Genomic DNA, 69,765 nt, shown 5'->3' on the forward strand with positions numbered 1-69,765 from the left:
TCTCTAAAGGACTGTCTGCCGATGAAGCTACCTTGGGACACCTGAGGTTCCAGCATTTGCAATTACCTTGCCGCTGCCCGGGAACCTGCCGGCGAATGCCGGTTTCCGAAAGGCCTTTTCACCCGGCACCGCGTGCGCCGTCAGCTCCCGGCCAGCCGGCGCGGGACGGTGGTGCGCGGGGTGTTATCTCTCGGATAACCGGCACTGAGTGGGCACGGCAGCAGCTGCTGGTCCAAGGACGCCGTGCCCGTAGAAGTGGAACATCTTTTTGGGAATGACTTATTTTAAATCAGCCCTTAACCCAGGCTACATAGTGTAAAAGAAAGCGTAAGCGTTTATCTAGGATGTCTGAGGCTGGCAACACAGCTGTGGCGGTTTCTGACGGTAGTGGCGGTGGGGAGGAAGGAAGCAGGCACGATGTGTTTTCCTAAAGGTCGGATCCGTGGCTCTTCCCCGTAGCTTGAGCGCTGGCACCCGCCCCGACAGCCCACGCAGTCAGGAGCGTCGGCCTGGTGCGTCTCCTGGTTCCTTGGGTTGCATTGGCAGGGAGGAACTTTGATGTAGGGAAACACGGTGTCTTTATGCCAAGCACTTGTTTGGGCATTGCCTGGAAGATTATTTAAGCTGAGCTCTGCTCCACGCCTTGGCCTCGCAGGTTCATTTGTCCCACAGCTCGCGCACAGGGGAGTCGCATTTCTCTTCTGGATATTGGATGCATCCCCAAGGAGCTGTTGGTGCGGGTGAGCTGCCCGAGGTCGCCCGGCCCCCCCCCCCCCCCAATCCCAACGCCCCGAGCTGCGCTCTGGGAAGCGGCATCGGAGCCCTCTGAGGTTGCTCGTCCCCTGTCCGGCACAGCCGTCCCTCTCTGCCCTCCGCGGGGGCTTGGAGAGGCATCTCGCGCGGGGACCGGCCCAAGCAGACAGGCTGCAGGAAAGGCTGCGCTGGAGAGCGGCCCCGGGGGTGCGATCAGCGCTGGCAGGCACGCGGCGCAGCAATCCGCACGTGGCCGCGGAGCTTGCTGTCCCGTCGGGTGCTCAGGGCACCGTTATCGCGCCGTTTCCTGCTACGAGGCACCGCTGCTTGGAGAGGAGAGCCAGCGCGGACTGCTCTCGAGCTGGGACCAGCCGGGCTTTGCAGAAAAAGCCCTATTTCTGCAGAGGAGCCCTGGGGCGCTGGGCCTGGTCGCTCAGCACCGCTGAGAGTGCAGCAGCCCTGGGGAGGGCACAGGCAAGTTTCATAATGTCTAGGGATGCCTGCGTGGAAGTAACCCTATGCATTGCTGATTTAGGAAAAGGAAGAAACAGTTATTCAAAAATATATCTTTATTTTTCAGTTTATCATCTATTTAAATAATCCAGTTAAAATATGTTTTATTGCACATTAAAGAATCTTTCTTGATTCTCACTGTTCTATATAAAATAAGTTTATATATAGAGAGAAAGCGAGAGACTGTTACACATGCACATGTACACTCACAAACATCCACACACGCTCCACAAAAGCCCTAAGCAGCCAACCTGGTGTAGGCTACATTCCTCCTCAATATCTATACGGTGTGCTCTAATCTGCTAAAAATAGGCTGTGGCAGGGAAAGGCTGGGAGGAGAATTTGGAGTTAGGGAGGGATTCTGCCACCCAGACCGTGGACGCCTGAAGGCCGAGGCTGTCACGACACGAGCGTGTTTGCGGCCGTGTGCTGCAGCGGTCCCCGCTCCGTGTGCTGCTGCACCGGACACAAACTCCCTTTGCCACGTGAGCTGTGCTGCTGCACTTGTCTGTGCAGCAGCACAGCAAACCTGAGCAGGGAAATGTTTCTGGTGGAAGGTAAGCTACAGTTTTAGGAAGATAAACTACAGCTTTGCTTTGCGTTCAGAGCTGCTGCCATTGCACCCAGCTGGCGTTTCTGCTGCTTGACTGGGAGGTTGCAGAACTGGACCCTGAGTGCTCTTGTTCACGGATGCAAGGCAGGAAATTCCAGTGACGAGGGCTCGCCTCCCTGCTAAGGATGGGCACAGGCAGCAACCTTTAATGACAGGCACGCAAACCCAATGACTGGCTTCGTCTCCGTGGTTGCAGCGCGGGGAGGGTCTGGCTAGGTGGAATTAGCACAGCTCTGCGCACGGGCGGCAGGATATGGGTGTCGACACCGAAGCGTGGACCAGGGCAGAGTGTCACCAAGCTTAACAACACACAGGCGGAGCGGATGTATCCTCCTTCCTTCAGGGCCGTGCGGGGAGCCCAGCGCAGCTCCAGCGACCGCTGCGGCCCTAGTGTGGATACGGCTCTGCCTCGTCCCTGGGCCCCGCAGTGCTGCCGGGGCCCAGCCCGGCGCTGGGAGCTGGTGCCGAAACAGGCGTGCAGGCTGGTGAACTGGGAGGCTGCGGGAAGAAAGTCCTCACCTGGGGCTTGAGCAGGAGGACAAGAATTCACCTCCCTTTGAGGCTTCTGGGAAGTCGGGCGTCCAAGGCCACGCGCTGCTTAATGAGCTACTCTGAGGATATATTTAGTGGCTGGCTTGAGCGATGTTAAATGAAACAAGCTTGCAGAGTATGCAGTTCATTATTGTGCTCCAAATTAGATTTCGTGCACTTTAAAATTACCATTTTGGGATGACTTAGGTTCTTTTACTTGTCTACAAGCAAATCTGTTACTATCCTAACTTTTCATCACAGACTAAAGAGCTCCTCAAACCACTTTGGAATCAGATCACTAATCAAAATTCAAACCAAGAGCTTCTCTCATCCATTTTGTTCTCTTCCCAAAGCTCTGTCTTTCCCCTTCCTACAAATGTCATGCTGCATTCCTGAAAGCCCCGGGTTTTTCCCACAAGTCAAGCCACACAGCAGAGAGCAATTAGCATTAATAGTCAATGTGGCATCAATCTTCTGCTGTGGAGTAATTCCTGCCCACACACAATGGGGTGTGTGCAGTTTGTTGCTAATGTATGCCTCTGTCTGGCAAGACATCCCAGCTCAGTGCCACATCCTGCTCCAGCCATCTCCTGCAATAATTAACTTGAGAATTGATGTTGTTTGAAGTTCCTAATGTCTCTGAGCCCTCGGCTTTTGTGTCCGAGCTTTGCTTAGAGAAGCTCTGACCGCAAGTTCAATCCCTGAATAAGGGTCTGACCCAACAACCCTTCAGTGCTTGCTTGGGTGCGTGCCCTTCACCCCGGACACGTGGGTTCAGCATCCACTTCTTATTTTGGCATCTGAATGAGTGGATAAACAATGCGTCAGTGTTGCCCAACGTCTAGTGTATCAGGCAGCTGTTCTGCGAACGCAGTCTCTAGCTGCAAAGTGCTGTAATTGGGTGGGGGAGTCCTGGGTAGGTGGTTCTCCTGGGGCAGGGGTAAGCGAAGGGCAGTGTTGAAGGTGGGCAGGTCCTCATCGATGCACACGGGGTTATCATGGCCTTGTCTGTCCAGATCACTGGCCTGAGATGGCTTCCCCATCTGTTCTCTTTTTCGGTCATTCCACCATTTCTTTGCCTTTTGCCATTGCCGCCGCATTACGATGGAAAGCGAATCAATGAAGAAAACTTCCACGATCTCGATGACACAAACAACTGAGCAGCTCATCCAAAGGCCCAGCTGGCCTCCAAAGTTGGAAAGAAGAATGACAAGCTAGAAGAGAAGGGAGCGCAAGGTTATCGGCTCCTTTGGGAGCCTGGTAAGTGTCCGTGTATTGCTGTTACTGGTAGCTTCACTAAGCTGGGGCCGCGAGGGAAGCGCTACAGAATACCGCGGGCCCTTCCTCTGCCGTTTCCATTATCCTCTCTTGCTCTGCTCTGCTTCAACAGGAAGCTAATTCTATGTTTATTCCAGGTAGCCTGCAGGCTACCCACATGACTTGGGACTAAATAGTTGGAAAAGCTGCTCTGGATAAAAGACTGCAAAGGGCAGGACTGGAAGCCCCAGGGTGCATCATCTGTGGATGGTTTCCTGCCTCTGCCTGGATGGGACCACTTCTGTGGCTAAATGAAAATTTCCAGCCTGTCAAAGAGGAAGAGGCACATTTTCCTGATCCTGAGCACACAGGAATCACTGCATTTACTTACTGTGTTGGCAGGATTCTCTGAAATGAATCTCTCATTCAGGTCTTTGTAAAACACCATGACATTTGCTAGGTCCGTTCTGAGAAGGGAAGCAGAAGGCAGGTGGAGGGTTTAGTAAAACAATAACATGAAACATACTGAAAAACTATGCAAATAACCAGTTGGACCAGTAGGGCTGGGCCGCTCTAAGGGAGCTTTTTCCCCAATTGCCATCATTAGGGCTGCTGAGATTATATCTGAGCTTGAGGTGCAGGCTAGAAATACATAAATGGAAACTTACTTGTTTAACTTCTTGTTGATTTTCTGCCCCTTGTCCCAAGAGAGAACTCGAAGCATCCAGTCCTGGAAAAGTTAAAGAAAATAATGTTATACCTGTGAGTGCTTGTGTAGAAATTCCCTGGAAAGGGAGGTCACACTTCATACCTATTTAGACCAGGTTTGGCTCCAGAATGAAATGCATGTGACGGGCAGCTGTCCCCAAGAGGATCTCCCAGCCCACGAGCCAAATTATAGCTTAGATGATGAACTTGTTTGGGGGAACCTTGGAGATGGAGGCTTCTCACACTACAGACTGATTCTCTGAGAGAAGCATCAGAGAGGCACTAACAAATATATCAGGGCCCCCTTGCTTCTGCATTGAGTCTCTGGGTTTATTTAGCGCTTCCATATTGCCATGTTGCTCTGGCTGAGCAACCTGCATCCAAACAACGAGAGCTGCTTCCACCAGGCTGCTGAGGATCCCTGCGAGGTGAGAGCAGCAGGGCTGGCAGCACCCTCCAGCAAAGGGAGAAATGGTCTGACAAAGTCTCCTGGGCTGAGGCCCCCGAGGGGAGGGAGCTGGGAATACTCCCTGGACCCTGCCTGGGAGATGTCAGCCTGAGCAAAATTGGGAACTGACCTCAGACACTGTAGACGGCCACTGGGCGATGCTGGTGGTGAGGGCCCATTCCTTGAAGCTGGAGAGAAAGGCAGGTTGTTAGCTGTAAGCATGAACTCCTGCATGCGCAGCATTTTCTTTCTAGTGTTGGGCAGGACTTACCTGCAGGCATCTTTGCAAATTTGCTGACAGCCCAACTGCTCCTTCACAAATTTTTCATGCAGTCTGTAGTAGCAGTACACTGCAACAAGAGAACAAGGTGTGCGTTTGAGAAGCCAGAAGGAGAAGCAATGATCTTTTGCTGCCTGTGCTGGAGTGGGGCTGCTGGGATGTAGATGGCCTGTGTGCCTCAGGCCTTAGCTTTCACCTACGTGATGGGGATAACAAGATTTCCCCTATGAATATTGCAAAATCCTCTGGGTAGTGGTTGTCACTCGCTATACGCATGCAGGATTGCCTCACACAGTCAAGTTCTCAACTCAGCACTTCTGTGATGTGCACACATAACAAGCACATAGAAAAACTACCAGGGACAAGCTGCTTTAAAGGAGAAAGGCAGTTTCCAGGCTTCGTGATATGAGGCATTAGGTGAGCTAAGGCAGATCCCCTCTATTTCTGGTCAGCTGTGCACCTGAGGTGACAATCTGATGGCAGCCCGGTTTGTGACGCCTGGGGACGGTGCTGTGAAGGGACATGGCTGGCAGCAGGGTGCTTGCTGACTGAAGGAAGTGCAGTGTGGGAGGTGTTTGAATGACTGGGAACTTACTCCAGTTGGGGTTTTTCTTGTAGTTGCAGTACTCTGCCCCAGCAGGTAAGGGCTGTGCATACTGGGCACAGCCGCAGGAGTCTACCATGGCCTTCTGGAAACAGGAGTGCAGGCAAATCTGGAGGGAGATAAACCAAGAGCTGGGCATCCAAGAAACACATATTGCTGCATTCTGCCTCCCCAGTCATTTCTGGAGCTCCAAGCTCCAGACTCCCCTCCACCTAAAAATGTTCTGTTTATTACTAGTAGCAAGGAGATGAAAACCTCTTTCCCCCAGGACTTCAGGCTCCGTTCCCCGAAATATAAACAATTACAGGCAGAAAGTGCCATGGAAGGTAAAGATTGTAGCACGAGAAATAAAAATGCAACTCCTTCTGAGTGGGGGCTTCTGTGAATGCTCGCCATTTCCTTCATAGTCCTCAAAAGCTTCAATATTGTAGTTGTTCTTCCTGTGGCCAAGGAAAAGGTACTTCTAATCCACGAATCAACAACTAGGTGTGGGAAAGTGACTCACTAGTGAAAACGTTCACAGGTTCAACTAATTTGTGTTGGTGCATGTTTGGAGGCTGGGAATTGTTCGGATTAACAGGGCAGTGGACTTGATGTTTTGTGCTAAAATGATTAGTCAGTTGGAACAAGCAGGAACCAAACTTTTATTCTAGAATTTCCAGTAGTCAAGTCTTTTGTTCCCAGTCCCAGCCCTCCTGAGCCCTGAGTTTCAGTGGAATACTTTTATTAAAAACCTGGGATAATGGCCATGTGATCTTACCTGGCACTACATCACAGCAGATTTCATTTATAATAGCCCATAAAATAAAAATCCACCTAAGCACAGGATTTAGAGAAGGCAGAAGCTAGTATAATTATGGTTCTTCAGACGGAGGGTGCCAGAACAACTGACACTCTCCAAGAGGACCCAATTACAGAAACCATGCAAAATTAGTGGAAACTTACTCTGTAAACATCCTGCTATCTGGATACTGATTAGATGGTATCTGTTATTCTTGGAGTCCTAAAGGTCACAATTTCTGGCTTCAAGGGTTACTAAGCTGCAACATTTACTTGGCCAATATTTTCCAGTCTCACATTGCTTGAAAATTGCCTAATGAGCTAATGTTCTCTCTTTATCTAACAAAGTGCCTAAGGGAACTTCAAACATCAACCACTTAGGAATAAAACTTGGATTTTAAAAAGTGCTGTGGTATTTTACATCAGTGATTAAAAACAGTGACCCTGTGCCTGGACTGTTAACAGTCTCAGATCCTGAACTACAGACTATCGTAAAGCTTTTTAGGAAGGTAGTTTTCAAGTGACTGAAAAAAAACCAAATGCAACAGAGATTTACCTGGAGTGAGTAGCTCTTGTTATAGAGATTTTCCACTGGTATGTCAGCACCAGTCTCTGTGCAGTCACTGTAGGGTTTGCTGAGCTTGCGAGACCGAGTCTAAGAATCAGAAAAGAATAAATCTTGGTTTGGGATATCACAGAGGAACCAAAGGATTTAATAGTATGGTAGTTCATTACAATTCCAAAACTGTAAGTAATGGAGCAGGTTTGAACTGTATCTTTACCTTTTACCATCTCAAATGATTTGTCAATCCCTTGTCAAAACAAGAGGTCTTTTTTGGTTTAGTATCCATTTCCCCAAACACTGCTGTAGCTGGATTATCTGGTGTCTTTGCTGAAAACCTCTGCAGGGGTGCTGAGATTGTATAATCGTAATAATGAGGATTTTTTTTAAAGCAGAGTAATTCATAAGTATTCTTTCTCTCATTGCAAAGTCCTAGTGACGATGCATCATTTACCTGGTGGAGAAACAATCTGGCGGGTTTTTTGCTGTGAAGACCTGCACTGTTCTGAGCTGCTGTTGTGCTGGCTGCTCCTGTTCTGTGGATAAAACAGCACTTCAGGCTTTACTAGTGCTCAACAGCACCTCTCTAAAATCACTCTAAACAAAATGTTTGTATCTCCTTCAGGACTTTTTCCATGAACTGCTTTGACCCTTCCTCTCCTTCGAATACTAACAGCTTTTCCTGTTCCGCAATCTCTGCTTGGAGAAAAGAGTTCTGAAATGAGAGCTCCCCGATCCACAAGGCCCGATTCAGTTTACACTGTCTGCTTCCTACGAGTTGCCTTGCCCCACTCAGCCCAAACTCTTACTATCGTTCTGCAGAATTTACCCCTTTAAAACAAAAAGACTGTTGCATGTATGGTGCAAGTCAGTTCTTTTAGAAAGATGCTCAAATTGCTCTTTGGAGGGAACACAGAAATATGTGACATCAACATTAGAGATGGAGGAACTTCTGAAAACTGAATGAAACCAGCTTTTGTTATTCTTTTAACTTCTGTGGACAATCTAATGCTGGGATACCTGCCTCAGAGAGCCTGCTGCTATATCTTCTGGCAGATGATAGATCCTTTGTATAGAATTTTTTGCCATGGCATACGCTCCTGCAAAAGCATACTTGTTCATTCAGGTACTGAAATAATTTCCAAACTAAATATTTAACTAAAGCACTGAAACTCCTACCAAGTAATGCCTTGTTTGCATTCCAGACGTCTTGGAATATTTTTGGAGTGGGGAGGGAGTCCTAGTACACAGCAGAAATACATGAACGATAACCTAAACACTGATGCTTGCATTTGAAAAACAGGAATTGCCATATTCAAGCCTACTGTGTGCAGTGTTGTGTGTGGCACATGTCCACTGTGCCTCCGACACATATTTGGATGCAGGCACAGGGACTGATCGGGACGCTTGGTTGTGTAGCCCTGTCCTGACAATCACCACTCTCCCTGCTAAGCCCTCTAGGAGTCGTCTTTTAGTGCCAATGCAGTGATCACCAACATGCAGGCTTTTGCTTTAGGTCCAGAAATTGAGTCCAGCTTCTATTTTAGCTGATATGTTAAGATGCAGTCATGCCAAATCTCTTAAACATAGCTACCAAGATATGTTCAATCTTGTTTTTTATATTGTATGCAACAGTTCAAATCTACTCTGCCAAGAAAATATTAAATTAAACATTGAGACTCTATCTGCAGTGACTTTCTACTGTATGGTATAATAGTTATAAAAAAATACACTTCTGTGAGACTTTGCCTCCTCTCCACCCTTTTTGTTCTGATACCTTTTATTCACTTTTTGTTTGTCAGGTAGCATTTATCCCTGCTGTTAGACCCAGCAGTTGGTGCTGCAGTTTTCCAGACAGCTGGAAGATATTTAGCTGTTTGCACATTTAAAACTGTCAGCCCTGTTTTTAATGTCTTTTCTAATGCATGGACTATCTAGACCTGGCACACCCAGCCAGGACAGATAAGGAAGTTAGCTGATGCATCTGATCCAACCATCAGTAAAGAAATGGCAAAACTAAATTGCTCACTTAACAGCCCATCCAGATGAAAGGGGAAAGTTTGCCTTGCCTGCTGGCACTGCTTTCACTTCTCTACAAGGAAAGAAGCCCCTTGGGTCAAATGCCTTGTCTGCACTACACTAATTGGGGATGTCTGGAGCACCACACTCCAGCCCTTCCCACCCTCGCTGACAGCAGCGGCAGGTCACTTCATTGAGCTGGCAAAGGCAGCAAGCTACTGCCTGCACGATTTTCCTTACAGCCAGGATAGTGAGAAATCAAACAGAATGAGACTCTCTTATACCCACAGAACAGTTACGTGGGTTGTGCTTTAGTCGTCTCTATAGACCTGACTCTAATATGAGTTACCTACAGTTTGATCTCTTCTCTTCTGATCTGAGAATGTGTGTGGGATGCGAACACATCCACATATTGCAAAAGCGAAACAGGGCATTTCACAGAGCCTCTGTGGTTACAGATTTTGCTGTGAAAAACAAAAAATCCTCAGGAAAGCCAAGGGGTAGGAGAAAAGGGAGAAGAAACAAGATCCTCAGTAGCTCTTTGGTTTTTAAAGACCTGTTTTTCCAACAGCCCCATAGCAAGGGAAAACAGTTCAGAAAAGGGCTACCACAGGATTTTCCCCAGGGCACTTCAGATGTACAAGTGTGAGATATTAGATGCTTTTCCAACTCCTGGCTACTGTTCGTACATCATACAGACCATATTTATATCTGTTTCATGCAAATGGTGCTGTGCACCTTGAACCAAGATTGCCGTCACTCACAAAGTGCATCCCTATGGAGGTTGCTGCTGCTGTCTCGATTTCCGTGCCGATGTCTTCAATGAAGGGATATTCGTTTTGGTCATGGACAATGATCTTGGCCCCCGTTGATGTCACCAGGAAAGGGTTGTAGTCTGCTTCACCTATATACAGAACAACCTGCAGTCCTGAAGAACAGAGACATGGCAGGAGCAGAGTTACACCAGAGCCATTTTTTCTAATCAAGGAGGGCAGCACAGTTTACTTAATATTATCTAGCCTTAAGTAGAACTGTAACACCCAGTGATGCCTTTGCAATGCTAAACTGAGATGCTTGCAGCAAGTAATGTCCCTCTGCAGACCCTAGCACAACAAATAATAAATGTCTCTTTAGAATGTAGCTGAAACTTATTTTTAAATGTTATATAACCGGGAAGCAGTGATTTCAGATGGAAAACATTAGTGATGCAATGATATTATCTTTGTATTCTCTGGCAATAATTTGCACTAGTTCAAACAAGCATTTCCCCAATCAGATCGTACATCTAGAGCCAACACGTCAATCACTCTCCAGTAGGATCCAGTTCCCTGAACTGCTTGTTATCTAATAGTTCCTCTACAAACTCAGTTTCCTTACCGTACTCACTGCCTCCTGTGGAGGTGCTCAGGATTGTCCCATTTTCTCCACTGTTGAAGGTGTAGCAATTGCCATGCAGTGGATGATGGAAACGAGTGAAGTGCCTAAAAGAAATCAAATATTGTTACATTGCCCTCTGCAGTTTTAACTGTCTGCGGCAGAGACTTAGTGGAATTGGATATTTTCTTTCTGACAGAGACTTAGCAGGATTGTATTTTTTCTTTTTGGCAGGCACTTTATTTGCTGAAAAGTGTGGGTTTTTTTTTCTCAATATCTTGAAACTAGGTGGAAATATGACCTGTTTTAATAGCATCAGGAAATGAAAAGTTTAGAAGTATTTCATGTGGGAACGGGGACGTAGAGGGTGGGGGAAGCAGATTTACAAAACTAACAGGGAAGTGGTGGTGGCGAGGGGGGACAGAGTGGCCCCAAGTGTCTAAAGGAACATGAATCCTCATTTTTTCAGAAACACTGCCTTAGCCACTGTCATTTAGGGGAGGCTGAGGAAACACCCTGATGATTTAAGCACATTTATTCTTACCTGTGAACCACCCCTCCCATCCAAGCAAAAGTCTTTATGCCAAGAAAATTTGTGATGCATTTGCACTATTACAGACACAAGCAAATGCTTGCAGTAAAGATTCAGCTATACCTGCTAAGCCGGGAGTTACAGTGCAGTTTGTTTTGCACGTGACAGTTGGGAAGTTGCTAAACCCATGTAAAAATGCAATTTTATGCCCACAGCTGCATGGGAGAACTCTGCTGTCAATCCCAGTATTACAGAATGATTCTCCTGCTACCAGTACACACGGAATTGCATTGCCAAAATCACAGGCAGGTAGATCTCACTCTGTCAAGAAAATAAGGATTTCTCTGAAATGTGGACAGTGCAACACTAAGACAAATGAGATTAAAGAACGTAATTAAACTGCACGAAGCTCTGAATGTTTATTTTCATTTAAAAATGGAAGTGGTACTTGCTGGAATTCAGCAAATAGCAAATGCTCAGTTCCTACATACTGTATATTTAGTAACAAGCTGTTAAACTAGCAGGTATTTTCTGTGCACTGACCTTTTGTCACAAGACAGGCCGTCAAAGAAACATGTCAGTAGAAGGTCGTCGGCAGAATAGCTCAATTTTTCTTTAGTCTCCAAGGGAATTTGTGCCATGATGTTCATGTAATGCAGCTTGTACCATTCTTGGATAGCATTAACACCAGAACTGAATGTATAAAGGGCACATTCGCTGCTGTTGTTTGCATCGCACTAGTAATTACAAAAAGGAAAAAGCATTCTCTTCAGATGAAAAGAAATGACGTATTCTATCAAGTATGTGTGATATAGTTTCTTTTCCCCAGTAATAATCAAGTATGAAGTTATAGTGGCAGCAAGGGGACAAATGGGCACCAAAAACCTTTCATTCGGGGCTAAAAATCAGGGTCAAATGTTTCAGGCTCAAAGGAAAAGATCACGGGTGGCACTAAGCCTATTTTGGCTTGGCTTCAGGAAGGCATTTCTCTTCTGGAGAGTTGCAGATGAATCTGCAGGCAGCCATGGACACATGGCAAAACGGACAAAAGAGTATATGGAGTTTTATTCACCATAATGCCATCTATGCAAGCAAGAAAACTGGTGTGTGTGACACCAACCCAAACACCCATCCCTTGCCCCTGCAAGGAACTTGCTGGCCAAGGAAGAGTGACACTTACCAGCTGAAAGCCGATGATATCATTTGAATCCCCGGAGTTTACTATGGATGAATCTTTGTGAAAGACACTGCCCTCAATTTTCCTCTTCTGGCCACTGTGAAGGTTGGTAACTGTCTTAGGGAAGTCTTCAAATTTCAGCAGTGGAATCTGTTTGAAGAATTCACTCCCTGTTGCGTTCCCATCACCAACTGAACGACGCACCTTGGATTTGCCCTCTGAAAATCCATAGAAAGTCTCCAAAGCATTTTTTGTCTCTTTGTCCAATTCAGATAAATAGTCTTTCATTGCACTGTACCTGCATTAGAGAAAATGCGATATAAAACTATGTGTCATTCATCTCATCTAACCACTTAATTGCAGTATTTTGTCCACTGCACTGTGAAACTAATCACCCGGGACAGAATTTTTTGTCGCAGACTGACCGTCAATTCTTTCCTTCTTAGTATTATATGAATTAAATCAGTGTGGGCAGGCACAGTTATGCCCACTGAGGGATCTCAGAGAAAGGACCATCATAAGCAAAATAGACTGAGCTACGGAGAAAGTGCTCACAGACTCCCAAAACTCCTCGAAGGTTTTGTTAGTAAGCCCAAGGATACAGTGCATGTTCCAGGGTATTACCACAAGGAGAAGAATTGTAAAACACAGGAGAGATCAAAGAGGCAGACAGGAAATGTAAAAGGACTCAAGTGGGAAAATGAGACTACTACATCTGTGGCAATACCATCTAAGACACAGATTCCTAGAGACAAGAGGGACCCAGAGAGTTGAAATGCCTGGAGGGACTGAGATGGACAGCTGACAGCAGAACAGACATCAATGTAAAGTGTAATTAGGCAGGAAAAAACAGCTTAATTGTTGATTGTTAATGCCAAAGCATCCTATAAGAAAAAAACAGGTGACAGATGTCCCCTTGCCGTTCTTCAGGAGACAGGTGTTGTTTATAATCCTTGAAACTCTAGCCCTGGGGAAAAAAGAGAATTTAAAGGCAACCACAGAAATGATCAGGGTCTGCCTTGAGCTGAAAGCTAAATAGCCCTAGCAGGCAGTAAGTGAAGGATGTGATTATAATCCACAAGTGTCTGAAGAGCATTAGTGCAGAGGTAGGTACATTACTCAAAGTGCTGTAGAGGGAAAACTAACAGTAAGGAAAGGCTGCTAAAGAGCAGCACCGCAGAGCAGCAAGAAAAGACCACTGAAGAGGTTTGGTGCTAGGATAATTAAGAGAAGATGAATTTAGATGAGAATTGCCTGCATGGGTCCCCGAAAGCACGCCCGTTTCTGGCTGTGAGGGACCGGTTCTCCCCCCTCTCGTGGACGAAGCAGGCTTGCCAGAACGGGGAAACCTCCCAGGATCCATATGTCTTACTTGTAGGGGTTGATGTTGCAAATAGTGACGGCAGGGAAGGGCAGCTTCTGGAACTGGACCGTGACGGACACTGAAGCGCTGTAATAGTTCATGAGGAGCTCAGCACACTGCCACAGGATCAGTCCAACAGCGCTCAGAGTTAGCAAAATCCAGATGAACCTGCGCAAGCGTCCCCTGGACACCACAATGCGCCGACAGCCGTGCGTGTTGGTGTTCAAACAGTACCACTTCATCAGCTCGCTGAGCGTTGGCGCTTGGGGGCCCGTCACTGGCAAAGTCTTCTTAATCTTGGCCGTGATCTTCTTCCCAGGAGCCATGGCACAGGCTGCAGCTGGAGAGAGACAAGGCGCCTGAGAACTGCTGGCAACTGCCGGCCACGTCCCTAGAGGAGGCAGAGCGGAGACATGCACACACGGCACAGGCAATCGCCGCCCGCCTATCTCCCGAGCGCCTCTGTTTCGGCAAAGCGGCAGCCGGCCCGGCCAGGCCAACACCCCCGGGTACAATCCTGCGAACAGGAGCTGGGTGCGGGTGAGCAAGTCTGCGATGAACGTGCGGGATACGAAGCGGGACCTCCACGCTCGCGATCGCTCCTGCGGTGACACGCAGCCCCAGGCCCAGCCCAGCGCCTCCCAGGTGACGACGTTTCTGGGCTGGGGCTGGGCGTGCGGAGCTGCAGGTGCGAGAGCTGCGCTGGCGGGCAGCCTGCGGCGTGGGGAACCGTGCGGCACCCCGAGACGCCCAGGCACCGCAGCACGCTGTCGCCTCCGTTCCTGCAGCTCCCTGAGGCCGTCCCGCCGTGTTTCTGAGTACTTTACAGCCAGAAGCTGTCGCTGCCCCATTTAGGTGACAACTGCACAGCTCCTGCACCGACGGGACGGGCTCTGCGCCGAGCCGCTTCCCCTCGAGCTGCAGCCGGAGGAAAGCCGCAGAGCAGCCCAAATCCAGCGAGTCCAGCGAGACGCGGCCATTTCCAGCGATTTTAAAAGCCGGAAAAGAGCGTTTTCCAGGTGGAATCGCATCTCGTAGGTGAGCCCGTGGCTGCGGCGGACCCAGCTCCCCGCGGAGCCGACGGGCCCGCGCCGTGCCCGCCCCGGCCCCGGCCCCGGCCCCCGCCCGCCTCACCTCGGCCGCCCGCCGGGCCCGACGGGGCCATTCTGCGCTCCCGGCCCCGGCGCCGCTGCCGATGGCGATGGCGATGGCGCGGCGGGCGGCCGCCCCCGCACCTACCCCGCCGCCCGCCTCCGGCCCGGGCCCGCCCCGGCCCCGCCGCCCGCCCGCTCCGCCCGGCCCCGCTCCGCCCTTCTCCGCCCCTCTCCGCTCCGCGGGCGCGCAGCGCCGCCAGCCGGCGGGCGGGGGGCCCCGGCGGCGGCCCCGGGCGAGGTTGGGGGGGTCCGGGCTGCTGTCGGGGGTCTCCGTGCAGTGTTGGGGGTCTCCGTGAGGCTGTTGGAGGTCTCCCTGCGCTGTTGGGGGGTCTCTGTGTGGCTGTTGGAGGTCTTCGTGTGGCTGTCAGGGGTCTCTGTGCGGTGTTGGGGTCTCTGTGTGACTGTCTGGGGGGCTTCGTGCAGCTGTTGGAGGTCTCCGTGCAGTGTTGGGGTCTCTGTGAGGCTGTTGGAGGTCTCTGTGTGGCTGTCTGGGGGGCTTTGTGCAGCTGTTGGAGGTCTCCATGCAGTGTTGGGGTCTCTGTGAGGCTGTTGGAGGTCTCTGTGCGGCTGTCTGGGGGGCTTTGTGCAGCTGCTGGAGGTCTCCATGCAGTGTTGGGGTCTCAGTGCAGCTGTTGGAGGTCTCCGTGCAGTGTTGGGGTCTCTGTGAGGCTGTTGGAGGTCTCTGTGTGGCTGTCTGGGGGGCTTTGTGCAGCTGTTGGAGGTCTCCATGCAGTGTTGGGGTCTCAGTGCAACTGTTGGAGGTCTCCGTGCAGTGTTGGGGTCTCTGTGAGGCTGTTGGAGGTCTCTGTGTGGCTGTCTGGGGGGCTTTGTGCAGCTGTTGGAGGTCTCCATGCAGTGTTGGGGTCTCAGTGCAGCTGTTGGAGGTCTCCGTGCAGTGTTGGGGTCTCTGTGAGGCTGTTGGAGGTCTCCGTGCGGCTATCCTGGGGACTCTGTGTGGTGTCGGGGGTCTCCGTGCGGGCGGGCGCTTCAGCTCCAGCTCTTCTGCTCGGATCGCAGGTACTTCGGAGGGGAGACCTCCTCCGCTGTGTGTGTGGCAGTGGGCCTCTGTCACCTCCCTGGACTGGGAGGCATCCGTGGGTTGAAGCCACCATTGTCTTCTCGGCCCTGGTCTGAAACTTGTGCGTGTCACTTGAATCTGCACAAAATGCCGAGATGAGGCCATGAAACTGCGGGGCAGGAGGAGAGCCTGGGTGGGACGGAAAAATAGAGAAAGGAAGGCTGTGAGGAGAGGATGCAGTAGAACAGCAACAGGGACGGGAGGGCGGAGAGGGTTATGGAGAGCGGAATGGCAGGTGCCCGCAGTCAGGATTAGCAGAAAATACAACGCAGCTCAAGTTCAGACAAGAAGCAGGCTCATCCGTGAGTTTGTTTCATGGATACCTGACATCAGATTTACACTACAATAGCTTACGGTACTCGCTGGGATTGGAAGAGGGGGTTTCCCACGCTGTAATTCAAGGTAAATGTGGGCTATTAGCATTATTTCTAATGTTTTTATTATTAATTATATCTCATGACAGCAAAGTCACTTCTTATCCACGATTTTTGTCGTCTGCTGGGATTGCCAGACTGGTGTGACATTAGTCAGTGATGGAGCACAGCCACTGGTGACGCCACGGCAGCCGGTGGCAGGCTGGACAGCGGTGACAGGCAGCGGCAGCTCTGCGGCTGAGGCGCACGGGGACATTTCGTCGGAATGAGCACGGTCATGGGTGGCAGCCTGCGGAAGCAGTCTGTCCCAGCTGATGGGAATACTGTCCCCGAGGGGTTGTGGGGGGACCCCGGCTGTAAGTGACCGAGTGGAGTCATGATGGACCATGGTCACTGGTGACTGAAGGGGGAAGTGAGGAACTGTGGCCACTGGTGACTGAGGGGGACACGAGGGACCATGGCTGCTGGTGACTGAAGGGGATTGTGAGGGACCATGGCTGCTGGTGACCAAGAGGGTTTTGAGGGGCCGCGGCCGCTGGTGACCAAGGGGATTGTGAGGGACCATGGTCACTGGTGACTGAAGGGAGAAGTGAGGAACCACAGCTGCTGGTGACCAAAAGGTATGTGAGGGACCATGGTTTCTGGTGACCGAGGGGGGACGTGAGGGACCACGGCCGCTGGTGACTGAAGGGGACATGAGGGATCATGGCCGCTGGTGACCGAGGGGCTGCGAGAGGCGGCCCCGCTGGTGGCTGCGCGGCCGGCGGCGCCCCCGGGCGGGCCGCGGGCTCCCGCGCGCACCGCTGCCGCCTCCGCCTCCGCCGGGCGGGCTCGCCGCGGGGGGGGGCCGGGCCGGCCGGGGCGTCCGCGCCGCCGCAGCGCGCGCGCGCCTCCGGCGCCTTCCCCTCGCGGCGGCGCCTAACCCCGCCGCCGCCCGCCAGCACTAAAGATGGCGGGCGGCGCGCGGCGGCCAATGGCGGCGGCGCTGCGGCGGCGCTCGCCAGGCGCCGGCATGGCGGGCGCGGCCTCGCGGCGGGCACGTGAGCGCGGCGCCCCGCCCCGCCCCTGGAGGCGCCGTGAGGCGGGGAGCCGCTGCCGCCTGCGGCCCGGCGCGGAGCGCGGCAGCCGCGGAGGCGAGCCGGGCCCCGGCGCCGCGCCGGGGCATGCGGCGGCCGGAGGGGTGAGCGGCGGCGGCCGGGGATGCGCGCTGGGCCGCGGAGCCATGTCGCGGGTGAGCGGCGCCGGGGCGGCCGGCGCCCCCGGCAGCGCCAAGGAGAAGCGCTCCCTCAGCAAGCGGCTGTTCCGCGGGCGGGCGGGCGCCGGCGGCTCGGGCTCGGCCGCGGCGCCGGCGCGCTCGCTCGGCGGCTTCATGAGCCGCGTGCTGAAGACCCTCTCCACGCTGTCGCACTACAGCAGCGAGCCCGAGGCCGGCCGCGGCCCGCACGCCCCCCGCCTGCCCCCGCCGCAGGCCGCCGGCGGCCTGGGCAGCTGCTTCCAGCCGGGCCCGCCGCGCAGCCCCGAGCCCGAGCCGCCGCCGCCGCGGGCCGAGAGCGGCCCCGAGGCGGTGCCCGGCGTGGCGGGGCTGCGCAACCACGGCAACACGTGCTTCATGAACGCCATCCTGCAGTGCCTCAGCAACACCGAGCTCTTCGCCGAGTACCTGGCGCTGGAGCAGTTCCGCGGCGAGCCGGGCCCGGGGTCGGGGCCGCCGCCGCGCAGCCCGCCCGGGGACGGCGGGGCGCCGCCGGGCGCCGGCGAGGTCACGGAGCAGCTGGCGCACCTGGTGCGGGCGCTGTGGACGCTGGAGTACACGCCGCAGCACAGCCGCGACTTCAAGGTGAGGGGCGCCCCGGCCGCGGCGGCTCCCGCAGAGCTCCTCGCCCTTCCCCGCGGCCCCTTCCACCTCCTCTGCCCCCGCGCCCGGTCCCGCCCCGGAGCCGCTTCCTCGGGAGCTGCCCGCCGCCTTTCCCGCCGGGCCCCCGCTCGCCTCGTGTCCGCCGGCGCTGGCCGCCCCTCGCCCCCAAGCCGCCCTTAGCAGCGGTCAGCGTTTCCGTCGCCTTCTCCAGGTGCGGCTGAACCGCAGCGCGTTACTGGTCTGCCAGCTTGGGGCTCTGACTGGCGAAAAGCTCATCACCTTACAGGTGAGACGGCCGGGCGCTAAGGAGTTGAGTAGCACAGCGCTCTTCTTCGCTGAGCAGCCTGTAACGGTGTTTATTTTCCCTCGTTCCCCTTTCTGTTTGACTTCGAGGTGGTCAGGCTCGTGGTTTCTCGCTTAGCCCGTGTGTTTGCAGAGTTAGGTTCTCGTGCGTTGCTGCAAGAGAGGCGCTTCCCGCCTGTAATCGCGACCGCGCAGGACGCGTTTTGCCCCATGTTGCAGGGAGCTCCACGAGCTGTGCGTTTCCCCCCTCAGAACAGGGCAGGGGTTTTGTTGCTGGTCTGAGCACTTACTGCTGGTGCAAGTGCACAATTGTGGTAGTGATTTTTACAGTATAGACTCAACATATAGGGCTCACGAGACCCAATATTAGTGATTCTGTATGCCCGATTTCTGAACAAGGTATAGGTAGTAACTTTTTTTTTTCTGGATCAGATACAGAGCATGGTTCCAGTATGAAAAATACCTCTCTAGCCTCATCAGCTGTTTAGTACTTCTAGAAAGCTATTCTAGCTTCCAAGTATCCTTTTAAAAAAAGCAGAAACTCAAAACCCGAAGACAGTATCTGGTTAACTGACAGTATCAATGTTCAAACTGCCAGTCGAGGTGGCCTCCGCTCTTGTCACCCGTGTGAGATCGAGAGTCTGCCTCTGGCCTGCCCATGTGCTTGTTACCGAGATTCTGTTCAAAGCAGGGTAACAACTCTGTTGCTTTTTTCACTGGTAGAAGCATCCATTTTGCTGCTTCATACCTTTGTCAACTGGCAAGACATTAAGGCAAGACAACAGGAATTAGTTTTAATTTCTCGGAGTTCTGGCTGTGTATGCATCGGAGAAAGACAGCCGCTGAATAAGAGCGTGCTTCTCAAAGGTTCGTTTAAATTCAACCCAGGCTTCTAATGATTTGCAAATAACTTGCAGGAGTAAGAGGCTGTAACCTCCTAGTCTTTACCAGCTCTGGTTTAACATGGTAGCGTTCTGCCTACCTAAACATTCATAGCACCGTTTTGTTTGGACAGGTTTTTCCTCCCCAGCTCCTTCCCTGAACGACTGGACAATGCTGTGCCACTAGTCATTACATTCACCCATTTCTTGGGGGAAATCTTATAATAGAGGACATGAACTTTGGACCTGTAGTTTAAAAACATGCTAGAATGTTTTGGATGGGATGATCAGACAAAATAGTTTAAAAAATGTTCCAGGCCTACCTTGCTTCTCAGAGGAGCAAGAATATTGTTAAATTTGATTATTAAAAAAATTACAGTGATTCCCTGGTGTATAAAACGTTTGATTTTCTTGCAGAATGAGTTGAAGAGGGGATGCACAGATATATCAAAAATACAGCCAATAACATAGTGCATAAGTTCTAAAGTGCTTGCTGCCTTCAGTCGAAACGTGCTGCAGCAGGGAAAGACCGCAGGCACCCGTGTGCTGTGCTCTCTCCTGGTGTCTGTCAGGTGATGGGACGGCTGTTTGTCCTGAGCTTCCACTCTGTAGAAGAGAGGCGTCAACAACCTGCCCTGCTGCGCTTGTGAGCAGGGTGTCTCTGGAGACTCCTACGAGGTGTCAGCAGTCTTTGGGATCCTCACTCACTTGGACTGATCCATGGTCAGCACCTTGTCCCTTTGCTTCTCTTGCCTGTTTCCAGGCTGTTGTATCCAGGCTTGCCTTTTAATTGTAGTCTCACTGTTGTATGCGTGTTGTTTTTTGGGGAGTCCGGCTGTTTGCCTTTGACGAGGGTGCGTGTCCTCTCTGGAGGATGCTTAGCACTGGTGACTGCAGAGTCGGCAGCTTCTGGGCATAGGTGCTGGGTAGGGGCCGTGCCTGACTCTCCTGCTTTCAGAACTGTTCATTGATAGTGTAGCCTTGGACAAACTGACCCACCGAACTGCATTTTTAATGCCTCCAGTTTGGGAGGTACTGGTGGGCACTTCCCTCTTTCCTTGTTTCACTGTGCTAGTTGCTTTCTGACAGAGAACAAAATTTCTCTCGAGTAATCCACAACTTAAACACTTAATGTACGGCATCTACATAAACTGTTCCCAGTTTTTCTTTTGACTGCTTGATATTGATAGATTTCAAAATGCAAGTTTTACTGGCTATTTATGTCCTGAACTTGCAGTAATAGTCTTATAATCATGACAGTTTATGGAAAAAAGGAATAAAAGGTTGAGAGAGTGGGATTATCTTTTACCACTGCAATTGATAAAATCAAAGGGGAAAGCAGACCAGTTTTTAGGCCAAGAAATGCTGTTTATGAAGGCCTGAAGTAGGGGTGCTCAGATAAGAGTGACAGAAAGAGGAAGAGAAACAGAGATATATATATTAAATTAAGGCTGTGTTCCAAGTTTTTTTTTTAATAGTGGAACTTTCTTTGCTTATTCTCAAAATCTCACTAATGGTAAGTGAATGCTTTTCTACTCTTTGTTGATGTAGCTGGAGCACATCAATCTTCTACCTGTCAAGTCCCCTGGAGGTTTTTAAAAAGCATCTGGCTGTGGGGGATCTTGTCCAAGTAGGTCCTATTCATAGCTGCATAATATCAACAGGCCTATATCTTATTCAGAATGACTTTATCATTATGTCAACTACTCGGCTGTTTCCTTACAAGGGTCAATTACTTTTAATGGTAAATCAGTGCCTTTGAAGACAGTTAGGTAGCCTGAACCTGTTATTAAACCCACTGTTCTTAATTAAAATTGTCTTCACCAGCAGATTTGCACTGTTAATTTAAAGGTATAAGCAGCAGGCTTATATCTGAGAAAGGTGAGGATTGGCATTTTCAGTCTGGAAACTTCTCCTTCCACCCAAAACAAGAAAAACATCCCTCAAAGCTTCTTCCAGATAGCTAGAGAATATTCAGTCCTACTTTTTTCTTTGTTTTAATTTTACTAAGAGTGAAAAGTGTTTTCAGGAAAGTAATTTTGTGCTTTCAATCCAACTTACCAGTAATACTTATTTGATACTTGAAAAGCTTTTTAGCCACCATGCTGAGAAATTCATGGGTTGGTTGGCTTTCTTTTTTGGCACTAAATATGGTTGGGTAAAGACAGTTCCTGATTCTCTGTCTCTAATGGAAAACACTTATGTGCAGGTGCCAGATGTATTTTAAGGTAAAAGATGACACCTGTACTCTTGCTGGTTCTTATATTTGTAGGCTTTTCTTCTGGGGTAGAGGAAATTACTTTGTAAGAGACTGTCTTCCTGAGTTCTTGTGGACAGAGACCTTTGAGTGGGCAGGTTTTTAGATACTCTTTGCCCTTAACTATTTTGTCTTGGTAGTATTTGAAGCGTGTTTTTTTTTTTTTTTTTTTAGGCTGATCTTCAGGAAATTATACAGCCCACGGTTCATGAATCATGTAGTCCTGCTGCTATAAATGAAAAAGTCCAATTAAAACAAGTGGTTTGTGTAAAAAGGTTTGTCTTGCAATTGGAGGCCAAGAGGTAGCCTTGCAAGAGCTAATTTGTAGTGAGGGGAGGCGAAATGTCCCATAGCTAGAAAGTAGTATATCATCTTTGGTCAGATCTACTTGAAACGCGAGGGTGTCTCTCTGCCAGTTCCTGCTTTTCAAACCTGAGGTTTGTTTCTCTCTGAGAGCCAGGTGATTCTGAGCGTTTTTTGAAGTCTGTGATTTTTTTGCTCTGCACCTTTGTTTGAGGTGTCTGTGCAGCTGCCTTGGTTTTAGTTCCTGCCAGGTGGATCAGATGGGTGCAGAGCACTCCTTAGATTATTTGCAACAGCCTATCCCCAAGGTGAGGAAACAAAGACGACTTTGGAAATGTTTGCTCTCTCTGATTAAGTGCTGTGTAAGTTCTATGTATCCTTCCATTATTTATTTATTTTCTCCTCTCTAACTGAAGTGCTTACTGCATACACGTGTGTCTTGTTTACTATGGAGTATGAGAGAAACCGAAGTAGGAGGAAGGAAAAGTGAGCCCCGGTGAGCCACGTCTCCACAAGTGCTCAAGAGCTGGGGAGAGTTGGGAAGGGGCCTGGGAAGCAGGGCTCTAGAAGGCTGCAATAGTAGGGAAAGAGCAGGGAAGGACTTGGTGGAGACAGACTGATTCGACTCCTCAGGTAGAAACCCTGGGAACGGGAGTGTAAGGGAGAGCTCTGCAGGGCTTCCTAGGGAGAGCTTAAGGAGACATGGTGGCAGAGAGGATGATTTATTTTTTCTCTCTTTTTTTTTTTTTCCTTCCTCTCCCCTCTGCTTTGGGTGACTCTTTCCTATTGTTCCTATGCTCTTGTGCAGTTTGTTTTAACAATTGTTTTCTCCTGATTGCTCAGTGGTTTTTGTTTTCTTGCCTAAACAGAGCTGCTGCTTTCCTAACTAAGGCCAATATTGCAGCTCGTGCTTCCTCTTTCCCCTTTGTGATGATGTGACAACAGCAACAAGCATCTATTGTACAAGCAGTAGCTGTGCTTCAGGCTTGTTTTTTTCCAGGGAACTGTCCATTTTTCCCTGCAAAGTTGCTGAGTGTTAGATAACGTGGAGAGGATGTTCTTTGCGATAGGGAATCAGTTTAAGACATTCAAAGCTGCTGATAGGCTCTTAAGTGAGACGGATTTTATTTAAACTAACGAGGTTTGAAAAATTGTTTATACAACCTTATCCAAAATCCTCTAACTCTTCTTCCTTGTAGTTTTGATCCTCTGTGGATGATGAGGCTACTGTCTATTCTGAGACTTTCTTCATAGCTAAAGTTAGTTGCAAGCTGAAGTGTGTTAGTATTTCTCAGGACCATTTATATGCTAGAACTACTGTGTTGATGATTCTTTTCTTCTATAAGATGAAGACCACAATATTTATGTGACCTGTAGTGTATGCAGCAAACACGACAAAATCATATGAACTTGATTTATTTGGATTATCAGAATTAGCTGTGAACCCAGAATGAATCCCTGTTAGTTAAGCAGGGGTTATGGTGCTGGGGTAACAGTGCTGCTTCCATTTTTTTCACTTGTGTTATGAATAATAGTTAATAGTAGTTATGCATAAAACTTAAGGTTTCAAGGTGTGCATGTTTTGGAAACACTTTTAATGTAAATATTGCTGTTGGGGCAAGCAGTCTGCAAGCTGTGTTGGTCATTTCTTTGTGAATTAATAAATAACTCTTCTGAATTATGAAGCGACTCCTGCAAAGTATTGACGTAATCACTATTTATCTACTACTTTCTTGTAGATTAAATGACAGCAGTTCTTAGCATGGGGTTGCCCGGTCAGATTTGGGCCATGCCCGGTTGTTAGCTGGAAGCCCCTTTACTCACTAGAGCCATGTGCTTGGCTGATGGATCCAACTATATGTGAAATGGGATCGTGCAGGTAATCTTTAATTATGTTGCTCTCTGTGTCTAGCCCAGTGGCCAGTTACTTTTACTCTGGACAGCGTCAACTGCTTGTTCCTCAAATATTTCTGCTGCGAGCAGAACTGTCCACCCTTTATGTCCTCTTCTTTTGTGTCTCTGTATGAAAGAAGAAATCCAGCAGGGTTAGAAAGCCAAGTTGGGAAGTCAGGAGGCTGGATTCACTGGTTTGTAAAGGGAATTCTGCAACAGAGGAGAGCAAATGCGGCATAGCTGTTCATCCACAGAAGTCAAGGAAACCAGTGGAAGGAACGACGAAGGGGAGGAGGGAGGAAATGGAAGAGAAATCAATGTAAAGCAACTTTGCAGCTGCGTGTTGTTCTGTGAGATAGCCCTGAAAGGTTGGCCATTAGATATGACCCTGCTTAGGGCTGGAAGGCTGATCGTGTCATTGCCAAAGCATATTCTGTGTTCTGAACTCTGAAATCTTGATTTCCACACCACCTCCACAAACATTTAAACGCTGAAAGTATAAAGCCATGTCATGTCTGGCAACTTATGGAATGGGTGAGAAAAACGTGTTGTTAGGAAGCTTAATTGGATCTGTGTTGTTCCATGCCCTGCTTTGCTGGTTGGCATTTAGAAATGGCTGTGCTTGCTTGCAAGTAAACCCATTTCAAATTTCCATTTGAACACATGACCTCTGGCAAAACACTGTTTTAATTAACTCTTTTGCGTGTGATTGTGTCAGTGAACTTGTTTGCAGCATCCTTAAAATGCACTGTGAGGCTCGTGTAAGCACCGGAGATAAGATCCTTGCTTCAGGAGGCCTGTGCTCTAACTTGAGACGCGAGGCAAAAACTGCGGAGAGAAACGGGAGGATTGATTTACAGTTGGGGCAGAATCTCAGTGGCAGGAGGTTTTGGGCTCCTGAGCCCAGCCTTGGAGTCTGTCCACGATATCCTTCACTGAACCACTTCACATTTTTTGAATTCCCCCCTGCTCTACAACGCCTGACTCTTTTGTATCCCACTGATTGCTCCATTATCTCCCTTCAACTACTAAACAATTAGTGTACTATGAAAACAAGGTCTTATTGTGGAACAAAATTGTATTTTTACTGTTATAACGACGAATACTTTAATTGGGTGCTGACAGCAGTCAGCAGCCGATTTCCGACTGCGCCTTCTGGCAGGCATGACCGCATTCCTGCGAAGCATTTCTGTTTGGGAAAACAACACATTACAACCCACCTTTTGTGTCCTGGGTCCGTTTCCCATGTCAAAGAGACTGCTGATTAGTACTGGGCCAGGCTACGTGCCCTCTGTGTGTTTTTACTATACTTCAGTCTTGTCTTTGGGAAAAAGAGAGTACTGTGAGAATTCCCAGGGAAAGCGAAGTGCTCTGCCTGTGCTGAACACTTGTGTGTTTAATGCAGAGAATTATGGGCACAGCACCACTTTGCTTTTGCCATAACTGACTAGAAAATTAACTTGGCAGAGTGACTGCATATAGTATAGCCTTGACAAACTTCACTCTTCTTTTGTATTAAAAAATAATAACTAGGATTGTTGAAACTTCAGGCTGGAGGGGTGAAGATAGCTGTTAATGCTGGACAGATTTTGGGCACAAAGCCAGCGGGATAATGCTTCTTGTCTGGGTTTGTGACACAGGGGCTGAGAACCCCCTGTGTTCTTGGTGCACTGAATCCTACTGCCGTTTTCTTGTTTTTGTTTTTTGTTTCAAAGCAGAATAATAAATGGCTGTGCTCCCCCAATGGCAGGCAAATGCTCTGTTGTGCTTGGTTCTGTTCTGCGCAAGCCTCTAGAGATGGCTTTCTGCCAGGAAGGCTTTTGCTTTCTCCTTTGGGGAGATGTGCCTGACATTGTCTGGCAGAGGACTCGCTGAGCAGCTATGGAGAAGGAGTCCCAGTACCTACCAGTGTGCTTGCGAGGAGGGGGGAAGGACGGGGAGTTTCGTCTCCGTCCTGGCTGCCAGGACGGACGCGCTTTCTTTAAAATTCTTCTCTGCTGCTGAGATTCCTGCAGCAAAACTCAGCCAAACGGAGAGTTGCGCGAGTCCAGGTTTAGCAGGCACCTTGTCTTGGGGCTGGGCAGGAGGAAGGGTCCGCGGACACCCCGAGCAGCCAGCGACGAGCTGAGCGCGCCGCGAGCCAAGTGATATCGGAGAAAACGGAGCCAGGCGCCATGCAGGTTTTCCTTCAGTGAACCCCCAAGTCCTTGCAGTCGTGGTGGGTTACTGAGTGTTTGCCTCTGCGCTAGTGCCGGTGTTGGTGTGGGACGGTAACTCTGCTACGGCAAGAGCCCTGGCCCCAGTGAGGGAACGCAAGTGTGCAGAGCAGGCAGTCACTTAAAGCAGAAAACGTATTGCTGCGCGGCACCCAAAAGCTGTCTAAACATTGAAGGAGGACCCTGCTCTTTGAACAGGGAGATATTTCTGGATATGTTAGGGTTGTTATGGGAATACTTTGCTTTAAAAAAAAAAAAAAGCTTCCTTTGATAAGGATATGTGCTTCTGCTTTTATTCAGGGAGAGCTAGAAACTTAGTGAAATAAATTTAGTCTTTGATTTCCTTTGAAAAAATAGTCTAGTATTGTTGGCCCAGAAAATGCTCCAACAGGGATGGTAGGAGATGTGAGACTGTTAGAAGTACATCCTTGTTGCATGCTCCTTAAAGTCCAGGACTAGCATTTTGAGAAGAGCAAATGAGGCTCTTGCGATTTGGCGTCTTCTCCAAGCACCGTCCCAGTCCAGCTGATGTGTTTGAAAGGCGAGATGAGAGCCTTTCTCAGTGCGTTTGCTGCCGTCTGTTTCAGGAAAGGTGGAATTTGTCTTGCGTTTGCCAACATCTGAAAGTTTGTTCAAGGTGTGTTTCTCCAGGCTTGACGTGAGGCTACTCAGTTGGCATCTGTTCCTGAATGCTGAGCCCGTTTTGGCAAATTTCACTATTTCCAGTTATTTTACTTGCCCTTTCCCTCAGGCTTAACAGTTAGACTTCTGCTGGAGAACTGTAGAAATCACAAGAGCCCGATGTTGTATTCATTAGTAGGTGACTAGACTGTACATGCTACGATACTCTTGCCTTTGTCTTTTTGCTTTATTTTTATTTCTTTCCTTCCTGTTCCCAGTTTCTCAACCTCTGCGCTGGCACCACCTTCCCCTGCCGTGCCTGTCGCCTGTTCTGTTGCTGCGATTGCCTCTTAGTCTTTCTGCTGCCTTCCTCCTTGCTTCCTGCCTGTGCATGGTGTCATCGCGTTCGGTCTTCCTTCCCCTACCCCGCGCGTATCCTGCAGCAGCTGAACCAACTTGTCTTGAATGCTGGAAACCATGTAGACCTGTTAGAGGCGGTCAGCAGCGGGGCCCTAGCCAGGAAAGAGCTTAATGGTCGGTGTTGGCAGTGTAACTGTTTTTCTGTTCACCTGGACCGAGGGTCACTGTTAGCCTTGTCTTTGTCCCCAGATTTGGGGAAGATCTAAACTGCGCTATTTCCCGGACAGTTTGTTCCCCAAAAGAGAATATCTCGCTTCATAGAGGGAAAAATGCTGCGTTTTTGTGTACCAGTGGAAGGAGTCATTTAGATAAATGCCCTTTATGAGAAATGTCTGCTAGAGAAGTCTCCCAAACACAGAATTATGTCTGTGGCATTAAAAAAAAAAAACAACCCCCCCCTCCCCAAACCTCTGCCCTAGAATAACTTATGATGTTCAGTGAAAGATGAAGAATAGCTGTGCTTTCCTGCTCACACGTGTGGCATTGTGTCAGGGCTCTAATGAGCTGGCTTCATCCGTTCCTACACAAAAACCTTTCCACAGCTGTTTCCTGCCAGAGGCATACTGGAAAATAGCAGGCTGACATTTTTCCTTTAGTTGTCTTTGTGATCTAGAAGAATAACAGCAGCAAGGGAGAGGCCACTAATTCAACTATATTTGGGTTTATGGCTTATATTTAGAGCAATAGATGAATGATTATTGAACTTTCAGTGGGCTGAATGATTATAAGATGATGCATCTTTGTCATAACTGTGCTTTATGGATAAAAGGGGACTTTTTTGTTTATTGGGTGCTTGCATTAGGGGTTTAAATCTGTGTACACCATAGATGTGAAGTTATGATTTTTCTCTCTTCTAGCGATGCTGCTTTCATTCATGGTGGTTGTACATGTGCATGTCGGTGTGCAGGTATTCATGTGTATGTGCATGCATATCTGAGGGAAGGGCAGATTTTGTTCCTTCTCCTGTCTAACCCTCTTCAGGGGCTGTGTGGAGGAAGGGGGCTGGAAATGCCCCTTGGGGCAGTTGTGGGAATGCGTCAGGAAGGAGCTTCAGGGGCCTCACGTGCTCCTAGCGCTCAGAGCTGACATGGCTGCACCAAAGCCATTCCTGACTTGTTCCTGCTAACCTCCAGTGCTGGAGCCTGTTCAGATGTGCCCCCTTGTACTTGCAAGGGAGCCGGATTAGGGGCAGGGGATTAAAGGATACAGGGGGTTGGTAAATGTGTGGGGGGTTTTGTTTGTTTGTTTTTCTGTAAAGTGTTTTTAAACTGATGGTTTCTAACTCTCTCTTTTCAGCCAGTTGCAAACTGCTGTTGTGTTACTGCAGTGGGTTCAGCATAACCAAGGCTAGCAAAGTGAGGAAATGAGTACTGTCTCCTGTCACTTGGTCAGGAAAGGAGGAGAGAAAGCTGGAGGTTATATTTTAGCTGATACATGGCTTCATGTAAAGTAATTGTTCTGCAGCCTGGATTTAGACTGGCTGGCTGAGCAGATATCCTTCACGCCGCCTGTCAGCCTTCCTGGGCCTCGGTGAGGGCGTGTTGCCTTTGTGGCCTTGTCAGACCGAGATTGCTGCCTGAGCATCTGTGGAGTGGCGCGGATGTCATCTAAATTGCGTTAATATAGTCTAAGTTGAACTAATTTAGACCTGCACTGAACAAGGCCAGAAGCATGCTTTCTAGCAAGGACAGGAGACCTGGCGCGCACAGATGGGACCTTTGCAGAAGTGGAGTCTCAGAAAATATGTAGAGGTTCTGGGGTGAGCGTTGCTTAATAGGGAGACAGACGCTTGCTCACTTAGTTTTGTCTCCCATCAAATCTTAGTGGAGCTGTTCAGGAATCTCCAGTTTGGCTTGCTAACGGTGGTTGCAGCCCCCTGCCTGTTGTAGAGATCTCTACCGTTGTCTTTAGAGCTGCTGCCCTGAGCCTACCAAAGAGAGGGCTGGATCTGGGGCCATGGAAGTGAGCGGGGCTGTATGCCGTTACTGAGCCATCTAGTTCTCGGCAGACTGCGCTTCAAGAGTTTCTAGTATTTTTCTCAAATCGTTAAATTGTTTGTTATTTGAGTCAGCACCTTTATCTCTCAGTTTAGATGTAATTGTGCTCCTTAGTACTGAGTGTTCTTTACTGCATGTCTGGTGTTTCTCCTCTCTACCTTGCTCATTGATAGCTTTGCTGCCACGGCATCTCGAAGCGTTGGGAGGAAGGCACATAACGCAGCGGATGCAAAGGTTTAAGTAATAGCAAACCCACTTGTAGCAGTGATGGCAGGAAGCATGAGTAATGTTGGGAACACGCTGCTATTGCTGGAGTGTTTTTGTAGCAAAGCCTCTTGTGAGGGAATTGCATCTGATATTCTGTAGTACTTCCTGAATCACTTCCAATGTCTTGTGATCCGTCTCCACAGGCAGCTCTTTATCCCTGGTCCACTCAGACTGTGGGAGCACAGAGGAAACCAGAGCAGCGCGCTTGGAGATGGGGAGTGGAAATGATACAGCCCAGGCATGTGGCTGTGGCTGATCCCTGGGGTTTTCTCCGTTACGGCGGAGCGCTACGGGGTTGTGCCGTTACCCAGAAGGACAGCTCATCAGGAATGCGTGTTGGTAAATCCAGCAAGGCTTGAGGCTGGTGCGATGTGTGGGTGATGCTGGGAGAGAGGCGATAAGAAATGTCAGCCTGGATTCCTGAAGTCCTTAGTTATGTCTGGTTTCATACCGAAAGCTCCATACCCCCATCTTTTTTTTTTTCTTTCTTTCTCTCTCTCCCTTCCCTCTTGAAATACCAGAATCACTTCCTTCTAGCACTTCTAAGGACCCCTTTTATCTTAAACTCTGTCTAGACTAGGACTTAAAGGGTGGTGGTAGCACCTGTTAGCTAACTTTGCTAAAACAAACTAGACCAGATAAGGCAGCCCACTCTTAACATGCCAGCCAAAAAGTGTTATATGCTAGCGTGATGATATCATACCTTTTTATATCTTAGTGTAGAGAACACCATCAACTGCTTTAAAAATATATATAAATATAAATTTATTTATTTATTTATTTTTACGCACCTCTTTTTCTCCTGGCCCTCTTTGGCCAGCTCATTGCTGAGAAAAATCAGCTTATGGGTCTTGACTGCAACATGCACTCTCTTTTTGTTACCCTCCTTCCTCCTCCTTTGCTGATATTAGACATTATAGCCTTGGAACGCCAACCAAACTGTGCACTGAGGGAATGGGAAGGATGAATGAGGCTATTAAAGGCAAATATATTACTGGAGAGGCATAGGTAGCAATTCCAGAGAAAGCATGTACTAAAAAAGCACTTAAAACTTAAGTGTGAAGCAGAGCTTTTATTCCAATGTTTAATTTTTTGGTTTGGAACATGACAGAGTAATTCAAGGGCCAAATTTAATTTTCAATTTTTATTTATTTATTTATTTTTTTAACAAAGGTAATGTTGGCAAAGGAAGTTTATATGTACACGCCTCTTAAATTCTTCCCTATACCTTTGGGTGCATTCAGCTAAACACAGCCTCTGTGAACATCAAACTTCACTTGCTTTTGTTAAGGATGTTTTGGATATTTTAAAATATTTTAAATTTTTCTTAATTCTAGTTACCCTACTAACTCCTGTCAGCAATACCTGACTGACAGCTGTGACCATGGAATTTATAAAACCAAAGTAATTTGGGTTGGAAGGGACCTCTGGAGGGCAGTGGATCCAGCGCCCACTGCCTCGCTCAGAGCAGGGCCTGCTTTGAAGCTGGATTAGATTGCTCTGGGTGCTGTCCCTGCAGCTGCGCTGCGGTCAGGTTGGTGTCTCCTGGTGAGCTGGAGAGGCAGGCTGAGCAAGAGGGGGCTCGGGGGCTGCTTGAGATCGGTGGCAGCTAAGAAAGATGTCTGTTCAGGGGCGCGTAGACCTGGGTCTGTCGGAGCAGCAGTCCCTGAGAGCTGCTGCTGGACTGTGCTCGTATCCAGCAGTGAGGAGGTGCCTTGTAAGTGCCACAGGATGGGACAGCTTAGGGCTTTCTTAAAAACAGGAGAATACGTGGTATTCTGATGAAGAAATTGGTCTTGGGTGAAACTAATAGGGGAAGTTTAAGAGTTGTAAGGTAGTTAGTGGGAGTGGGATCCTGTGCTGCAGTATTCAGCTGAAGGATATTTAATGATGCTAAAGAGGGAACTGATTATGAGAGCATCTGTGATCTAGGCTAGTAAAATGTAAGCTAGTAAAAATGGTAAGGTCATATCTTTAGGAGATGCTCCTGTGCAGTGGGTTTCTAGCACAGCTAAATTAGGTTTCTCTAGTTCATTGCCATCTTGTCCTGATATCATCTGGTGGATGAATGCCTAGTGTTTAGGTATCAGACTAGGATCTGCAAGTGAAGGTCTGTTCGCTATAGTTTTGTAGTCTAATGTTAAATTTTATCAACCGGAGCAACAAGAACAATTCACTAGGCTTTCAGCTGAAGGACAGCAAGAGGTGTAAGGTTGATACCTGAAGAGGCTTAAGATCATTTTCCATAGATCATGTTTTGTCTTTTTTTATTTTTTTTTCCCCACTTTTGTGTCTTGTTTTGCTTAATTGAAACTTGTATAGGAATTGAGAAGGCGGTTTGGTCTCCTTTAGTCCTATGAGTCCCTGCAGACTGTTTTGTACTTTTCTGCCCTATAAACTGGCTTGCAGTAGTGTCCCAGGCTCATGCTACACCAAGCAGCAGTGTGTTGGGCTTGCCGCTCTGTGCTGCAGAGGTGAGCGTTCACTGAGGACCATTCACTTTGCCATCATCTCTGCTTTTAGGCTGATAGCCCAGAATGGTGGCTGTTACTTTTCCTTTATTTCCCCCACAAATGGGTGTGATTTACATACCTAGAAGCGAGTTCTACTCGAAGTTTGGCTTTATACAGCAGCACGCTGTGTTGATGGTTTGTGAATGGTTGTAGTTTCATCTGGACTCGATATCAACAGACTTCCAAGAGTGGGGTTTGTCTGTTGGACGTTTGGTTAAACTGAGCTCTTAATATTTGCTGCAGGTCTATTTCTTGGTTCATAGTGTTGCTGATATTTTGTGGAAAACAGAAGAGCTGGATATTATTGGCTTTGGTTGACAGCCATGACTATCCACTTCTGCCATGTTATGAAGATTTAGTCCTTGACATGTAATTGGGAGAACCCTGAGAAGGGAGAAGGATTTCCCTTCGTAATTTGTTTCTTGCAGTGAAGTATCATAGCTAAAGCACCGAGGAGATGAATCCAGCCCCAAACAGCCTTTCTCTGCAGCAGCTGGGTCTGTAAACACTTGCCTGTAACCTGAGCTGCCACTGAGTTTGGCAGCATTACAGATGCTAGCTTTCTGCCAGGGTGCATGATTTTTTTTATCCTGAGAGGTACTGCTGAGGACATCACATTGTACACCGATCTGGGCATCTCTTCAGCTTCTGCTCACGGCCTCCTGGTCCGATGGACGGGAAAAGAGAGAGAATTCTCCGCTCTGTGGTTTAAGTGTGTTTGGAATTAGGTGAGTAGGTATAGCAGTAGTATGTGTGTCCCCCCGCTGATGTGACTAAACTTCTCTACCTGTCATGTGTCACAGGAGGACAAATGTGCTTTGTGTAAGCTCGTGTCTGTCCAGGGCTAAACCTCTCCTCTCCAAATTTCCTCAAGATTTCAGCAGTAGAAGAAAACTCAAATTCCTCCTGTGGATCAGCAAAGAGACAGACACTGAGTCTTTTGAGTATAAAAGCGTGTGAATGTTAACCAAGTTTGTTGTGAGGACAGAAGCAGCAGTGGAGCACAAGGGTTAACTAGCTTCAAAAGGATCCGAACTGGATTTGGTGAACTGCGTACTCCTGTTCTGAAAACCTTGTGTGGTCTCAGGTGGCTGTGGAGAAGTGACCAGTGAATGGAGAACAGGCCAGCAGAATTAATATAAAACAATGGGAAAAAATTGCAAGACTGGGAGGAGTGAGAATCTTCTGCCCAAGAGCTTCTAAACTGAATCCTTTCTCAAAACCAGAGTGAGGGTTTTAGGTGGATTTTCAGTGAATCTGATGTTCTTCTGTGTGTTTCGGCCACCAGCACATGCTGGATCCTGTGCAGGCATGGGTGGTAAATCTGTTGTCAGTGGGGTTTGCACATCTATAATGAAAACAGAAATAATCTGTTCTCCCTTATTTTGCTGCCTTGAGGTAGGTGGGCAGATTACAGAGGAAAGAGAATATATGTTTATTAGTCCTTTCCCATCTTTCTCATCACCCCTCCCTTCTGGTGACCCCATTTTCTAGAGGGATAAAGCGAGCAGCCCAACCTCATTTCTCAAATCTGTTGTAAAGTCTGATTAGAGAAATGGAGGAGGTTTGATAACGTGAGCATGTGCAGAATGCCTGGCCTCCCTCAGTACTCCTCAGGGGCAGCCTTCCTTTTTGGTTCTTGTCTTGCAATAGTCTCTGTCTATGCTGGTGCCGCTGCCTGGTTCTTTTGGGACTCCGTCCTGTTGAAGGCTTTGTTCAAGCAAGTTCAAGTCCCATATAAGCATTTTTTGTCTCTCTGCAGCTGTACCAAAGAACATAAGTGCAGCACTGCTAACAAGTTGCATCCCAAACAGGATTGCTGTTTCTGACAGTGTGCAACAGAAGAAGATTGGGGAATTGCTGTGTGACCTAACCTGAGCTTTGCAATGGTGGCAACTGAGCCTGTTTGTTACAAAGAAAAGCCTTGTGTTTAATTTGTGGCTAAAATTGGCAGAGTAATAATATAGGGGATGGCTGACCTGTGACCATGTGTCTTAGATGAATGTCCTGCCAGCTTCATGGGCAGCAAGAGGTGGAGGCTGGCCTCTCTTCAAGGAGGCACCAAGCTGCAGCCAAGAAGCAGAAAATGATGACTTTTTCAATGCAATGGTGGTGTCTGCTGTTCAGGAAGTCCACCTCTTCCACAGGCAGTCCACTTTTCCCCCCCACCCCCCTTCCCGGCATCACATCTCTAATTATAGAGGTGGATTGCCAAGGGTATAGCAGAGAGTAATATCTAGTCCTTTGGATTTAATTGTTCCTGATCAGTTTGGTTTTAAGTTTGAGTGCACGGCTAATGCAGAAACCTGTGGATTCTACAGCCTTGAGGGATCACTTGCCAGTGTTGCAAGCAATCATGTTATTCTGGAGGGTATTTGTGCTGGAGGTGCTGGATGCAGTCGCTGCTGGTGGTGGGTTCCTGTCCTCGGGAGCCTACCATACCCGCCTCTGTACAGCAGTGCGCCTTGCCTGGCCATTTCGGTGCCGTTACAGAGGTAACGGGTCAGAGAGCTGGAGTGGAGAAAGTACTTGCTGATGCTGATTGTGAAGAAAGTGCCTTGACTAAACCCTATTATAGTCTCCTGTTGGCCCTTTAGGGAGCAGGGGGGAAGGTGCTCTGGGTGCCTGGGGTCTAGCTGGAGGGCTGAATGCAAGCCGTAACAGTATACAGAGCAATCCCCTGGGCTGCAGGGCGAGGGTGAATCTGCTGAGCTGCAGGTTTTCATTGCTGGTGAACTTCAAGAACTTCGTGTTTGTGTCCAGGAGAAAAACAAGTATGAGCAGATCCCCTGGGTGTGCTGATGTACATCTGAGACTGCTTTTCTGGAAATTCAAGTGTAAATTGGATGCATTCCCTGGGCTTTTAGAGTGTATCCAAAGTAGTACCAGTTGTGCACGCCGCATCTGTGAATGTGAGTCCTCCCTTGTTTAGAGTTCAGCGGCCTAGTGGTACAGGTCCGGGTAGGTGCTATGTTCCTCGCTGTGCTTGCATGTTATCCCCTTTCCTTCCTACTCCCTGGCCTGGCCAGAATTTCCTTGGAGCGTGGGAAGCCAGGAGACGGCTTTGAAGCACTGAGTGTGGGAGTACTTGGAGTGCAGACAGGCATGCCGGTGCCGGGGTTGAGGCTCGCTGGCGTGCGTGGTGAGCCGCGTGCCGGGTTGCGTAAGCGTGGTGTGTTCAATACAAAACACAGCTTTGGGAGTGTTTGCTTTGAAGTTTAGCATATTAAAATCTGGGCTCTGTTTGGAGCTTGGCCCTGGCATGTGTGGCTTAAGCTAGGGTTAAAACTGATACTTGTACGTAATGGAAAACGATCAGGAATTCCTGCAAAGCCAGGCATCCCAGGAGGCAGCCTGGTCTGCGCGGAGGGTGCTGGAGGGCCAAGGCCAGCAGTCACCGTGCGGCAGGTCGGCGTGCAGAGCGGTGTCCAGGCCCTGTCGCTGTCTGTGCTGCTCTGGCGCTGTTCTGTGACTTGCTTCGCTTTTTGTGCCTGCTTCAGCTGAATGTGAAATGCTGCATCTAGCTGAATATGGTGAGCCGCTCATAACGATGAGTATAATACCAGTGCAAAGGGCACTTTCTGCTGCCCAGCAGTCCGTCCTAAGCAAGCTTTCCGTTTCAGACGGTGGCAATAGGAGACGCTATTTAGAATGAGCAAATTTTGCATATTGGATACTTAGCAAAGAAAATTACATGGTGACTATATTGCTCAAGTGGTTAAGTGCATGTGTCTGATGCTAGATAAGTTTGTTTTACTTGCGTATTATTGGGATGATCAATTTGTAGAAGCACCTGTAGTTTTGATGCACTGATTTTGACCGATTTCTAGACTGGTATAACTGTGTTAGGCTTGAGCACATGCAGCTGAATAATGGGAAATCTCTTGCTTCACCAAAGCAGGAATGAGCTAGACAAGGTGAACAGACGCTAGGAGACTAAATGCTTGTTTTGGAAATGAGACTTTGCTTTGGCTTAAACATAAGATTTTTAGGAATTGAACAGGTTCACAACCATGTGGTACATGTGTAGATGGGATATTTTTAAACAGCTTAAGTCCTGTGTTAGCTCTAGGAGAAATGCTGCTTCTTGTTGTCAGTAGACTAAAATGAGCTTGCCTCGCTCTTGGCTTGTGCCAAAGTATTGTAGGTTGATCATTCTGGTGTTCATCTCATCTGAATTAAGTCCCATATTTGTTATAACAATTTCTATTTAAATTATGATGCAGGTCTCTGTAACAGCTACCTTAGCCCTCTGATCTGTTCTGAGGGCACATGGCAGCTTCCCTGTCTGGCAGGTAACAGCTCGTTTATCTTTAACGCAAGTTGTGTGGAGTCCACCATGCAATGCTGTCTTCTGGTCTTTCCACAGGCAGTAGGTCAATGTTGCACCTGATCCAGAGTTGTCTGAAATCTCTGATATTTGAATGTCCTTTAGTTGTGCCTGTCTGACTGTAAAAGTTTTGGTAAAGTGAAGAGTTCAATTCTTGTGCTTTTGCTGTATGCTCTCTCTGTCGTTTCTCTACAGAATATTGTGTCAAAGAATGCTATGCAGTACCGTGGGAATGCCCAGCATGATGCGCAGGAGTTTCTGCTTTGGCTTTTAGACAGAGTTCATGAAGATCTAAACAATGTAGTGAAATACAGTGGCATGCCTCCTCTGAAGGTAAGGAATCTTACTCTGGGCCAACAGGAGAGAGTAGCTCTATTTTTGCAGACAGTCACTGTTTTTAAATTAAATCTCCCTATTGGCTTCTCAACTGTGATAATCCAGATGGAATGAAACCTTGGGCTAAAACACTTTCTTTCTAGCCCTGTGAATGTAACTAGCCATTTCGCTAATCCCTGGCAGGTGCTCCCCAGCACAACTGCTTGTGAACGGTCATACCCTGCTTTGCAAGAGCTGGGAAATGTTACACGGGAATGACTGCCAGATATCTCATACCAGATGATATATCTGTTTTTCTTTTGGTTGCCCTAGCTACATCGCATTCCTACATAACGACCTATGAGAGCAGAGAGCAATTGTTATTTAAAAACCTTTGGACACTTTTCTTGTGGTTTTGGTCAAAGACAATACAAATTTGACTAGTAGTAGTGGAGCCATTTGCTGTGGTACACCTACATATTTGGGTATGCTTCTGGGATTTATTCTTTTCTTTTAGCCACCATTGGAGGATGATGTGCTGCTTGAGGGGCCAGCCTTTCCCATCAGTAGCACTTTTGTGCAGGAACTCTTTCAAGCCCAGTACAGGTATGATACTCTGGGGTGTTGTATGTATTGGTGACTCCAGTATAATTCTACCCTGACAGTGGTTGGTGAGTCCCAGTAGCACAGTGGCTGTATCTTCTAATTCCCCAGTAGCTCTCAGTACAGTTGAGACCAGTGTCATTGTGTTATCAGCTGTTTCTAAATTTCTGCTGAAAGAAATCTGAACTAAAATCTTGTGCTAGAGGGGAGTGAGTTTCGTTATTTCAAATTGGTATATTCGGGAAAAATCTACAGTATGTGCCACTTCTTCATCTGCCCTGGCACATCCTGAAAGCTCCTGGGGCAAATCAGTGCTTAATGGAACAAAGATTCAGGCCAGCTCAATGCTCTGAGGCTTACCTTGGCTGCTCAGGGGCAGGACTCTGCAGCAAAAGCTGGCGATGCCCGATGGCTGCTGGGGAGTGGAGAACTGCAAGCATCTTTCAGTAGTTCTTGTTATCCAGCACAATGAGAATTGAGCTGAATTCTTTGCTGCTTCCTGGGAGGTTTTTTATGAGTTTCCCATACTTGGGAAGTGAGCTTTCTCATTTCAGAACTAATTGGAAAAAACAGCCTAATTTCAGTATTCCTTGATGGATTGTGTCTGTCCTGCTATAGGAAGTTCAGTTACTAGGCATTCTCCCCAATGTTTGCCAAGGTTTCCTTTGCCAAAGGAGAAACCTTAAGCCTGGTATAAAACACTAAGCCAGTGTAAGGTGCAGGTTTATTTTGAATGCAAGTTATGTGTGTCTTAGTTTTTTTCTCTCTGAGTGAGAGATCTGTACACCTGAAGTACTGTCTGTCATCCCTTTCCCATCGCTTCCCCCCTTCAAAGGGATAACAGCACTGTTAGGTCTTTCATATTGGAAATGATATTGGCAAATTATTAATTTTGCAGTGATGCTTATTGAAAGCCAAGTGCAATGTCCGGAGTGCGGTCTTTTTCCGGCATGCCCTGTAATGAACTCAGACTGATTACTTTGAAAGGGGTCTAGAAATTAGGAGCCCTTCGTTTAGAGCAGCTATCTGTCTCTACAGCCTCTGTGCAGAGCTACTTCATGTAGAAAAAGAGTGCAAGTAGAAAGAAGCAGCTGAGTTGACATGCAAAGGCTGTTATTTGTGCTTTGATCATTTATCCATTCCAGACAAAATGATGTATAACTTCTGTCCTATTATTAATATTTGTAATAGATCCTCTCTGACATGCCCTCATTGCCAGAAGCAGAGCAACACCTTTGACCCTTTTCTCTGCATCTCTCTGCCGATTCCTTTGCCTCATACACGGTATGTAACTATGTCTTGAAGTTAATGTGTTGGCCCTTTCCCACATAGATGGTGTTGTGCGGTTTAGTACAGAAGGAAGAGATGTCAGCAAAATGTCTCTGGTAATTCTTTAAAAATTATAGCGCTATGTGGGACTTAACATTTTTGCTTTGCAGGTAAATCAGAAAATTGAGCCCTTTACTTGTTTCAGAATATCCCCCTGCTTCCACCCTTTCAAAACTTCCTATAGAGATAACTTACAGGACAAAAAGTCTTTTTTCCAGGTAATCAAAATATTTTGCTTTTGACTTAATTTATAGCAATTTTAAAATTGAAAAGGAGTAAAGGAATGAAGCATTTTTTTTTCCCGTGGGAACAGCCTTACTTCACTCTTAAAATCAAAGTAAAAACTTTTCCTCCAAAATGTTTTGCTTTTCACAGATAGCTGTTTGCAATAAAGAAAAAAGCTCTAGAAAAAATCCTACATAATAAGTTCAAATGTAAGGAGATACTTATTTGTGCAATGCATGGTGAAAAGGATTTCCACAGCTTAACCTGATGTTATGAATGGTGAAAACTTATATGGGTTCAAGAAGCCGTGGGACAAAGTAATGAAAGAAAACATTAAATACGAAGGTGTCGCATCTGGTTCAGAAGTCCCTGTTCCACCAACAAGTGGAGGCTGAGGGGATGTGCCAGGAAATGTGTTCCTTGAAGGCCAGCTACCCTGTTATACTCTTCTCAAGGCTTTACTTCTGGCTGCTATTGGAGCCAGAATTTAGTTTTGAGGCATAACCTGGAACAGCTGTGCTTGTGTTCCCAGCAGCTCTGAGAATGCTTTGAGGTGCTGCTTTGGATTGTCCTAAGCTGCATTATATGATCCATGTTGGAAAATTGATTGCCTTGTAATAGAGTTTTATTTTTAACTTTGTGGGTTTTTTTGAGAAGACTGTCTGTAGGAACAACTAACACTTTCACTAGTCCATATGGTAAGAAAAGAATCTTTCAAAATCAAAGATAGTCATCTGACTGAGGCTGGAGTAATTCCAGCGTCTGATTCTAAATTGCCCATTAGGGCCCTTTAAGTTATGAACCAGCCCGGATACAACCAGGATCTCATTGCTGTGGAAGCTGTCATGGCCTAAAGTGAATTAATAACCTGACTAGAACAGAGCTAAAAACGGGGCAACCAAATCGGGACTGGCCTGTCTACTACCTTAGGTCAAGCTGACTCTGTTCAAGGAACTGCAAAGAAAGGCTCAGCCCAGCAGCGCTTCCCTGTGCTCTCTGCAGGCCTCTCTACGTCACTGTGGTGTACCAGGGGAAGTGCTCTCACTGCATGCGGATTGGGGTGGCAGTGCCTATCTCGGGAACAGTGAATAGGCTGCGGGAAGCAGTCTCTTCGGAAACCAAGATACCCACTGAGCAGGTAATGGGCAGGTCTCATCCCCGAATGCCCTTCCTTCAGGAGGAGTTCTAAAGCCTTCATCTAATATGCAAGCAATATGTAGAAAACCAAATTTGTTATCCACAGCGGAATGGAGGAAATGGGGTGGTAAGAATTCAAGTTGTGTTTTCCCCTGTGCATTGACTTTTTGAAACCTGGTGACATTAGGATGGCTATCTGTGGAGCGTATAAACTTTCTGTGCAGCCCCGCCTGACAAACCTATGATTCACACGTGCTGGCACCTATGGGAAAGGCACAGGAGTGCTTCTGTGGAAAGTCTTCTAAGCTGTAGGATCCCACCAAAGCCTCTTCACATACTGCCTTTACTGCTTTTCCTTTATGGTAGTCCTCTTCCCTTTTCCTCACTACTGTCTGTTGCTAGAAAGTTTTGAGGAATGCCATCCTTTAGCAGGAAAACTTCTGCCGAGAGATGGGGCAGCTCAACTGGAACAGGTGTTGATGGTTTAATGGGTTCTTGTTTATTTGTGCCAACTCCAGATTGTGCTGACGGAGATGTACTACGATGGGTTCCATCGTTCCTTCTGTGATACTGATGACCTGGACACAATCCATGAAAGTGACTGCATTTTCGCCTTTGAGACCCCAGAGATATTTAGGCCCGAAGGGATCCTTAGTCAGAGAGGTAAGTAGGTAATTCTGCTTAATGCCCGCATAAGGTGGTTGGATGAGGGGGACTTGTTTTGGAAGAGGATACTTGATAAGGAAGCCCCACAAGTAGATGGTGTCCTGATGTATTGAATTAACTCTGAATTTGTCCAGACTCATTCCAGCAGCCTTCATGGTGTTGTCGGCTGGGAGGCTATCAGGAAGTAATGGGTACTGCTTTCTTCCTCTTCTTGGCCCTGATTGTCAGGGCAGGCTGGCTTAATTTGAAAACTCTTGCCAGGCTTAATTTGAAGGTCTGCTAGGGACTAGATCAAGCTACTGAAATTGTTATTTAAAAGCAGATTGCCAGTGATGAATAATTAGTTTCAGGAATGAACAAACACTTTTTCCTTTAAAGCTCAAAAAACTCAACTTCTCCCCGTCTCCCTCTCGGTGACGGGGAGTAACTACAGTCTGCAGGATGAAGGCCCTGAAAGCTCTTGGAGTTTCTCTTGGCTTTTCTGCAGTGACTGATGGTGATGCTGTTTTGCTCCCTCTGAGCTCTCTGCTGCTAGGTGCAGCAGGAGGAGCGAGACAGGCTGCTGGCCTGGCTGGGACTTGCAGAAGCACTATTTGGCAGTAGCTCACAGCGACTAGAGGAAGCAGCGTTTAGCGTTGGGTGGACAGAAGATAAAGACAAATTTTATTATTGAAAGCTACAAGCAGGGTTCTATCACTAGCTTTCCTTGCATGCGGACAAGCTGCAAGTACTTGTACAAATTACTGTGAATTATCAGTGAGATGTAAAAATAGTCACTGTGAAAAGTAACTGCTTTTTGAAGTCTTTGTGTGAGTCTTTAAAAAACAAAATAAAATGTTGGGTCAGTCTTGATTTGATGCTAAACTGCTCCTCTGAGGTTGAAGGAATGTTTCTTGAGGGGGGGCCTCTGTTAATGGAGACATCAGGGCACTAATGGCAAATAATAAAACATAAAATATTTCCTTTCTCTTAATTTTTCAGGAATACATGTAAACAATAACCTGAATAACTTGAAATATGGCACTGAGCAATCCCGAACAATATCTTACTCGCAAGGAACAGCAAAGTCTGGAAAACTGGAACAGTCCTCTGCTAGACAAGCAGCAAATGATAAGATTGTATTGCTAGTGTGTAACAGAGCATGCACTGGACAACAGAGCAAAAGGTGACTGGCAGCTTCATGGTTACATTTATTGTTCTGGCTGCTTCATTAATTGACCTGGGATTTACTCGCCATGCAGTGAAAAGACAATATGAAGGAACTACAGTATCCATTCCTAGCTTGCATTAGATGCTAAAGCATATGTTGATCAAAAAACATTAAGTGCAGCAAAATATTCCTAGTTTCACTGGACTTCAGACAGTCCAGTGTTTTTTGGAAAGTGTTGGATGTCCTTCAGATTGGCCAGCATTCACCTTTAAAGAGCTGTCCTGTCTCAGAGAGCAGCAACATCACCTGATCAAATCGTATGGTGTGTGGAATTTTTGGTTGGAGTGCAAGTAGCGAGGAGCGGGGTAAGGAATGACCTTTGCAATGGCAAAGGCATTTGTGCCAACCTCAGGCCAAGAACTATCTCGGTCACAGAAGTTCGATTCACAGAAACCTATCCCTGTGGGTAACAGAGTTGTAAAGCTCTTCAGTCTAAAGAAAGCAATCTGAGCGTGAGAGGGGAACGCCAGTCTGTTGAAAAGGGCCCTTTTCAATGGGAGTGCTTGGGAAGCTGTAACAGCATTTCCTCAAAGTTAAGCGCCTCTTCTCTAGAGACAAAATGTTTAAATGCCTTGCTTCTGAGGTGTTTCATTGAGAGCATGCTGAGTTTTGTGAGCACGGAGCAAGGAAGAGAATGGCACTATCTTATTTTGAGAGTCTGATTATTGAACCAAATAAACTTTCTATTGCTTCTTCAAATGCTACTCCTTTTTGTAGGTTTGGCTTGCCCTTTGTATTGCATTTGGAAAAAACAATTGCTTGGGATATTCTGCAGAAGGAAATTTTGGAGAAGATGCAGTATTTCCTGCGGCCTACAGCCTGCATGCAGGTGAGGCAAATGACTTGTCTGCTTTGAGACTTCCAACTGTGCAACTTGAAATAAAATGGAAGCCAGTTACTTGGGGTGATAAATATGTTGCGCATGCTGAACTGGTGCCTTCCTGGTACTTCTTTGAGCAATAATGCCCAAGTCAGCCTCTTTGATGCTTTTGTCTGCTATTTGCTGAATGATGCAGGTAAGATTAGACTGATCAGGTGAAGAAACTATAGGCTTCTCTTCCTTTCTACCCCCAAGGAAGTATTTGAGAAATCAGTGACGTTCTCTGTATCTGAAATCATCCAGTAAGTGCTTCTTGCCCCAAGAAAAGTTGAAATGTTTGCTTAGTGATTATATATTTCTGATGAGAACTCCAGCTGGGAGTGGAGGAGTGAAGAGGGGGTGTCTTGTATCCCAAAATTCCTCTACAGTGACTAGACAAAATCTCAGCTGCTATCTGCATCTGTCTACCAGCTGCTTGGTATATGCATATTGTCACCAAGCATAGTGATAACTTTTTGCATTTTCTTTCCTCATGTAAAACACAAACTCCAGGATAAACTCCTTATCAGCCTCTGCAGAGAACAGATCTGCACATATATGTAATTTGGATTTGAGTTACTCAGCTGGCTTGTACTGTCTTCATTGCAGGTTTGCCCATTCAGCTTGCGAGTGGTCAGTGTTGTGGGCATAACATACTTGCTACCTCAGGAGGAGCGACCCCTCTGCCATCCAACAGTAGAAAGGTAAGTCTGGCCCTTGTTCCCAGGAGTAGGGAGATAAGTAAATACGGTTCTCTCTCTGACTTTGCCGAGTTTTTGCCCTATGAACTCCTTTACTCCTTTTCAAACTTGATCTGGGTGGCAGTGGAGGAAGAGTGAAGGGCCACAAGAGAAGTTATGTGTGCATGTAAAAGGTGACAAAGGCTTCAGATTCAAAGGTGTTCTAACTTCCTGTCTGCTCCTCTCTCCAGGGCATTGAAGTCATGTGGACAGGGCGGAACTGCTCATGTGAAGTTGGTGGTGGAATGGGACAAAGAAACTAAAGATTAGTAAGTATGGAGCAGAAAGCCTTATACTGTATTCACTTCAAGGGAGCAATGCTTGTGAATAGCTTGGCACAATGTGCATTGTTGACCTGGGCAGCAAACATAAGACCCTTCAGGATCTCCAACCTTGGCTGTGCCCTGGCCACTGTCTGCAAAGACAGACTGGGGTTGTGTGAACTAAAGTTCTTTAAATTGGAGTCCTTTTCTCTCTAGCCTGGATTTTGTATTATGGAGCAAGTGTCTCAGCTGTGGCTTCCCATCTTCCCCCTGCATGTCCCTTTCCCTACAAATCATATTTGTGTGAGATAATTTGGGGGCAGTGGATCTTTTTTTCAGTCTGATCCAGATGGAAAGTTGGAGTGGGTGCCCACTGAAACTCTTTTCCACTCGTGTTTAGTTATGTTGCTCAAGTGCAATCTCTTGCTAGTCAGCTCTGGCTCCCATGTGATGGGACAAATTGAGGAAATAACTGCTAATATTGCTTTTTACCTTTAATATTTTTTACTGTGTTGCTCATCTGCAACATGGGGAGCAGGTGGCTGTGCTGGTAAATGTGTTGTCTCTCTGATACAGTTTGTTTGTGAATACGGAGGATGAGTATATTCCAGACTCTGAAAGTGTCCGCCAGCAGAGAGAGCTTCATCATCAACCTCAGATCTGCACTTTATCTCAATGTTTCCAACTTTACACCAAAGAGGAACAGGTAGGAAGAAGACTGTAGAGCAGCCAAGAGTCTGAAGGTTTAGCTAGTCCATGTGCTGCCTGAATTCATGTACTCGGCAGAGTAGCTATTGACTTCTGCAAACACTGACTCATTGGGACAGGAGACTAAATCTGTAACACGACACTAGTTATCAGTCCTGCTAAGAGCTTCTCTGCAGCGAGGAGAAAGCTGTGGGGTCTACTTTTTATGTAGATACATGTACGTACATACACACATATATATGTATACACACAAAATAAAAGTATAATATAAAATATATAATGTGTATATATAGTGTATGTGTATTCGTACACATGTGTGTATATATATGTATTTACATGAGAACTTAACTCTTCTGTTTTGCAATTTCCTGTCTGTGAAATAGCAACGTCCTTTTTCAGGCATACATTACAAAAGACTAGAATAGTGTGGCTTCTTCATGAGAATTTGCTGTTCTATCTTAGTTGGAGCAGTTATGTGTTTCCAACCCTGAGGCAGGGTGGGAGTGGGCTGAAGGCAGCTTGCATTGAATCTGTGGACTCACTGAACTGCAGTGCAGTATCCTCTGAACTCAGAAGCTTCTCCAGAAGCATGGCCACTTTCCTCCTTTAGCTCAGTTATTAGTGTAGAGGCTTCAGACTCCTCATCTCACATTGTACATAGTTTCTAGAGAAGAACTTTGTTAACACGTCTTCAGATCAAAGTAAAGCAAGCTTTACATTGTGTGGCCTCAGAGCAGCCTTTTCACGCTTCTTGGAAGAGGGTGCTCTGTGCCTGAGGAAGTTGAAGTGGCAGGGATGGTAATGTGCCAGCAGGCAGATCAGAGATGTGTATATTTGGCCTTGCCTAGAAAATGTAAGCGATCTGCATTTCTTTGCCAGAGATCTCTAATCTGCTGTAAAGGGGGATAGTCCCAGATGTGGACTGAGGACCTATGATTGAGCTTTAATTTCTGGAGCCTTTCTGGTCACTACTTTCAGAGGTGAGAGTAAAAGTTGTTTCACAGCTCATAGCCTCTTTGGCTTCTGAGTTTTTGAGCCCTGGGCTATTGACAGAAGTTCAAGTCATGTTCATGTCTTTGAACAGATACGTTGTTCTTGGTGGACAGTGGAAATCTCAGCAGTTTGTGACTCTGGGCCAGTGGGGCATAGGGAGAAAGATCCCAGTTCCCAGAGGGTAGCAAGGTGTCTAATATGAAATTCCGGGTAGACCTATGTTGTTTTCTGTTACGATTCTTTCTTTGCTCCTGGGAGTTTTCTTGTGAGTATACTTTTACTTGGGCTGCCAAGCCTGTCTGCTTATTGCCTTTGGTTTTCTTCCTCCCCCATTTCTAAGGGGTTGGGGTTTTGTAAGGTGGAAATAGTTTCTCTGCACAGCAACACTGACTAAATTCTGTTATGCAGTGGGAAGTACCTCCTGCCTGAGGCACGTGACTTTGCTTATCGCTATTTTGAAAAGCGTCATTGGTAACCCGGCATTTCCAGTGAACTTATTGAATACTGGAGGTAGATGGGATGTGCAAGTCTGAGTACAGTGTCTGCACTGAGCCTGGGGCAGCAGAGGAGCAGTGAGAGTAAACAGCTGTGTTGGAATTTGGAAACTAATGTCCACTAACATTTCTTCCTTGTAGCTTGCCCCAGATGATGCATGGCGCTGCCCACACTGCAAGCAGCTGCAGCAGGGTAGCATCACACTGAGCCTCTGGACCTTACCTGATGTTCTCATCATACATCTCAAAAGGTTTAGACAGGTAAGAAAAAAAGGTGGACAGTGGGAGAGGCTAAGGAGCATTTAAAATTGCTCTTCAAACAAGCCTTTTGAATAGGCAGTTCTTTTAATTTCAAGTGTACAGCACTGGAAGAGTGCCTAGGTGGACAGCCATGTTCAGCAAACCTTACGGGTCAGGTACATCTGTAGATGACCTGTATTGTGTCTCCGGTTCTAGTCAAAAGCACGTGCCTAGGGAGGAGTATGAAAGCAGGGCAAGCATATATGACAATTCTTCCAAGTACGGTTCCAGCTGCCAGTTGTTTGTGGCCCATAACCAGATATTCTTGATGAGTTTGTATTGATGCTGCAGCCTAGACTCAAGCTGCACAGCTTAGATGATTAACTTCAGCCCTTATGTTATGTACTTTTTTGCCTTTGCCTCCCTCTCCAATCACTGGAGAGAGACGGGCACCTCTGAAGGCCAGTGCCTGTGACCTGGAGCTGGGCCCTGAAGTGGTGGCTCTGCCACGCATATGCGGGAAGCTTTGTGCAGCTCCCAACTGATAAGCTGCATCTGCTGTCTTCTGGAGTTGGTTTAGATAGCTGCTCTTGTATCTTCCTTTCGTGTATACTGTGAGAGCTTTTTTGCCTAAGAATTTTGCTCTTTTTTCTCCTGTGTCTGATGGAGGACCACTTCTCAGTCAAAGAGTGACCTGACTATAGCATTCCTTCAGAAGCAGCTTTTCTGCCCCATGCATTCCTCTGTTTTTCAAGCATGGTAGCCTGTCTGCCACTGCAGCTCATGCTGTTCTCTGCTTACACAGGAAGGAGACCGAAGGATGAAACTTCAAAACATGGTTAAATTCCCCCTGAGTGGCCTGGACATGACTCCTCATGTTGTTAAACGCAGTCAGAGCAGCTGGAGTTTGCCATCTCATTGGTCACCATGGAGGCGCCCTTATGGTCTTGGAAGGGATCCTGAGGACTATATTTATGACCTGTATGCTGTTTGCAATCACCATGGCACCATGCAAGGGGGGCACTATACAGGCAAGTATTCTGCAGGTTTGTGTATGGTAGATCTTTTCAGAAAGAAAACAGTTCCATTTGCTGTTGAGCGTCTATAGTTTCTTCCCCTTTTCTTGACAAAAGGACCTAACCTGGCTAACAAGGGGCTGGCTCATGTAATTTGGAGGGATGATTTTTATGACTTTGACCCCTGCTCATTGAGAAATGGAACTATGCTTGTTTACCCCAGATGTCTTACCAGACATTTTTTCTCCACTAAAAAGATGTGAATTCCAGACACGTTGGTAACACCTGTCTTCTCTCTGTGCAAGAATTGCTGTGGTGGCAGCCTTGCATGAGTGGGTGGAGAGTCTGCTGTGTGTGGTCACCCAAATCAGTGGTCCTGGGCATCTGCTTGTGTACAAGTTGCTCAGTTGGATCTTCAGAATGAGTTCTATATTAAATTATAACATGCAGGGGGTGGATCACAGGTATGTCCCATTTCTATTCATCTTTGCTTTTCTTGAGATCACTGTGGCTTATTACACTACTCTCAAGAAAAAATGATGTTCCTTGCATGTTTCAAAATGCTCCTTCCTGCTGAAAATGGAAAACTTCTTTAGTTGCAAGAGGCAGTTATATGTAAGAGGTATTTGCACGTTACCTATGTGCACAGACAGTTTATTAACCTCTTTGCTTGTTCCAGCAGCTCCTAGAGCAGCCAGAGATAGACAAACAAGTTTGACTCTTAGGATCTGTATGTCTTATGTCTTCACTCAGCCCAGCAGATGTGTGTCCAGTTTTGCCCTCTCTGCCTCCACAACATACTCCTTTGAGTGGCATTGTCCTGGGTAGGCTCAGTCAGGAGGAGATTCAGTGATGGAGGCAGACTGCCACGAATAATAAAACATGAAGTGAATGGAGCCACCCCAAATGGCGTTCTGTTCTGAGCAGTAACACTGAGAATAAATCCTGAAGTGTGAACTCTTTATTTTAGTCTAGCGGTCTCAAGCTTCCTTCCTGCTGGTCAGACTAGAAGAGGATATGTGGCACAATTAAATCTGTTCCTTTTTTTTTTTTTCCTTCCTCCCCCACTTTGAGTCCATCGTAGCAGGTAAGGTCATGTTTAAGTTACCACACAGCAAACATGGGAGTGAGCAGGAATGAGGAAAGTCTAATAGTAATGTGTTTTCTCTCAGCATATTGCAAAAACTCTGTTGATGGCCAGTGGTACTGCTTTGATGACAGTGATGTTCAGCAACTTTCTGAAAATGAAGTTTGCAAGCAGACAGCATATATTCTTTTCTACCAGAGACGCACAGCAATCCCATCATGGTCTGCTAACAGCTCTGTGGCAGGTAATGCCCTGTTGGCTTTGTCAAAGAGTGTTTGTAGTCTCTCGTTCATAGATCTGCAGAGTTTCTGCCCAGCTCTGCTTAGACCCCTGCTCTCCCAGTCCCAGAATTCACAGTGAATCTTGTCTCTGAGTTGTCTGCCCTACACTGGAGACTGTAGGAAACTTCCCACGTATTCTGTCCATGCTTGCCTTCTCAAGGCTGGTTGTGGCAAAGAGGCTGTGGAGATGTGGGAAGCCTCCATGTGTAATTCTGCTCAGAGCTACCCCTGTCAATCCAGTGACTGTTCCTACTAGCATTGCCATTGGTCTCAGGTAAGCAGCCAGCAGCTGAATGTGTTGGTTGTGAATCTGGAATAAGCTGGGAGGCAGATACAGGCTTGGTGACTTGCATCTGGAAAGAACGTGCACTGCGTTTTTGTGGCAGTTGAAATACCATCCTCTGCCTGTGTGTTGTTGCACTGATTCTTTTGATGCAGAGCATATTGGAATGAGTGCTATTCTGTGTTGTGTTTATGATTGTAACTGTATCATAAGAGTAAAGATTTATTCCCTCTTTAGTAGCTGGATTCTGTCGCTGTGTGGAACAACTCTAGAGTCTAGGTGTCTGAACCTTGTGCGGTGTGATACATAGCTTATTCTTGGTGGCCTTGCAAGGATTCATGTGTTTTACAGCTTCATGTTACTGACCTGATTTCTGTGCCTGATTCCTTGCAGGCTCCACAAGCTCTTCACTGTGTGAACACTGGGTCAGCCGTCTTCCTGGTAGCAAGCAACCCAGCATTGCTTCAGCAGCTTCATCACGGCGCACGTCCCTGGCTTCACTCTCAGAATCCGTAGAACTGACTGGTGAAAGGAGTGAAGATGATGGTGTGTATTAACACTGCAGTGGATGAGGGGAGTTGGGTCAAAAACTAATTTCTCAAGCCACTAATCTCTTCCATTTACAAGATAAAAGGATAGCTAGGATAGCTGCATAATACATATATGGGACAGTTGTAGCAAATGGGGCCAGCAGGCACTGTCAGTAGGAGCAGATGGGTTATGGCACTGGTGAGCTTTTTTCTGGTTTGAAAGGGTGGGGAAAAGCAGGACAGAAACGTTAAGGAGCTTTTCAAAGGAAGAAAATGCCATCAACTAAACCTGTCAATCAAGAGCTTGTTTTTAGTAGTGCATTTTTCTGACTTCCCTGCAGCTCCTTTGCAGGGAGGCTGACGTATTGTTGCTGCCTGGTATAGAGAGCTGTCATGCTGTAGACAATTGCTGTCAGGGAGGAGAGAAGATACGGTAATACACTCATATGTGAAAATAACTATTCAGTTTCTGGCTTTGCCCCTGCTCTTCCATGTAGTGCCTTAACTCTTGAAAATGTTGAGCTTCAAGGGGGCAGGCTGGGCTTCTTGAATTGGTTATAGAGTTGGCCCTGCCATAGTGTTGTGATAACTGTCAAATCCAACCATTGTAGTCAGCTTTCTAAAATGCTTACTGTTGTTCCTTCTTTGTAAATACAAATATATTGCTTTATTTCCAGAAGTAAAAATCCTAGTTTGCCTTTTACAGAAGGATAAATACTCTTTCATGCAGATAAATTTATTTCTCGGAGCATAATCATAGTTGATAAACTCATTGCTAGTTTTAAGGGCTTACGAAGTGCAAAAGCTATGTTTGTCCTGCTGCTCAGGGATGAGAGGATAAGCTGGATTTTCAGTTACAACCTTCAGACAGAATTACTTTTGGGTGACCACAGTGCAAGGAACAATTTGTTGGAATTCCTTATGCAGCTCCTCTTAGGCAAGAATTGTGCCTGCAGCAGGCATGAAGAAATCAGGCATACAATATGATGTAGGTGAACTGTGTGTGCCCCTTTTAGGGAAGTGGGGTTTGTGGATGAGTAGGATAAATAGACTGCAGGCTTTGCTTTCATATTAAGAATATTGCTTCCTTTGTCTGCAGGTGGATTTTCAACTCGACCGTTTGTAAGAAGTGTCCAGCGTCAGAGCTTGTCATCTAGATCGTCTGTCACCAGCCCGCTGGCAGTGAGTGAAAATGGTGTCAGGCCCTCATGGTCACTCTCTGCAAAACTGCAGATGCGCTCCAACTCTCCTTCGCGCTTCTCTGGAGATTCCCCTGTACATACCTCTGCTTCCACCCTGGAGAAGATTGGAGAGGCTGCTGATGATAAAGTCTCCACCTCTTGCTTTGGCAGCTTGAGGAATCTGTCTAGCAGCTACTTGGAACCCTGTGATGGCAGTCGGCGAGAGCACAGGACAGTTCGCAGAGCTCCCTTGGCTGTCATGGAAGGGGCGTTCAGGGAAGAGTCTGTTGTAAGGACATCCAGCTCAGATCTTTTAGACAGATTTGATAAAAGCTCTGTGCAGGGAGACAGGAATCACCCTGCTTTGGACCCCTTTGATAACAACAATCAAATTGCCTTTGTTGATCAGAGTGATTCTGTGGACAGCTCTCCAGTCAAAGAGGTGAAAGCCCCCAATGGCACAGGGCTAACTCCAGAAAAGGCAGATGGCACCCCTAAGAAGGCTCACAGCTCCAAGGGAGTTTCTGAGCCGGACAGAAATTTGAGGAAGGGAAGGACAATCTTATCCACCCAGGAGCCCACAGTTTCTCACTCCTCTCCTCCATTAAAGAGTTCCCAGAAGGCTTCCCGTTCCAGAAGCAAGACGGACTCTTCCAGGGCCAGTGGGCGACATGGATCTCCTGCTCTGAGTCAGGCTAGGAAGGAGCATAGCACCAAGTCCCAGGAGGTGGTTGTCCCATCTGCTCAACAAAAACAAAAGTCAGGTTCTTCTCCATCCTCCACAGCTGCCAAGAAAACCCCATCGGGGTCAGTGACTAAGGGCTCTTCTGCTGCAAAGAGCCGGACTTCAGACCGAAGCCTCAGCAGGGAGGGCTCTAAGATAAGTCTGGGGTCAGATAAAACAAGTGTTACCAGCAGTTCAAGAACAAGCTCCCCCCGGATAAGCCACTCCAGGAGTGACAGTAGGGCAGTAGACAGCAAGCATGTGCGGAGTTCCTCTATGGCCAACCTGCGGTCTCCAAATGTTGGTATGCGTTCTGGTTTGAAGAGAGACAGCAAGTCAGAAGAGAAAGGACTGTCTTTCTTTAAATCTGCCTTAAGGCAGAAGGAGACCCGGAGGTCAGCAGACTTGGGGAAGACAACAATGCTCTCGAAAAAGACAGCAGGTAGCTCTTCCAAGTCAGCCAGTAAAAATGTGCTGGAGGACAAATTGGAGAAAGGTGTCATCCCACCAGCCTCTCAAACCAATGCCAATGTTACAGCAAAAGAAAAGCTTGCCTCAAAAGATGCCACGCCCACCAAACATTCTCTGCTATCTAGTCGCAAGTCCAAGTCTTCCCAGCTAGATCCCGGAGTCCAGTCTCCTTCTAGTGGCAAGCAGACTGAAAAGTCGCTGAAAAAATTACCTTCCAGCATGCAGGTGTCTGTACGGCCTTCTCTGGAACCTCAGTGAGATGCTGCAATCCAGGTGTCTTTTCTTCTGCTGAGAAGCTAATTTATTCTGAGCTCTTGTTTTTTTGTTCATGTGCCTAATGTATGTTTTGAGGAGAAGTTAACTGCAAGTTGTTAAAGCGCCTTTTGATTCTGCCATCAAACCAAATAGCCACAGGCAGCCAGCACTGATGCAAGTAGTCTAGCTGGAGTCGTTGTTGAACATGAATGCAGCTGTCCCATAGCACTTGTACAGAAGTCTCTTTATAGAAAATGCAACAACTTTCTTCAGATTCAAGGTTTGAAATCTGAAACCCAGTTACACTGACACTAGTGTGCTTTGTAGAGCTGTGAACTGATATTCCTTTGGTCTTGTTCTGAGCGGGCTGTGTCCGCACTCATGTATGGCCTTGTTCTGAGCTGTGAAGGATGCTAAGGAAACTGAAAAGGAGAGACTGCTGCTTCTTTATGCTCTTTCTCAACCCTCTTTCCCTGATCCCCTCCATTTTTTTTCAAGCTTTCTAAAGGGCAATATCTCAACACTAATGTTGTTTCTCAGGTATATACTCAGCCAGTATAGGAGGGACTAGCATTAGTGGATGGACAGATCCAGAAAGGTACCTGTGTGTCCATGTGTACATGTATCTGTGTAAGAAGAGATTTCATTTTTTGTCATTCCAACAGAAGAAAGTTTGTTTATAAAGTTGTATTTTTTGTTGCTGTGTCTATAAAGAGTTTTACTCTATCCATACCTAAGATGACCTCTACCCTATCCTCTCTAGTTGCTTTCTCCCTTCTGAAGTGTTACACTAAGCAACAGAAGAAATCACTAAGCAACAGCTGGTTGCCAGCTAGTGTCTGTGAAAGTACAAGGTGGAAGATTGTTACAGTACCATAGGAGACAGCTATCTTCATGCACCAGAATGGTGGTGACAGGACCTCTGTCATTAAACTCCTGAGAAGAAGCATTTTCTAATGTGCTCAGATTTGTAGTGCTGTGAATATAGCATCCATTATCTATAGGAGTAATGTTTAGATAAGTCAAGTGTTGTCTTGTCTTCTCTGCCTTCTCTGAGCATGCTTTGAACAAGCCTCTTCATGCAGGTTTGGAGGGGCTATACTAAAATACTGTGGAGCAGTTTTTCAAATTTTCTAGTGCAGTGCTACATTCTTTTCTTTGATACGTATTTCTCATGTTCTCTGAGAGGTCTAGCTACCGGTGTTTCACCAAAACTGATCTTGGTTCTTGTTTGGATGACAGTCTCTATCAGGGTTAAAACACTACATCTGGTTACATCTTTGTTTACGTAGACTTTTTAAAAGGTAGATTTAAAAGGTGTAATCTTTTCTAATTTCTGAGATTTTTATTAATGCACTGCATTATTAATAACCATATCCTTTATGAATAGCACCAACCTGTCTTGTAGCTTATGACATACAGCAGCTGGGCAGTGCTCTGTGCACAGTTGTCTTTTGAATGAGATTTTTGCCTGTCATACAGTCTTATTTGGCTAAGCATCTTAAGGCATAGCTTGTGGACAGCCCTATTTCTTAATCTTTTCTGTCACTGTAACAAATGGCCCTCAAACAAGTAGTTATCAGCTAATCTGTTCCATCTCCTCTCTTGAGCTGACACGTCGAGGACCCTGCAGGAAACATTGCTCAGAGGTTTGTTGGGGTGCATTGCTGCTCCTTGATCACATCATCCTCAGCTCACCACACATCTGCAACAGGCTTTTAAGAGAAGTGTATTTTGGGTGTAGCTGTCACCTTGGAGAAAAGGCATGTGTATGTTGAGCTGAACTGTGGGTGCCACAAAGCTCTGTTTAATGTGCAGCTATGAGCCCATGTCTACTATGACCCCTCTTCTGTCCTGATTATGTTTTGCAGTACGTACTTTCATGCAGCCCAGAAGCAATGCCAGTAGCTTGCATGTTTTTACAATATGCTGGACTCTGTGCCCTGGACTATATTTTAAAACCTGAACATGACCATCTCCTCAGTGTATTTCTTCTCCCATATATTGTTTCCTTTTCATTTAATGCAGGAACAAGAAGCAAAGGCTGTGTAACTAGATTCTTAAATGTATAACTTGGATTATTCTTGGATTATTTTTTGTTATATCTAGCAGAGCAGATAGGATTTACTTCACATTGTACTAAAATGACTCCCTGAAATGTTGATACTGAAGTATTTGTTTAATTTTTTATGTATACTAAGATCTTGCACTGTGTTGGCTCTTCCCATGTAAGCTCTTCCCTTGTAACAACTCTTCTAGAAAGAATGTAATCCTGGCAGCCAGTGCTGACTTGGTTTGGTATCTTTTAATAGACAGAATGTAATTTTCCTCTGCTTTTTACCATGGGATGTTTGTGGAAGGTTACTTTTATGGAATGACATTTCCCTCTCGTGCTGTCATTCACCAAAAAAGTCTTACATGGTATAAACTGGAAGCTGGTTTATGGTTTTTGAGGTGATTTTTGTTTCTGTATTGCATGCCTTTACTGAAGGAAATCTGAAGCCATGTCCGAATTTGCGTTTTAGCTGAATGCCAGTCCAGTCTGTATCTGAGACATGAGAGTGGCAATAGAGCTTGTGCCTAGACAAAATGGGAATGAGAGGTCTTGGTGCCAAGTGCTGATGTTAAAGCCAGTCAAACCTCTGCATTCCTGTGGTATGTAATCTAGCTCTTTTTCTGTGTATTGGTCATAATTCCTTGTGGAAACCATCTCCAGAATCATCTCCTCTGTGTACTCTACCAGTTTGGATATGGTACCTTGTCCCTTTGCAAACAGAAGCTCTGGTGCACAGGCTCCTTGCTTCACAGAGCATGGAATGGACTGAAGAGGGCACACGGACAGTGTCCTCTTCTTTCCATTAATCTTTGTCTCTCTTAGAAGAATCAGCTGCTGTTCTTCTATGGTAGGCTGCTTGCATGTGGAATGCTTTCTGGCTCGGGGGAGGTCTAGATCTAAGGCCGGACTCCTCAAGCAAAATGTCCTGATAGGGCTGAGCCTCATAGAAGATCAACACAGTTTACTAAAAGGGTGCCTTTTAGTTCTTTTTGAATATAAGGCACATACCAGGCAAAATGAGCAAAGCGCGACTGTACAGTACTTGGAATATGCGGTCCGTATTCTCATGGCGGTGTTGACTCCATAACAAAGCAGTGTGGAAAGTAACTGTTTGCTGCCGCTCTGTATCCTCTGCTTTTCAGTATCACAGGTTTCTGGTAGTATATGAACTTCCTTGCATAGGAGAGAGCTAAATGATGTGGGTCCAGGAAACAACAATGTTCCTTACAGCAATCAGGTTTGGCTGTATATTTTGTAAAACCTTGGCTGCATCAGTGGTGAAGGATAAATCTTTCTAAAACCAAATGTAGGTTATCGCAGGCCCTCCTTAAAATCATTTGGGAAAGAGGAACATCAGTCTTTTCTCCTTCCTTTATAGCAGTCTTTTTTCTTAGCCCTTTCATGCATAGGAGTTCCTGTCTGTGTTACATTGTCTAAATATAAGGATGTGACATTATAGTAGAGAGTGCTCCCAAGGGGGTTCTTCCTCATGTCGGATCTTGCAAGTCCTAGACGCCAGCACCACTGTAGCGTTGTATATTGATCCTTAAAACAGCGAAGGCCTGCGACTGTTCTGAAGCAGCTATTTGTGAGTGGTCGTGTATTTTCTTAAAATTCAGGTTTGGCTTCAGAAGCGCTCACGTTTGCAGAGGGGGTGTGTTCTGTCACCTCTGTAGGTCTCTGGCCAGCAATCTCCATCCACCCTGGGTGGTGATACATGGGGCCTGTAAGTCTTGGCCGCACTTTTGAATTAGGCAAGAATGGCTGCAGTCTGGGTCTGCTTTATTAGTCAAGTACAGCTATGGCGTGTACTGAATGGCCTTTGGTGTTGTTTCCTTTGGAGAAAGCTATCTTGGTTTGGGAGTAATGGAGTCTGAGATCCAAAGGCTGGTAATCTGGAACCAAAGTTTTGCAGTGCAGTCTTACATTGAGAAATGCTTCGTAAGGGGGAGGTTCAGCTCTAACCCTATTCTCAAACAACCATCTAAGCTTCAAGGGGAAGCAGGTCTTCTGAAAGTTTTTATGATGTATTTCTAATCAACTTTGGATTGAATTCACGTGCATCAGGCCATTCTTAACTCATGTAGATTACCACATCTCTAGTTTGACACTTGCTCCTTTTCCTGGAATAAGCTTTCTTGGTGCAGGAAAGCAGCACCTTCATTCCAGAGCTAGATTACTGCTGGAGTCACCTAAAGCAATTATTTTTACACTTTTTGGGCTGTGTTTTTTGGGTAGTGTTTAGTAGTATACAAATTATAAGCACATTTTCAATGGCATATATTAAAGAGGCACCTTTTATTTGTATTAATCACATTTGATAGACAAATTGGTGCCTGCAGTTCTTGGTAACTCTTAAGTGTCTCACTTTGGATGTACAAACTGTTAACCCTTTCAAACTTACTAAATATGGCTAAATAAAAAAGATGCTTTAGATAGAAAATTAGCAGCTTAATTACAGTACACTTATCCCACTGTAAGTGCCCTCATCCTCCTTAGATGCAGTTGTTTGCTTTCCAAAGCTGAAATTTGAGCATGATCAACCATTTTTTTCTAAGTAAGGCAGTTTTGCATGGCAGTTCTCTTGCTGTATCCCAAATGCATGCACTTATTAACTATGCAAGCATCTAATAAAAACCATAGACTGTGCTTTCAGTATCAAAAGCTGCTAGGTAGACTCTGGAGCACTGTTTTGACTCTGTAGTTCTGTTTCTCAGTGCAGCTGCGTGTCAGCACATAGGAGCATGTACCTGGTTTCCTGCTTTCTTTGCACATCTTTGATTCTTTCCTTTGCAGAATTCTGGATTACTGACAAGACTGGAGTGTAGCATAATGTCAAAGGAATTTGAAATGTTGAAGTGAGAACAAACTGTTTTTCTGTATTGTATTATTTTTTCTTTTTTTGAACAGGGATAACCTGATCAGTGTTCTGTATGTAGCCTGCCATTTTCTATGTAACTTAATGACACACTCTGTTGTGAGAAGAGGCAGTCATCTGTAACAGTATGAACACTCAAAAAAGAGTTTTTGTTGAATTTCAGCGCTAAGGGAGCAGTTCCCAGTTGTTGGCGTATTGCCTGTACTGGTAATGTGGTCTCCTGCCTGCCTTCCTGGGTGAAGAGCTGTTGTCCAGGACCCAGCTGTGTACGTTGGTGGTTTTATTTCCTGTTCATGCTCCAAAACCATGGTGGCATTTGCTTTTCTGAGCCGTGCTCCTGTTTGGCTGCAAATACCATCTTGGGTTGTTGTATGTACAGCATTGCTGGAGGCAACATGGGGCCAGCCAGGGCCGTGGATTTGTCGGACGGATTGGGAAGAAGGGAGAGCTGCCGGTTCAGGGCGTCTGACTTGAGAGAGAGCTTTCTGAAAAGCCCTCTTAGTGAGCAGCGCATTTTGCTAAGAAAAACTGAAAAGCCCCGGATTCCTTCTGGGCTGCCTGGCTGTGACCCCCCAGGAGATATTGCCTCTTAGTAGACGTTGTTTTCATAGCAGCAGTTAAAGCAGCCAGTACTGAGCAATCGCTGCTTGTGTCTGGGAGACTTCTTGGGCCCCGTTCCCGTTGCGGCATCTGTGCCAGAACCCGTCCCCCTCCTCTGTTGATCAGCGGTCATGGAGAGTGTTTTGAAATTACATTCCAAATAATTTTACTGTAATTCTTTTTGTATCTTTGTCGTTTTCCTACTAATCCAAAATAATTTGGCAGTATCTAATGTTATCTGTGGAGGCAACTGAAATTTAGTTTTAATCTGTGGTGAGATGAAAGTACTACATGGTTTTCTTAATAAAAGCACCATAAAGCATTTACTATTAGGAGCTTTACTTTGTAAAATAAAGGTACATGAAGACTTGTACAATATCTTTATTAGGTCTAAAGGTTTAGGAAGTCTTCTATTTTTTTAAAGGCGATAGCACTCAATTTATCTGCAAATAGTGTTTTTTAAAAGACACAGATTAAAACTAAGTGTAAACACAAATTCTATTTCACTCTAGGCCCTGCAGCACAAACACGTTGCAAGAAAGTTAGTGTTAGGATTGTATGGCATTTGTGCAGTGCAATAAGAAAACATTTTTAGGTGCTACATTGCCTTGGGTAGGGTGACACAAGGGAATACAGGCTACAAGTGGCTAGATTATTTTCTTGTGGCCTTCCAAGTATTAATTTGTACAGATTTGCTCACCAACTGTGCCTCACCATTGGTTAAAATTGAATTTTAAGTCCTATTACAAATGCAGTTTCTCTTCTGGACACAATGTCAGATTTTACACTGGAATATCTACAGTTCTAAAAACTGCATGTCACATCACTGTACACTGATACTGGGACGTGGGGCTTGCCCACACCTTTGATATTCTCTTCTGTATTTTAATGTTTTTGAACTGTACAGTAATCTGGAAAGCAGGCTGTCTTTACTTGGGATTGAACATTGTACCATAAATTTTAAATTATTTGAGGACAAGTGCATGAGACTGTGTCAATGCCTTTTATTATTTATTTGTATGTTTTATTATTCAAGGTGTATGCACTTTTAATATGCAGAATTTATATTTTTATGTTAAAAATCATTTTCTTTCAGAAAGAAGAGTTTGAATATGAGGAATTGGAATTAAGTGAAAAAGGGGAATATGTAATAAAATATAATAAATTTATTACTAGTCATCCTGGCTGAGTGAGCTTTTTTTCAGGTCTGCATCGTTGTCCTCTTCCTGTGCAAAGGTGGCGACTGCTCCACACCCTCCCTGGTTCTCCCGTTCCGCTCCGGTCCCTCCTGCCGCTCGCGAGACATGCTTCCTGCGTGGTGTCTCTTGCTGCTGTTTGCCGGTGGATCTAGTTGCTTCCCCTGTGCCTGGGACCCCTTTTGAGCTTGGTCTGGGAGCACCGTATTTTCTTGCTTTGGATCCGCCTCTTGGTTGAGCGGCGTTTCCGCGGTGTGTGTCCGGCCTCCGGCTGGTCCTCGGCGGTCTTGCCCGCTGCTCCGGCTGTTGGGCAGCTGCTTTTGGCTGGCGCTGACTTCCCGGTAGAAGCAGGGCATCCTGGCGGGCCTGCGCCCTGGCCCGGGATCCCCACGGCAGGGCCGCCCCGCCGGGCTGCTGGGAATATCCCTGCTGCAGCCACAGCGTGGCACAAGCAGTTTGTTCTCCCGCAGAAATGCCGGCCTGGTGGCTCCCGGCACCGCTGACAAATCGACTGAAGGATTTTGATGCTGTGGGCTCAGTGGGTTTATGTTCAACTTAAGCTGGACTTTCCTGGAATTTGTTCTCTGGCGTGCAGTGCAGACCAAAGGAGGGACCTTAGGAACTCTGTGCTTGAATCTTTTTGGTGCTTCTGATAATCGCACTTATCCTCAGGGGCTTCTGCCTGTGCCTTCCCCCCTGCCCCAACAGGGTCTTTCCTTGCAAAGCCCCTGCGGCTGAGCGAGGAGCTGTGAGCAGTCCCCTGCAGGACTTGGATGCCACCTGCCAGATGGGCGCTGCAGCCCATAATCAGAGAAGGGGTTTTCTGGGTTGTTTTTGTGTAGTTTATCTAGCTCTCAGGGAACTGTTCCAAAATTTCTGAAGCTTAGCAGCATACTTATTTCTTGCCTATGTGTGTTTACATATGGTCCTGGTGATGCTTGCCAGCAAGGAGTGCTGGAATTGGCAGGGTTTTGTATGTGCGTAGGGTAATCCCCGTGGGCTTTTAGTCCGTTCTTTTAACCACTCAACCATGATAGCTCTACCTCTATTTAATCCCAACTCCATACAGGCCTGGGAGGGGTGTTTGTGTGCTCGTGAACTTCCTTGTGTGTAATGAAAAGGGTTCCCCTCCACTTCTCTAGGAAAAGAAAGAAAACCCAGGAGGACGAGGCCTAATTCCCGAGTGCTGGGGAGGGGAAAGTCTCCTACCATCCTTCCCCCTGCTCATTTTCCCTGACTTGTCTCTCTCTGCAGACCAAGGTGTCCTGCTGGTGTCCGGCTGGGAAGCTCTCCTTGTGGCACATCCGGAGAATGGGATGCAGTACCTGGACAGAGCCTTGCTTACGCTGGTGAGTTTTGCCTCCAGGTGCAGGGGGATGCAATCCGGCTCCTCCTAAGGATTTGGGGGCTCATTCCTGGATGGGCAGAAGGTGGGAATTTCTCAGTCTGCCCTGTAGTGCCTAACTTCTGGGCTTGGTTTTCAGTGTAGCTGCTAGATCTCTGCATGTCATCTAGGGTGTCTGAGCTCTCTAGAGCTGTACGGAAAGCTTAGGCCTTTGCTTGAAGGCAGCTGCCTCAGCCTTCCTGGCTCCTTTCTGTCGGCAGTTCTTTGATCGTGGGCTTTCGGTCTCTATTAGAGACCTGCGGTAGCCGGCGCTTTTCTCTCTTCGCAGATAGCTGCAGGACTGTCTGGAAGGCGCTGATGTATTCTCGTGTGGGTCCCATGGGTTCCTGCCCTCTTGCTGCATCTGCGTGCCCGCTTAGTGCCAGGATCATCCACGCTCCAACCAGCTCTGTCCCGGGCTGCTGTTGGAATGCCACGCACAACTTTCTATTTACAGTCTGATATTCTATTAGCCTTTTTTAATGGTTCTTTATTGAACTGAGGCTTAAACTGTGTAAGACTGATAGTAATAGAACATTTAATTGTGTGCTTGTCTAACTCTGTCCTAATTAAATATTGTTTTTCATTTAGTAGGTTATGCAGTGATGGTTTTCCTGTCTTGGAGGAGAACGTGGGCCGCTCTGCGGGAATGTAGATGAGCTGCCTCTTGCAGCCTTTGTGCCTTGCCTGTACAATGAGGACTGGGTTGAGGCAGGAGGATAGAGGCGCTGCTGCCGGAGGACTGCCAAAGGGAGCATCTCTCCGCTTGAGGCTGACTGCGGCTGTCTGCGGGTGACGCCCTCGCCTTGGTGAGCTGCTCGAGCTGTGACTGCAGCAGGTAGGTCAGGCTGTGAAATCAGCCCTGGACTCGGGTCTGGGGGGTGAACAGTGACTGCAGTACTGCGCAGCAAGGAGAAAAAGTCCTCAGGGTGCTTCTATGCGTCTTGCTGCCTTTCTCTCCAGTTGCCTGTGTTGTCCCATCTACTCTGACCTGAAAGGTCCCCAAGCCCATCTTCAAATCCCTGCTGGTTCTCAAAGCTTTTCAGTACAGCACTGCCAAACCTCATTGACGGTGCAGTCGCAGTAGGCTCTGCATTCGCCTGACCTGCTCTGTGGACTTGGGTGAGGGGAAAGCTGCAGGTGCCTGCATGCACGGCCTTGTTTCTGCTGCACAGGGGAATAGTCTCTTCCCATCCTGGGCACTGTGGGAGAGGTAAGGGAGAGGTGGGCCTACGGCGAGAGTTTAGTTCACTGCTCACTTAAAATAACATCCTGTCCCTAGGCACACACATCACTTGCTGTGGAGGAGGCAGTATGTCCCTACGCGCTTGCAGAGCAGGAGTTCTGGGCCAGTGAATTCTCCTTCTGGGCTCTGCAGGGCTGAGATGTGCTGGAAGCTGTCTTAGCTCATTTGCTGTGTTGAGTCTTGTGTTCTCCTGGGCCCTGTACAGGAAGATTGAAGTGTGGGCCCAGTCCCCTTGCTGGAAAGAGCTGAGATTTCCCGTACAAATCTGCTACTGCTGACACATGATGTGCAGGACCTTGGGGGGGTGCTCAGATATCACTAGTTTTATAAGAAAAAGGCTGAAAGAAGCTTATAAAGTGGCATGATCTGTGGGTTCCACCTGGCTCTTTGAGAGCTGGGGCCCCTGGTGCAAGCTGGAGCTGCTGCCTTGGAGGGAAGGGAGGGCCTTCTCCCAGTTGCCTGGGATCATCATTAGGGGCAGGTAAGAGGGAGCCAGCAGCAGGGCCTGTGACTGATGGGCTTTGAGGTGCTGCTCTGGTGTCTGCTGAAGTTTGGCAAAGTCCCTTGGGCAAGCTGTAGCTTGCCCAGGGTGGTTGGTACTTGTGTTGGAGTCCGGCCACCCACTTGCTGGGGTCAGAGGAGAGTCCCTATACTGCCTCGGGTACGAACGTAGTGATGTCTTCTGCTTGTCTGTGCTGGAGTTTGCATGCTCTGGGCAGACGCTGCCTTGTCCGCCGTGTTTGCGTTGGCTACTCCGTGCTGCATAGCCTGGGCTTGGTGGGGATAACTGGCTTGCCCAAATATGCCTGCCTCTCTTCTTTTTGCCTGTAAGCTGCTGGAAATCCCTCAAAGTGGCCCTCTGGAGGCTTGGTGTCCTGGTTCAGCCACAGCCCCTACAGCTTTGGGCTTATTCCCAAATAATATATTCAGTGGTGGCTGGTGCTTGTGTTTCCACAAACCTGTATTTAAATGCAGTCTTTGATATTCTCCACACCCTCTACTCCTATGTGTGTATTTTTGTCTTCCCACACTTCCTGAAGATGCAAATTCACACATGTGCCCAAGTATATCAAAGCAGCACTTCAGCCTGAGGAGCAAGCGCGGAGGTTAGGCACTGCTGGTCGAGTTGCTTTGTTCTGGCTGGGCAGGTACTGTCGGTTGGCAGCTCCGGATGACGGAGAACACGGCTGGGGCAAGGACCTTTGCGCACACAGCGCTATCTGGGTTTCCATCATGAGCTGTGGAGCTACCCCATGGGGTGTAGTTAATGGAAAGACTGGCACAAAGTTATTTTAAGGGCAGCCACTGCACGTTGCAGAGAAACGACTCTCAGTGTGGGCTAATTTTGGAGTCATGGCTGACTGCTGCTATTCACTTGCTATGTTGCTACAGCAAATGTTTCACTCTGCAGGGAGTGGGGCAGGATGGTCAGGCATTTCCTCTTCAGCAGACTTGTTTACAAGCAGCTACATGTGGGGTTGATCTACTCGAGGAGTCAGAATTGGGGTGAGGGGATAAGATGGGGCATCTCTTCTGCTTTATTCTGGCCAGTTTCGGGGGTGAGGCAGTTTTGCAATATACTTTCTGTGTGAAGAAAAGCCTTAGCCCAGCCCCCTTATACCTGCAATAGCTTGTTTTTCCTATAAATCTTGTTGCCTTCCTGTCTCAGGGCTTCAGACTACTGTCATTTCTCTAGCCCTGGGGATAGCATTAAAACATCGAGTTGCATGACTTTATTGATAATCTCCATCTCTCTGGCCAGAACTGGGGAAGGGCAGCTTTGATCAAGAGCGCTGGCTGGAAGGTGCTGTGCTCCGAGCCAGGCAACAGTCCTTTCAGGTGCAGTCTGCAGAATTGATCCACGTGGCTTGTCCCTGCCTCGGAAAGCTGGCAAGAGTCTGGCAGGGAGCCCAGCATCACCCGTGATATTGGAGCTCCAGTTAAAACGAAAAATGTGCACGTAAGAGACTGTTCTGCCTTTTCTCTGATTGCACTGAGCTTTAAGCTGCAGAGCTGGCCCCTGTAATCACTTCCAGCAGCCGGTGCTAGAACTGGCGCCCAGCTGCTGAAGTTCCCCAGCCGACTGGAGTCCCCACCGGTGACAGCACTGCTGCCCTGCAGGGCTGCAGCTGGGGAGCTGGGACATTGGGGCACCACAGACTGCTTCCAAAGGGGGTGTGAGAAGGAAGCAGACGCTGGATCTCCCTCAATATTCCCAGTACAGGGAGCTGCGCCTGCAGGGGAGGGGGTTTGGTGGCCGCTGTTCCCATCCGAGTCTGTGGGCACTGATTCTTCCTATTTGGGATCTTGTTACAAATGCCTCTGCTCTCTACTGCAGCCTGGCCTCGTGCATGCCTTTTCTCCCTGGCTGGTGGGTTTCCGAGCTCGTGACTTGCTGCGTATGGCGCTCACTACCTGTCTGCTGCCCACAAGTCTGAGTCTGTTTTTGGAGAGCAGCTATCCGTGGTGGCCTCCAGTTGAGAGCACACCAGCTCCTCAAGGTAAGCGTGGTTGTTCCTGGGGCAGCACCAGTCTCGGCATTAAGGAACCAGTTTGCCGAGTCCCCAGAGCTGCAGGGCATGGGGGATGTGGCTGGGGGCTCTGGCTTCGTTTTTCCAGTCCCGCAGCAGAATGGCTGAACTTAGGAATGACATGAGCAGGGTCCTGCCAGCATCAGGGGCACTTGATATGGCAGCGTTAAGTTACTAAATTAAGTGGTTGCTATAAATGAATGGACTGTGCCCCCTGATGCAAAGGGAGCTGTGTTTACGGGCCTGGGAAGACTGAGGTCACCCATAAATCTCCCCTTGGGCCCCAAATCACACGTCATATGATGAGCTCTTGCCAATCTACCATGACCCAGCTATAACTTGTGGGAATATTGAGGTTAGCTTGTTTACCAAAAGCCATGCTGCATTACTGCTTGCCCGGGAGTGTTCCTTGGGGCCTGAGGGGGGATATGTGGGCACCACCAGCTCATGCAATGTAATCGCAGATGCAGAGGGTCTGGGGCATCCTCAAGTTTGGTCCAAGCTTTGTCCTGTCCCTCTGGAAATAGAGAGCCGGAGCTGAACCTCCTGGGGCAGCCCATGAGGGTTGTTGAGTGGAAAGAGAACACCTCGTGATTGCACTGGGCAGTCGCAGGAAACAATGAAAGCCATATTTTCATTACGTATGGGAGAGCATAATTACTTCATGTCTTGTATGGAAATGGGGATGACAGATGTCATATTAAATCATGGGGTCATCACTTATTTATAGGTGATTACATTAAAGATATTAATATAGCCAAAGGCTTTGCAGAATTAGAGTTAATATATTTTTGTTTATTATATTTGCCAATATTTCTCCAATCTAGCCAGGTTTTTATGGCCATTTATTAAATAGAGAGCCCACTGCAGTTCCCTTAATCTAGCTGGGAGGGTAGTGAGAGGACAATTGGAAAACACTTGAGAACTTTGATCTTCAAATGATTAAATTTTATTGCTGCTTTGTTTATGAGGAGTCCATTGTAGGTGCTTTGTGCTCTTTGAAATGAGGCAAGGGTAAGTTAGGACTTGAGTGGTTATTAAATCTAGGTCAACAGGGGAGGCCAGGTCTCGGTGCAGAACATGGGCCTGCAGATGTTTGGCTCGTCAGCCAGGATTACTGCTGTGCTAAGCCAGGATTAGATTACTGTGAAACGAGGCAAAGATTTCCGACACCCTGGGGGAGCTCAGGAGCGGTGGTGCCCTCTGGCCAGGTCTTGCCGCGCTGTGGGGATGCGATAGCTTTGCTGACCCTCGTTGTTCTCTGCTTTGTCTCTGCACCCCCGCAAGTCTGATCTCGGGGCCGGAGAGGGTGCCTGCCCCGAGGAGCTTGCCCTTGGGACCTGCCATGCGTTTGCACACAGATGCTGCGGTCCCAGCCGTGCTCGGGCAGTTCCCGTGCGGCTTTGTGCTGTTTCTCCTTGCTGCTCCCCGTTCAGCCCTTCCCTCGGTGCCACTGCACGCCCCCGGCCCAAGCTGTGCTCTGTCCCGGCGTGCTGCTGTGGCAGCAGACCCTGCGGGAGCAGCTGCACCCCCTGAGCCCCCATGTAGGCGAAGGGGTTTGCAGAGCTCTGTTTCACCCTGGCTGCAGCTGTGCTGGAGGCTGGGGCTGCAGCCGGTGCCCTGGCTGGTGAGACCGTGCTCCGGGCTTGCGTGGGGTGCAGCAGCCCCTCTTCCCTCCCTGTGAATGCAAAGATTGGCTCCGTTGCTTTCGCAAATGCATTTCTTGAATGAGGAGTGACAATTCCCACCCTGCATCGAGCTCCCAGATTCGTGCTGGACTTCACCCTTTCCTCTGGTGCTCAGCCCACACAGCAAGTTCAGAAGGACCCCAGTCGTGGTGCTGCTGTTATCCCTCGAGCACGTGTGCTGGCCTCGGAGCCAAGGTGTTGCAGAGGAGAGACACGGGCCCTTTGCAGTGGCGTCAGGTGCATGGTAAAGCATGAATGGGGCTGGGGCTGGGGCTGGGGCTGGTCCTTGGCTGTCTCTGCAGGGGTGATGTCTTTACGAAAGAAATCCCCAGGAGAAGGGGCACTGCCCCGTTCCCACTCTGCCCCGGTAAGCTCTATTTTAAGGACACAGTCCAGTTCTTGCTCCATCAGAGAGCACAGGCCCTGCCGAGGGGTCGGTCTGAATTCCCCTGCAGCGCTGTGCAGAGATACGGGTGCATTTGTGAATGATTTGCCTGCGGAGCGTGTGCAAGCAACCTTCGCAAGGCCCTCGCCTTCCTGCCAGCGTGAAAGGTCGCCGTGATTAGTACGGGGCAGCGGTAGGTGCGGGCTGTGCGGCCTCGCTGCCCCAGCACCGGCCGCGGCCCTGAGCGCAAGCAAGCGCTCTGACAAACACCGTGTGCATGGGGGCAACCCGGGCTGCTTCCGCCGCCAGGAGCTCTGCCCCCGGGAGCCCAAACGCGTGGGCTGGTCGGGCCGCAGGGCAGGAAAGCAGCAGCGTTCCTGCCTTGCCAGGAAGGGGGTTAGTTATGCTGATTGCAGAAGACAAGGGCAAGGTAAATAGATGTGCGAGTAGTTGCCCGTTCCCTGGAATTAGGTGCTGTGTTTTATGATATTTTATTAACACCCAGCTGCCTCTCTGAGAGCCAGAACAAAACCTAATCTTTGGAGGCCGTCAATAAATTATAACATATTAGGCACTGTCATCGGTACCCTTGGACTCCTAAATTTTGTTCTAATTAGAGTATCACTTTTCCTTTCTCAGCACTTTTTCCCCTCTGCTGGGTATCGATCCTTCCTCTGTGGGGATCTGACCAACTGTTGACAATTTATGGTAACATAAAACTAGTACCTCTTACAGCAAAAACACAGCTTTTAATAAAAACCGCTGACACCAGCCTCTTGCTGGCAGCCTAACCTGATTACCAAATGGATTTAGCAGTTAAGGCTGTGCTGATACCCTGGTCATTTTGCACATAGGGATTTTTACTGTAACGCTTAAAAGGCTTTCAATTGTCATAATATTTCATAAATACATATGTACCTAATTGAAAGCTACGAGGCCGATAGGAAGTATCAAGAGAGCTATTGAAACCTTGTCTGGCTCAGGGATGCTCGCAGCTTTTTTAGACAGTTAATTGGGGCATCTGCAGGGCTTGTAAGATTGAGTTCCTGATAAAAATCACTCTGTCTGACAGGGAGAAGTTTACGTGCAGGTTCTTATCATATGCAGAGAAGAGATTGATGATACTTGGGAGCTCTGGTGCGCTGCCATTAACATCCGAGTGCAGTGCAGTGCAGTGCTGTGCTGATAAGAGGTGCTCCTCGGGCGGTGGGTCAGACCGCTGAGGGTCCTCTGGCTCTTGCTGTGCTTCACGGGCTTTAGAGGTGGCTCCGTCTCCTCCACTTTTACGTTGAAAAAGCCCCTACTATGGATTTGAAAAGAGTCTAGTCTCACCTTGGTCCTTACCTTGGCTCTTCCCTGAGGAAAGCTGCTTGGGAGCTTAGAGCTGGTGGTTGCTCGATTAAATTGGAGCTTTTGAGAAGACTTTGTGCACAGCCCTTCAAGTGCTGGTGGTGCCCGTGCCTTGTCCTCCTCCGAGCTGCTGGCCCGCAGGGTGGGAGGCTCCGGTCCCCGCGCGCCGCAGTGGCTGCCGTGGCCCGACGGCTTGTGCCAGCGCTGCCTCCTGGAGAGCGCTCCGGCCAGGAGGGATGGGGCCTGCACGGTCACGGCCGTGTCTGTCTCCTGGGCAGCCCAGACAGCAGGAGCCTGAACGCTGCCGACGGCGAGGGGTGTCCACTGTGCCGGCTGGGAAGCCGGTCTCGCCGTTCCTGCCGTGGCCGCGCGGGACCAGCTGGCACGGGCAGCGCCAGGATCCTGCCTCGCGGACACGCTGCTAGCACAGATGTTTCCTTACGGCAAGCTGCTGGTGTAGGGTGGGCTGGCAAAGCGCATCTGCTTTGCTGCGCTGGCAGCCGGCGGAGTTGCCCTTTGCCGGGCGCTCGGCGCCTCCGGCTGCCTGCTCGCGACACGCCGGCATTAACTTTTCATGTAGCTGCTGAGCGGACACGCGTGCTCGTTTAGCTGGCGCAGACTGGTCAGGGACATAATGAGCGACATGCAGAAGCGTTTGGAAGCATCGTCCTGGTGCCGGGTTTGGAGAAGGGAGACGGGCTGCCGCCACAAAGCAGATAACTTAATAATTCCTGGGATTGTTTGTTTACCAACTGAAGGCCCTTTTCCTTCCCACCCTGGCTACGAGTGTTAATTAGGTTGGAACTAGTCCTGCCCCCTGTGCTGGAGCCGTTTCAGTCGGGGAAGTGAGCGTGCCGTTGGCTGCTGGAGCAGTTTGTCAAGTCACTCGCATGGTCCTTCTTCCACATTAGTTTAAGCCAGTGAAAAAATAGTAAGAAATCTCATGTCTAACGTAATGACATGAATTTTGTAGTAAACGAATGCATTGTGGATGGCTGTATATTTCCACTCAGTCCGAACAAACCGTGATGAATTGATCCTTCCTAAAGGTATTGAATATTTCTCACGCTATTCATCAGCCCCACGACAAATACCTCTGTCAGCCCCAGCTGACATCCTATTTTAAATACCTCTTCCAGGGCACTGGTGTAGAGGAGTGGCTGCTTGGGAAACAGGGACCTTATCATTTTTTAATGCCCTGCAGTTCTCGGGCTTATGGAATATTTATAATGATGTTATTTACCAAACAAGCTGGTGTGCTTGCAGGAACCCCTGGCTGGCTACTCCGTGTGCATCTCCCATGGCCGTTCCCGTGGGCGGCTGATGGCCCCGTGGGCATGTAGTCCTGACAGGGCCAGTCCTGGCCCAAAATGCCGCAGAGTCGCAGGATGGTCAGGGTTGGAAGGGACCTCTGGAGACCATCTAGCCCAACCCCCCTGCTCAAGCAGGGTCACCTAGAGCAGGTTGCCCAGAACCGTGTCCAGATGCCTTTTGAGTGTCTCCAAGGAAGGAGACTCCACAGCCTCTCTGGGCAACCTGTGCCGGTGCTCAGTCACCCTCACGGGACTGGAGGGAGGTAGGTGGTTCCCAATACGTGTTGGGCTGAAGGCCCTTGCCTGGGTTTCGGTCTCGTCCTCCCTCCTCCGTGCTGTGTCCCTGGGGCCAGCCAGGAGCGGCGGCTGCTTCCGAGCTCGTGGGCCGGGAGGCGATGGTGGGGATGGAGCTGGCGGAGGAGGGCTCTGGCTTGGGGAAGCCTCCGAAACCTTTTGCTTGCTCCGGAGCTGAATCCCGCGGGGGCCCCTCCAGAGCCTTTCGCCACGCCGCAGGGAGCAGCGGGTGTGCGGGGACCAGCGTCGGTGTTGGTTCTGCCGGGCTTTTCCTTTGGGAGGTCGCACCCCGCTCCGGCCCCGGAGCGAGGCTTCCTGCTGCGTTTTGGGGCCGCGAGGGAGGCCCGGGGCCCGGGTGGGCTGCCCTTCGCCCCTGCTCTCCGGGGGCTGAGCGCCAGCAGCAGGATTGCCGCCCTCCGGAGCCGCTGCTGCTTCTCCTCGGCTGTGCTGCTATTCCCACCTCTTCCCGCTCGTTCCCTCCCAGCCCCTGTTCCAGGGCTAAAGGGACAGTCTCCGTGTAATACATCGCTATCAGCTTGTTCTTTGGGGTGTCACAAATACTGTAACATCTGCTCTCCGTGCCATTTGCTTCCATCTAATTCTTTTTTTATTGAAATGAGTTTAAATTGTCTGAGAATATATTAGATTACACTTTCCCCGAGGTTAGCACACTTGTATAGATGTGAATAAACTGCACAGTTAGCAGCACTCACATGCTCTCTCGCTCCCTTTTTTAATCTAAAAGAAGCCAGCTCCCTGGAGAACTGGCGCGTTTCCTAACGACCTTAATGAGTTTCCATAGCTGAGGTCAGATTATCTAGAAAGGCTGGTAATGGCAGGGCAGGAAGGTGGTTCTCTGCACTGCTGCGAGTCTCTGATAGCTTTGTACTCTAAACTGTAAATAAAGCAGAATTTGATAGCTCTGCCTGGATCCGTGATGAATACATTTTCTGCTTTAATAGGCAGAAGTGTATGTATTGCAAAGCAATTCATGAAGACCATATGACAGTCTTTAAGCATTTTAATATTTTGCAAATGATTTATCATTGGTAATGAGCAGATGATATACTCCACTTCAAGGGTATGGATTATCTATTAAAGCCCCCATGTAAAAGGCAGCTGCAAATGACATATTGCTAACAGAAAATGGAAATACAACTTATCTTTTGTTTAACAGGAGGGGTCAAGAGCCTCTGCCACAGTTCAGGAGATAACCTGCCTCTTCGTTCCCTCGCGTAATGACGTCTGTAAATATCTC

The 69,765-nt window shown here is 47.8% G+C and overlaps 2 protein-coding genes across 2 annotated transcripts; one reads left to right on the top strand and one right to left on the bottom strand.

Annotated features, from left to right (window-relative positions):
- Positions 1–1,348: 1,348 nt before the first annotated feature.
- Positions 1,349–13,905, bottom strand: SCNN1G (sodium channel epithelial 1 subunit gamma). The gene is made up of 12 exons (XM_013944740.2): positions 13,524–13,905; positions 12,155–12,449; positions 11,518–11,711; positions 10,446–10,549; positions 9,833–9,996; positions 7,044–7,142; positions 5,699–5,816; positions 5,095–5,173; positions 4,954–5,011; positions 4,336–4,397; positions 4,059–4,134; positions 1,349–3,624 (listed from the first exon to the last, which is right to left on the bottom strand). The coding sequence occupies exons 1-12, from the start codon at positions 13,838–13,840 to the stop codon at positions 3,235–3,237; spliced, it is 1,956 nt and encodes a 651-aa protein (XP_013800194.2). The 5' UTR covers positions 13,841–13,905; the 3' UTR covers positions 1,349–3,234.
- A 3,437-nt stretch (positions 13,906–17,342) lies between these two features.
- On the top strand, positions 17,343–58,286 carry USP31 (ubiquitin specific peptidase 31). The gene is made up of 17 exons (XM_067306644.1): positions 17,343–17,957; positions 36,172–36,309; positions 36,809–36,897; positions 38,086–38,178; positions 39,451–39,586; positions 40,104–40,248; positions 41,233–41,416; positions 42,179–42,290; positions 42,930–43,024; positions 43,252–43,329; positions 43,900–44,029; positions 45,660–45,779; positions 46,564–46,789; positions 47,947–48,105; positions 48,819–48,971; positions 50,055–51,604; positions 58,217–58,286. Exons 1-16 carry the CDS (start codon positions 17,343–17,345, stop codon positions 51,587–51,589), a joined length of 4,008 nt encoding a protein of 1,335 aa, XP_067162745.1. The 3' UTR covers positions 51,590–51,604; positions 58,217–58,286.
- The last annotated feature ends 11,479 nt before the right edge of the window (positions 58,287–69,765 follow it).

The sequence above is a fragment of the Apteryx mantelli genome, chromosome 16 (assembly GCF_036417845.1).
Source record: "Apteryx mantelli isolate bAptMan1 chromosome 16, bAptMan1.hap1, whole genome shotgun sequence".
In the NCBI taxonomy this organism is placed as follows: domain Eukaryota; kingdom Metazoa; phylum Chordata; class Aves; order Apterygiformes; family Apterygidae; genus Apteryx; species Apteryx mantelli.

Bases quoted from the DNA above. Each gene is read 5' to 3' on its own strand.
- SCNN1G (XM_013944740.2), bottom strand. From the start codon at position 13,840: ATGGCTCCTGGGAAGAAGATCACGGCCAAGATTAAGAAGACTTTGCCA. The intron at 10,550-11,517 runs GTCAGTGCACAG...GATTTCTTTTAG, and splicing joins GGCCTGTCTTGTGACAAAAG to GCACTTCACTCGTTTCCATC. The intron at 5,817-7,043 runs GTAAATCTCTGT...ATCTCCCTCCAG, and splicing joins ACAAGAGCTACTCACTCCAG to ATTTGCCTGCACTCCTGTTT.
- USP31 (XM_067306644.1), top strand. From the start codon at position 17,343: ATGTCGCGGGTGAGCGGCGCCGGGGCGGCCGGCGCCCCCGGCAGCGCC. The intron at 36,898-38,085 runs GTATGATACTCT...TATTTGTAATAG, and splicing joins CTCTTTCAAGCCCAGTACAG to ATCCTCTCTGACATGCCCTC. The intron at 43,025-43,251 runs GTAAGTCTGGCC...TCCTCTCTCCAG, and splicing joins TGCCATCCAACAGTAGAAAG to GGCATTGAAGTCATGTGGAC.